We start from the raw sequence: 72,089 nt of genomic DNA on the forward strand, positions 1-72,089 counted from the left end.
ATGTCAAAATCTTATCCGCTTTGGTGTTTTTAAATCATAATATATAAAATTATATTGTTATGTTCCTGAAGCATAATTAAACTTCTTATAAAACAGCATCAAAAATTAGACTCAAAACCCTTTTGTAATCTTCTGGATGAAATTTCAAAAAGATATAACATATTTTATATTATATACAAAAAAGCCATGCAGACCCATTGAACTGCTACCCACAAGGTCAGCAGTTCGAAACCACTGTCACTCCATGGGGGAAAGATGAGACTGTATTCTGCCTTTGGACGTGTTATCGGGAGAGACCAGGTCCCAGAGAAGGGCCTCATGCTTGGTAGAGGGCAGGGGCAGTGAAAAAGAGAGAGGCTCTGGATGCGATGGATTGGCGCCCTGGGTGCAACAAGGGGCTCAAATTTAAGAGAATTTGTGTGAATGGCACAGGGTCAGCTATGTTCTCTTCTGTTGAACGTCAGGTTGCTCTGAGTTGGAACCTGACTAGCTGGCACCTAACAATTACTGTAAAGATGCACAGTGTCAGAAAACCGAAGGGGGCAGTTCTAAGCTGCCTTATAGGGTCAGAATTGGTTTTTCAGATACATAAAACCAGAATAATTGTCACCTGCTTTGGAATGTTATCAGGAGAGACCAGTGTCTGGAAAAGGAAATTACGCTTGCTGTAGTGGAGGAGAAGCAAATAAGAGAAAAACAGACAGAGCCTCAATGAGCTGAATTGACACCACATCTGCAGCCCTGGACTCGAATCTGCCAGCAATGGCGAAGATGCCATGGGGGGGCAGTGTTTCCACCTGTTGTACACAGGTGGTCTGATTGGTGCCAACTCAACAGCACGGGATGACAGCCTCAGTTGCCTACCGTATTCACTTTTCCTACTTGTAGAAACCCGTGTGACACCAACTCACCTGGAGAAATGGATAGCCTGTATCTGCAAATATGCCACTTGACATGTAAACTTGACTGCTGTTGGATTTTTGGATTTCGGAGAGGAGGGCTTGGATGTGTGCATGGACTCCTGTGTCTTGTCCACACTAGGGTATAGATAAAAAGAAAGAAAAGATTGAGAATGGGAGAGCGTGGCCTCTATGGAGGTTAGACCAGAGGCTCTTCTAGCTACTAAACAAAACCAGGGACCAGTTGCCCTTGATTCAGTGACGACTCTCTATGCCTGCATGCATATCAGAGGAGAGCTGGGTGACACTGGCTTTTAACATTTGTTTTCTGTCGATGTTTATCTTACTTCAAGAAACAAAAGCTATGAGGGCCCATGTTTGAGTCTACCATCATATAGTTTTCAATATCAAATACGATTTGCAGAAAGTTCTTACTAAGTAAACCTAAAGAAACACTTCATTTTTACATCTGTGTATTGAAATTAGAAACATCATTTTATCTGTTTAAAAGAAAACCCACATCACATTAGCTAATGGGACTTGGCACCAACATGCAAGTAATTCAACAGCTGGGCTTGCAGAAGTACATGGCCAGCCCTTCCTCCCAAAGCACCTCCTTTGGGAGACCCGAACCTCTGACTTTTCTGTTAACAGCAGGTGCATAACTATGTGCACCATCCAAGGATTCCTCGGTGTGCCGTACCGCACTGCCATGGAGTCAATTCTGATTATCGTGGCCCTGTCCCACAGAGCAGAACTGCTCCAGAGAACCTCTTAGGCTGTAATCTCTGCAGAAAGACAAGACTTTCTGCTCCCATAAAATGGATGGCTGCAGAAATCCACCGGGACAGGTTCTACTCTGTCCTGTGGGCTCACGATGAGTCTGACTCAACTTGCCGGCAGGGAGAAAGAACACCTTTGCAGAAGCATGCTGCCACACAGGTCTCCCAAGGTGCAGCTGATGGATTCGAGCATCCCACCTTTGGTTAGCAGTCCAGTGTTTAACGAATGTTATTTCAGAGAAAATGAAATCAGAAGCCACCCTTTGTGTACACTAGAGCTCTTCCCTTTTGCTCATGAGGGGCTGGCGATCTTCATGAGTGGAGCTCCTCAGCAGGTACCACCATCAGGCTCAGGTGGGCAGAAGACCTGGGCCCACCACTGGCTGAGTCAGAATGTGCTCTGTCTCCATCACTAGCTGACCTGGGCACACATCCTGACATGGTATTGCTAGCACAGTTAGCATCAGGAAAAACCATGTTCGCCATATTTTGTAACATATAAAACTTCCTAGTGATAAATTCAGGTCGCATAACGTTTGTTCTTCATCACCCCGCCATAGAGGGTCATATGCGACGATTACATCCTCCAGGAAGCTACAACCTGCCTTAGACAAAGGAAGGTCTACGTTGCCTATTTCCCCCTCCCCACGAGATTAACAATATGGCAAAATACCGAACAATTAAGTTCTTAAAGGCACACTGACCTCAATACGGTGGCATTTTTTCCTGTCATGTGTTTGTGTTTGGCACTCCCATTTTGTCTACATTGTTCTAATCCCCAAAGGACATAGCTCCTGTGGACTGAGTGCTCCCCATGCTCCAGGTGCCACTGAAGCTCCTTGACCCAGAATTCATCTCTCTGGGTAGCTCTCGGTGCCACAACAGCCTCTCCTGGAGAACCGCTTCCCTCCTGCACTTACTACTAAAAGAACAGGAACTTTCTTCTTAAAGACCAGTCACCTTTAGCACAATTGTTTGGATAGTTTTATATGTTCCTGAATCTCTAAGTGATTAATTCATTGCCCGCAGTCCATGGAAGAGTTGCTGCTAACCCAATGACGGTGCCTGCCTATGGCCTAAACTCAAGGCGATCTGGAAGGAGGATCCTGCTCCTTTTCCTTCACCTGCACTTGTTCAGATTCCCAGAGAGGTCAGGAAAAAAAGCAGACTCTGTATCTACCTCTGCACTTGAAGAATTTGAAGTTCTCAGCAACGCATCCAAGTGGAGCACCTGCAGTGGGAAGGAAGCACAGGACTCCGTTCAAAGGTTTGCAAACCGTGGCAGGAAGCCAGCCAACCACTTTGTCATTGCATTCTGTCTTTTCAGGAACTTTCTATCACCCCTTTCCCTGGCAAGTTTCTTTGTTCTTCTGTTCAAGAAAAGAAGAAAACATTATTCCAAAGAGAATAGGTGAGATTGGGAAGCAAGGGGCAGGAGTCTAAGTGCTAGAGGGTCAGAATTCAGATATAGGCACTACCTCAAAGCAAACAAACCCATCACCTTCAGGTCAGTTCCTCCTCACAAGGACACTGAAGGACAGAGAAATGCCCTGTCGCATCTCCAAGGCCCCGTTGGCTGTAGTGGTCACTCTACAGCTGGGCTGCTTGCTAACTGCAAGGTGAGCAGTTTGAAGCTACCAATCGCTCCACAGGAGAAAGACAAGGTTTTCCACTCCCACCAACAGCAACAGTCTTGGAAGCCACAAGGGCTGTTCTACCTGTCCTGTATGACCGCTGTGAATCAGAGCAACTTGATGTCAGTGTGTTTGGGGTTTGTTTTCCGTCTTTGTAGAGACAAACTGCCCTCTGCTCTTTCTCTCTCTCTTTCTCTCTCTCTCTCTCATGAGCTGACATTTTGACACGAAGCCACGGCACCCCTGGAGTTCCTTAGGCACACCTTACCTGCATGCACACTTGCCTTCATGATGCTTTTGAAATCGCATGAGCTAAAGATGCAAGTGTGTCTTAAATTAAAGCCATGCGCTCTCTCTTGCAGTGTCACTTAATGTTATCTGTCACTAAATTCCCAGTTGTGAAACATATGAAGGGCCCAATCAATATTTTGAGTGAAGACTGAATGACTGTGCGGATGAATGACTGAGTCAGTGTCGTGTGCAGCAGTTAATCTTATTGGTTATTCACTGAGCACAGAACTATGATGATTGGGGTTCATGGGTGGTTATTGTCCAGCTGCGTTCATACACTTTATCTGATGTGATGTTCCCTTTGAGGATTCAAATATTGATAATATTTTCCCCACTAGAGCTTTATGTTTTCTATTAAAGGCAACTTTCTCTTTCAGTTGTGGTCTTATTATCATTCCTAAGGCTCTCATCAACTACAGCTGACACCAGGCATTGTAGCTCGCCTCAAATATTTAAGAGTGAGTGGTTTAAATGTGGTTGTTTGTTTTTGTTTTGTTTTAGTTTGGGGCTCTAAGAAGAGAAATGGGGTAAAAATGTAGTGCATTTTTTATAATTCTAAAATAGTATAAATCATGTAGGACAAATAGTATAACTATCCTAAAATACAGATGGAAAGGAGTGAATGTAGGCTGTTAAAAGTGGAACAACGGTTACTGAAAGGTAGACTTTAGTTGAAATCAAAGAAGAAATTTCTTTTAATGAAGGCTATCGAAATGTTTTTATCTGAGACCTGCCAACACTCTGAACAGCCTCTGGACTGGTAGTTAATGTCATATGCTGAGTCGTCAAGACCATATAGGACAAAGTAGAACTGACCTGTAAGGTTTCCAAAGCTGTCAGTCTTTACAGAAGCAGACAGCCACGTTTTCCTTCTGCTAAGCAGCGGGTGGGTTTGAACCACCAATCTTTGGGTTAGCAGCAGATTGCTTAACCCCAGCTTAACCACCAGGGCTCCTCGAGGACATAAGGGGGTCCATAATTCAAGGTCTCTGCGTCAATGGTGCCTGCTAGTATTGCGTCCATTAGCACCACCACCATTACCATGATCGCCAACAGGGCACACTTGTTGATCATGGAATTCTGACCCATTGGCTCAGTCTTTCAAGATTGTAGGAGAGAAGCATGATGGGGAGGAAACAATTAGGTGGTTTCTTCATTCTGTGCTTGAAGTGGCCAGGAAAGTAGGTTTGAGTCATTTGGTTCTCCTCTAACTTAGGCCGTGTGGCTGTCAGAAGAGACCAGGGAGTTTCTCCAGTCTTTGCCTCAGCCTCTCTCTGGTTGTGTAACCTGAAGCATGCATAGGGATGGAGGGAGCCAGTCGCCAGCCTTGCCTCCCACCCAGAAGGAGGGGGGGAGGCTTCAGAATGATCTGTCCATCATCATTGTGGGCAACTTTGAGAGATGCCCATAGCTCTCTCCTTCTCAGCTGCAAGCATGCATTTATTGAGCACCTCCTGCGAGTGTGGCCTAGTCTTCCCAATGCATGCAAATAGAGTGGAATGGAGATGTTTTCATGATTAATCTTCCTTGTATTTAAACTCAGAGCTGAATCCAAACTTGTCGAATTCATTTCCAGTTACAATCTTAAATTGGGAGAAACCTTGTTCCACTCATTCCTCATTCCTATAAAACCAGTGAGCCATGACTCAGGCATGTAAGATCCCTGCCAAGGAATCCGGTCTCCACATCCCCTGAAATTATATATTGAGTTAGCATTGATTATCCCCTTAGAAATGTATGTAAATTATAAATTCTTTCCTTAGATTGTAAACACCTTGACATTCTTTTTGCTATCCACTCATTTATTCAATCAACAGCTGTTTAGTCAGCAGTTTAAAAGTTGGAAAGCCTCCTGTGGGCACTCGCTGTGTCCAGAGCACATCTTAGTACAATCCTGAGCACTCACTGCATTCCTAATCTGCTGCTAGTTTTCCCTTTAGACCTCAAAGATTGCTCTCAATTTGCCTCATAAAGGGCTGTGTTTTGATCAAACAGAACATAGACATAGCCTCACCTGGGAGGATGTCTGAAGCTCCTGAATTTTGGGAATCATGCCTTTCAGCAAGAAGGTTTTGGGGACGTAAGGTTGCAGCTGGGCAGGGAGGGTGGAGGCCTGTTGTCCCCTAGGGCAGGCTGGCCTCATTGCGTGATCTATCTGCTCCTGTCCCAGCTGTGACCCTCATGCCTTGCTTCTCTGGGCAGAACCACGATAATTCACCATCTGCATCCCTTTTGAATTAGACAATTCTGTCGGTGACCTTACATGTCGGTGGGCATTCTCTTGTGCTTACAGAGTGGAGTGTCCAGGAAGCCTCCATAGAATGAAGTGCTTGGGCTTGTTACAGAATTTTTCTCTAGGAAGGTGTCTTTGTGACCTACCTTTTCAATCTGAGAGGCACTTTGACCTCTGGCTCCAAAGAACACCAGAGCCAGCGTGGTCAGGAGACCCAAGGGAGAATAGACAAGATTCTCAGTCGTGTGGTCAGGGCTCATTTCCTTAAAGACATCAAAGCAGAACTGTGTGTTCGAGGCACTGATTGAGTCCATTGCTCTCACTGGGGTCTGGAATACGGAGGCAAACATTAACAGGTAAACATTAACAGCAGCACACAGGTCAAGACAATGCTATGTAATCATTTGTTTCAAATAGCAGTGATGGTTACTTCTATTTTGTAAAACCAAAAGCCCAAGGGGGTCTTATGGAAGAAAACTCCAACAAGCAAAAGAAAAGAGCAAACAAAAATAACCAGATTTCTTTGCTACATTCTACCTTAATGACATTTTGATGAGATTGGCCTGTTTACCAAGTGATTTTCCTTAAAAGCTCAGCATGTTCTAACAGCCTAGACATGTATTGAGCATACATTCTGAGCTAAGAGCCTTCATATGCATTTTCTCATTTAATATCCACCACAAATCCAAGAGGTCCATGTTTGTGGGGAGAGTGTCGTAAGGCTCTCATCTCCCTCGGGGCCAGTGCACTTGTCTTGCTTCTCAGAGAGAGAGAGAAGTTCAGTCCCCCTTTGAGAATTGTGGTGACCAAGGAGGTCCACAGTGCCCAAGGAAAGCACACGTCCATTCCCGGACCACATGAGAAAGCAAGTTCTCTTTGCTTCAAGTGAAGAGTTGTATAAGATAATTCCAGCCCCAGAATACTTAATCTCAGAGTCTAAGTTCCAGAGAACCTAATCAAAATCCTACTATTGTTATCAATTTTTATATAGCAGTTAGGGTTAGCCATGTGAGAGATCAGGTTAGCAGGAGAGACCAGTCCCTGGAAAAGAACACCATGCTTGTAGAGAGTCAGTGAAAAAGAGGAAGACCCTTAATGAGCTAGATTGACACAGCGATGGCAGCAATGAGCTCAAATTTAGGAAAACTTATGAGACTAACAGAACTGAGTACTGTTTCATTCTGTTGTCCACAGGGATGCTAAAAGCTGAAGCCAAGTCAAGGGCAGCCAAGAACACCAGGTTTGGGCATGTTCTCGAGCTCCAAAGTCAATGTCCTGTACTTCATCGAAGATGCCTTCTTCGGACATTGCACAGGCCACTCGGGAATTCTTGTGTGGGCCCTCTGGGCATCGACGTGGATGTCTTTTTTCTTCCCGAGCATCACACAGTCCCTTTTTCACATGCCAGGACAGCTTCTATCTTTCTTTTAAGGTATTCACATAAAAATTTTAGGGTCTTGTAAGATCATCGTGTAATATTCATTCAAACTCATCAAAATGTCCAATAATCGGGGAATTAGGGCTTTCAAGAGTAGAGCTGAGTGCCTCTACCGTTTTGTATGTCAACTCCCACAACTTTCAGATTAGAACATCTGAAAACTGCATACTTAACAGAGGAATTCGTGAGGTTTTTAAAATGATCTTTATATCTCTCCTAGCAAAGTGCAATACAATTTGCTTATACATACTCAGTGAAGTGACTTAGACAAATAGAGCAAGTGTGTGTATGTGTAAGTGAGTATTTTGCTCTTTAATGGATTAATTCCATCTTACTTAATAATACTTTTGTAATACTGGTTAGAAAATCTAACGTCTTTCATTAATAAAAAAGAGAAGCTTCATTGTCCTGTGAGAACTAGGTAGGAATAGAATGAAGGAGGAGAAAGGGGAGGCTGTGTAGGGTGCAAGTTCACCAGAAGATGAAAACAAATGTAAAAGCCAACTCTACTTTCTGAGCTTATGAGACACAAGCCGTCTGGTTTTGCCCTTACTTAACTGTGTGGAAAATTCAGGTTCTCCTGGCAGTTCAGAAGCTCACCACCACCAGGATCAAAACAAAAGTCATGCTCTGGCCACATGAGCTAACCCTAATTAAATCTCCAGGGTTTCAAGAGAGGTTTGCCCTGCTGTAGAATCAATCAGATTAAATCATGGGTTTTTATAAGAAAGTTTTAGAATCAGAGAAAACTGGGTTTTAATGTGAACCTTGCCTTTTGCTACATGTGAGAATCACATGTTTGATTTCTCTGACCCAATACTTATAAAAAAGGGATAGTAGTAAACACTTGACATGTTTGTTGTAAACATTCCATGTGAAAGGTAATATAAATCCACAAGATAGAAAATGTATTCAATTAATGTGATTTTCCTGCTCCTCATAAGAATGTGAACTACACTCAACGATGAGGCATAGATGTGGGAAGGCTAATGCAAGGTCTCACGTTTCATTCTACAAATGGGGCGGCTGAGAAATGACCTAGCCCCGCAGGGGCCATGCCGCCAGATAATCAAATTCAGAACGAGCCCTCTATTGCCGCAACTGGATAGAGAGCCTCATTTCCCTCTAACATAGCAAATAGAGATGCAAAGTTATCGAAAGAGAAGCTGATCTCAGTTTGGATATGGCATCGCCCATTTCTCTTGAGTGCCCATAGATGTTTGTAAATGGATTATTTATTCAAGCTTCGTAGAAACCCGAAACACGGAGACACAGAGGGACAGGTGAGGATACATTGAGGAGATTGAAATAGATGTGTTGGAACAAAATGTTTATAATTTGTTGAATGAAAAATTGATGATGTGCTATGGGAAGCTTCACCTAATTCACAAGAGTAAGTTAAAAAATAAAAAAGTCCCTAACCTAGCCATATGGCTTGGTGAGTGGAGTAAACAGATCTCTACAGTATTAGAAAGAAGGACATCAAAAGCGCACTCTCTGGTGTAAGTACCAGAGAAAAAAGCATCCTGCCTTGGTGTACGTGTATGTCTCGATGCGTGTGCTGCCGTTTCCTTGGGGTGCAGGGAAGGGCTTTTTCTATACTGTCCACGAAATGCCAAAGTCATCCCCAGTTATAAAAACCTTATAAAAGAAGGAACAATTTAGTGTTTGAGTTCTTACCTTGCCTTTTAGTGTTCAGTTCTTACGTTGCCTTCAAGTTGGTCAGAGTTCTACTTGGTGGGCCCAGTATTGTGTCCAAGATACCCAGACACTCACAGCTGTCAGCGCACAGTGCCCACTTCTCCCACGTCTTCCGAGGGTTAACTGGATGTCTAGGTCTCCCTTCCTCAGAAAGGGAAGTGATTGATAGTATTTATACAAAGCAGTAGAGAGTGAGCTGGCAGCCATTTCAGTTGTGCTACATGCCGCCTTGTGTACACTGCTTCCATGGGTCAACACTCAACTCAAGAGATGGAGGAAGAACTTAATTAATCTGTATGCCATGGGCTTTGTATCAGAGGTGGATGTTACTTTATGTTTTTTTTAATATGGGAGGTATTTCAAAAGCAAATTAAATGTGTATTTGTACATTGAGCACCCTTAGGCAATGATAACAAGTTGTGAGTGTCCCAAAGCCAGAAACTAGGCACTTTGTTTTGGGAACTGCTAACTGGTTTCTTTCCCTGACTTCTGAGAGAGTCGCAATGAATAGAATCTTGTTCTCTATGGACCTGAAGGCATCCAGGGGTGAAGCAACCCTTGTGCATGAGGGCTTCCATCAAATGTCAAGGCAAAGTTAGCCAGCCTTGCCACCCAAATGAAGCTACAGATCGGCTGTCACCCCAATTAAGAATGAGACCAATGTGAATATATTTATATATGATGGGGGGAAATAGATCTATGTGCATATATTTATAGATTTAGTATTAAGGTAGCAGATGGACATTGGGCCTCCACTCAAGCACTCCCTCAATGCAAGAATTTTTTGTTGTATTAAACTGACATTCCATGATGTTCACCTTCCCGACACAATTGCTGAAGACAAAGCGAGTGCATAAGCAAATGTGGTGAAGAAAGCTGATGGTGCCCAGCTATCAAAAGATAAAGCATCTAGGGTAAACAAGCGGCCATCTAGTTGAGAAGCAACAATGCCCACATGGACGAAGCACACCAGCCTGTGTGATCATGAGGTGTCAATGGCATCAGGTTTCAGGCATCAATGAACAAAAGATCATATCATTGTGAATGAGGGGGAGTGTGGAGTGGGGCCCAAAGCCCATCTGGAGCCAACTGGACATCCCCTTACAGAAGGGTCATGGGAAGGAGATGAGCCAGTCAGGGCGCAGTGTAGCAACAATGAAACATACAACTTTCCTCTAATTCTTAAATGCTTCCTTCCACCCATCCCCTATCATGATCACAGTTCTACCTTACAAATCCAGCTAGACCAGAGGATGTACACTTGTGCAGATAGGAACTTGCAACACAGGGAATCCAGGACAGATGAACCCCTCAGGACCAGTGGTGAGAGCGGCGGTACCCGGAGAGTGGAGGGAGGGTGTGTTAAAAAGGGGGGACAGATAACAGAATCTACATATAACCCCCTCCCAGGGTAACAGACAACAGAAAAGTGGGTGAAGGGAGACGTTGGACTGTGTAGGACATGAAAAAAAATAATTTATAAATTATCAAGGGTTCGTGAGCAAAGAAGGGTGGGGATGGAGGGGGAAATGAGGAGCTGATACCAAGGGCTCAAGTAGAAAGCAAATGTTTTGAGAATGATGAGGGCAACAAATATACAAATGTGCTTGATACAATGGATGGACTGTGATAGTTGTACGAGCTCCCAATAAAATGATTACAGAAAAAAAGAAAATGTGAGAAGTGACTGAATCTTAAAAAGCGTCCTTCCGGGGATATTTTGAGCCTCAACTAAGAAATGTTTTTTTTGTTTGTTTTTTTATTGTGATTCATAATGTATGTTTCACATTGAAACACGACTTCCCCTTATGACTGATAAGGCACTCTGATATTTCCCCATCCAATTCCATTCCATTTCAATTTTTAAATACTGGTTTCAACTCACTAAATTGGTTTTAAAGCCCAACAACTAAAGGTTTTCCTCCTACTCTTGGAAAACACTGATGCGGTCAATTTGCTTTGTGTCGCAAATGAAGAAACTGAGCAGAAGTAGGTAAGTCATAAACACAGTCCATGGCTAGAAAGGACTACTGGTCTCCACTTAATAGCCTCAGGCAGTGCCTCATACAAGGGATAATTGTGATGATTAAGGTTAATGTGTGTCAACTTGGCTGGGTCATCTTTCTCAGTGATTTGGGAGATGTTACATTGTAATCATCCTCCATTTAGCTATCTGATGTTCAAGAAGCCAATCAGTTGCAAGGGAACTTTCCTTGATAATGTGGTTTGTATCCAATATATGTCCTGTCAGAACTCCCTTGCTTTCAATCTTGCATCCTACTTGTTGTTCTGTGCCCCCGGTTCATGACATGTGAGCCAGCAGTCTGCTGCCTGACCTGGAGATTTGAGGACTTTACAGTTTCTACAGCCCCATGAACTAGCAGACCTGCCTATCTGATTCAGCCTCATGAGGTGACAGAAGCATGAAGCCTGACACGCATGGTTTGAGACTTACCAGCCTCCACCGCAGGGTGGGTCATTTACTTGAAATAAATCTCTCCACACAATCACTCTCTGCCTTTCAGTGTGGTGAAGTTCCAAAGACTATGCTGTTATTAAAGACTGGCAGTAGGTGGAAATGGAAGTGATCACATCATCTCACACAACAGCGTGTGCCTGCTTAGTTAAATAACTTCCAAACCACTGAGAATCATGGCCTATTCAAGCTGACCTGCCACCTGAATCCTCACGACCATCTCTGCTCTCACCTTGCACCTGCACATTTCTTACACAGGTCATACACAAGCTAGGTGTATAGCAAATTCTGTACTATGGTCATAAAATGAAATATTAGATAACAACGTAGTCTATGCATGAAGGGTAGGGCTGTGTGTGGATGTGTGGATATGTTTACTACCTTTTTCCCCAAGAATTTCTTGAGGCTTTTTGTATATGCTTCAACTGCTTTTGCTTATCTCAGGAACCCAGCCTAAGACATTGGTACCGAAAGCAGGTTGCTTCTAACGGAGCAAAAATGCAAGAATGGTATCTGAATTGGTTCTCAAGTCTCACTTGTCTTTAAGACCCTGCCTCCGGCAGTAAAGAGGGTGGGGCTGATCTATGGCATGAAGTGACAGGAGAAATGCTGCAGGTCAGCATTTTGATTCCTTAAGAACTTTTTGTTTTCAATTTACCACTGAAGATTCAACTATTACACTTTTAAATTATTTTTGTCTGATTCGTAAAGAATTCCAGAAGAAATTACTAATGAAAGTGAAATGAGTGCACTTGAAGTCAAATCTAGGAACTTGTACAGCTCCTTTTATCAAATTATTTGCATGTCTAAGTACATGTAAGAAAGTATTTGGTGCTGAAATTCAAACCTATGTAGAAGAGGAAGGAGTTGATTGGGAGAAGACAAAGATTCAAGGTAACAAGAGGGTAATAAAGACAGGGTCTCGGTCCTTTTGTATTCTATGAAAACGAGCACTGGTTTGTTTAGGAAATACAAAAACCATCACCAAATATATTTACAACAGAAAGTGGGTTTTACTTGTACAGCCCTCTTCATAGATCTTTACAGTAAATTTACAATTAATTTTTTTTCTTTTTTTACATTTTATTAGGGACTCATACAACTCTTATCACCATCCATACATATACATACATCAATTGTATAAAGCACATCCTTACATTCCCTGCCCCAATCATTCTCAAGGCATTTGCTCTCCACTTAAGCCCCTTGCATCAGGTCCTCTTTTTTTTTTCCCCTCCCTCCCCTTTCCCCCCTCCCTCATGTGCCCTTGGTAATTTATACCTCATTATTTTGTCATATCTTGCCCTATCCGGAGTCTCCCTTCCCCCCTTCTCTGCTGTCCCTCTCCCAGGGAAGAGGTCACATGTGGATCCTTGTAATCAGTTCCCCCTTTCCAACCCACTCACCCTCCACTCTCCCATCATCGTCCCTCACACCCTTGGTCCGGAAGGTATCATCCACCCTGGATTCCCTGTACCTCCAGCCCTCATATGTACCAGTGTACAGCCTCTGTCCTATCCAGGCCTGCAAGGTAGAATTTGGATCATGGTAGTTGGGGGTAGGAAGCATCCAGGATCTGGGGGAAAGCTGTGTTCTTCATCGGTACTACCTCGCACCCTAATTAACCAATCTCCTCTCCTAAACGCCTCTATGAGGGGATCTCCATTGGCCGACACTTGGGCCTTAGGTCTCCACTCTGCACTTCCCCCTTCATTTAATATGGTATATATATACATATATATATATACATATACATATACACATACATACACACACTTATATCGTTGTTTTGTTTTTTTTTTGCATGATGCCTTATACCTGGTCCCTTGGCACCTCATGATCGCACTGGCCGGTGTGCTTCTTCCATGTGGGCTTTTTTGCTTCTGAGCTAGATGGCCGCTTGTTCACCTTCAAGCCTTTAAGACCCCAGACACTATCTCTTTTGATAGCCGGGCACCATCAGCTTTCTTCACCACATTTGCTTATGCACCCATTTGTCTTCAGCGATCCTATCATGGAGGTGTGCAGTCAATGATATGATTTTTTGTTCTTTGATGCCTGGTAACTGATCCCTTGGGACCACTCGATCACACAGGCTGGTGTGTTCTTCCATGTGGACTTTGTTGCTTCTGAGCTAGATGGCCGCTTGTTTATCTTCAAGCCTTTAAGACCCCAGTCACTATCTCTTTTGATAGCCGGGCACCATCAGCTTTCTTCACCACATTTACTTGTTCACCCACTTTGGCTCCAGCCGTTGTGTCGGAAGAGTGAGCATCATAGAGTTCCAATTTAATAAAAGAAGGTATTCATGCATTGAGGGAGTGTTTGAGTAGAGGCCCAAGGTCCTTCCGCCACCTTAATACTTGACCTATAAATATAGACACATAGATCTATTTCCCCATCTTCCTATATATATTTGCATGTACATGTCTTTGTCTAGACCTCCATGAATTCCCTTTGACTCCTAGCTCTTTCCTCCATCTCCCTTGACTTTCCTCCTGCCCTACTACCATACTTCATTGCCACCTGGGCTAGAGTATACCTCTTCTCTAAGCAACCTTACCCTTGATCATTTCCCACCATGCCTGCCACTCCCCCTTCTCTACCATTTGGGGTCCCATGTTTTTCCCTTGTCCCTGGGTTTAACACCACTTCCTTACCCCCCTACCCCCCCACCCCAAGTCCCCCCGGAACTGTCGGTCCCGTTGTTTTTCATCCAGATAGTTCATCCAGCCTGTCCTATTCAGACAGACCTGTGGAGACAATAACATGCACAAAAACAAGACAGAAGAAAAGAAAGCAACAGTATACAACCAGACAACAAAACAACAAAAACAAACCACTGACAAAGAACAGAACAAAACAGTTCACAAGAGAAAAGCTTGTAGTTAGTTCAGGGATCGTTTGCTGGCCCTTAGGAGCGTTTTCCAGTCCAGTCTGTTGGGGCACCACGCCCTGGCCCCAAAGTCCACTTTCAGCATTCCCTGGGGACCTTGCCACTCCATTCCCTTGCTGTTCCGCTGCACTCCTCCAGTGATTTGCCTCGGTGTGGTGGGATCAGGTCAGGTGTAATTCCCACACTGTCTCCGGTGCTGTCCCCTGTATCGCCCTTAGTCACTGAGGGGCATCATGTCTCATAGTAGGGCCAGCCATGTTGTTCTCTCTGTGGACTGGCTGCTCTACTCAGGAACATCATCATCACGGCCTGGTGGGCCAGGCTGTGCTCCACTCTCTCTTCCTGCCCCTTCATCTGCTCCCGTGTGCTCTGATCAGATATGTCCATCTCCCGGAGCTGCAGAGCCAATGTCGTCCTTTGGAACAAATTCTTTTCGGAGGAGGGGCAGGAATCCACTTAATTTATGGTGCTGGGGCCAGCCTCCTAGACCTCTCCACTGGTTCCCTCCTCCACACCGGGATATTGCATTCACACCTTGCGACACTGGGTTGAAGTCTGGTCCCACTTTCCCTGTGGAGATATAAACAATACCCTCCCCTTGGGTGGATTAATGCCCCATGACCCCACTACCCTTTTCTTCCTTGTATTCATCCTTTTGTTTTCCTTTCCCCACCTCCTCCACCATTGTCTACCATGTACATCCCTGGTTTTGGTCTGGTCTCTTCCATACTACACCGTCTTCACCCCTAAAATGTTTGTATACAGTAGCTTTTTTCCCTATGCCACTTTTGCTTTTTTAAAAAAAAATTTTAAATTCTTACCTCAGCGGACTCATGTTGTACTTGTCCTTTTGTGCCTGACTTACTTCGCTTAGCATGATTTCCTCCAGTTCTTCCCATGCCGCTATGTGCCTCATACGTTCATCACTGCTTTTTAGTGATGCGTAGTATTCCATTGTATGTATATACCACTGACGATTGGATTAAAAACTGTGGTATATACATACAATTAATTTTTAACAGTCACGTGCACACACGAGCAAAAGCTTGGATTGTGACCTCACACAAAATTTGGGACATGTGAGCAAAGTAAAATAGCTGTACCTTATCATCCTTAGAGAGAAAGTGACCTCATTAATTACTTAAAATTTTCTCTAGATTGTCAAAGGATGAGACACTGAGATCAGATTTTCAACTTCCCAGAGAGTTTCAGGTCTGCCATATAAAGTCTTAACAAGGCTTTCTAGTCAAGGAGAAAAGGCGGGGAAAGATGAGATTACAATAAAAATATAATTTCCTCAACCTCACAGGGACTTTACTTCATCTCTAGATGCAGTTCCCCAAGAGGCTCAAGGAATAATTAGCTTATATTTTTCAAATTAATAATTTACCATGTAGCCATTCATAAAGCAAGAGAATCATTTTTAGAATTATCTGGAGGTATTTGATGATTTTTATGCTGTTACCTATAAAAAACACCATGAACAAAAGAGCCTCGGCCAGTTTTTCTTGTCCATAAAGTCTCTTGCCTATAAAGACTGATGAATAGTTAGGAGGGAGGGTGTGTGTCCTTGTGAAGACATCTGTTAAGAATGTCTTAAAGCACAGATCATTCTACGTGGTCATCCCAGAGCCCTGGATCCACAGAAATTGGACTGACCCAGTCATCCATGGCATTTGGTTTGCTTTTCTGTGTGTGCAGTGGATGGTTTTCACCCAGGATACCCTGAAGTGTGTGTGTGTATGTGTGTGTGTGTGTGTGTGTGTGTGTGTGTGTGAAGTTATTAACCTGAGGGATCCTTGGGTGAGTTCAGGAGATCTTCAAACATTTTCAAGTTATGCATGTAGATGTGTGTACAAAGGCGTTTTTCAATATTGTAAAATATGATGCGCAAAGGGACCTTCACTTCTGAAAGGTAAATAATCAACCTGAGCAATTGCAGCTCCAACCAGCCACCTGGGGGAACCCTTACCATGAAGTGCTTCATTTTGTTCTAGCCTCAATCCTCTGTGATCAGTTGATGATGCCTAAAGATGTTGAAAATGACTCAGTTGAACCTAGAAAAGTCCTACTGTGTTATCCACACATTGAGCCAATCACAAGGTCTTAAATACTGTTTACCCCCTAAAATGTTCAACTTCATACACTCTGTGCATCCTCAAGACCTGCATTCTGATCCAGACCACCCCATTTCCATGCTGGACAGTTGGCCGCCAAGAACATGCTTGAAACAGCCTCACCCAATATCCACACATTCACGAAGACAATCCTTCAAGACTATGGACCAGATCAAAAAGAGTCATCCAGAGGCATAAGGGAATCCAAGGGAGGCCCATATGAGTGGAAAGGAAAAAAAGGGGAAGTGTTTAAAAAGATATTTTAGTGATAAATCCAGCTAACAGTTCCAAGGTAAAACCCTCCAATGCCTTTGTATGAATCCTTGAGTAAAGGCAACTTCCCTAGGTTGGATGACAAGGGCCTTGGGGACCTACTACCCTAGTTATTCTGTGCAGTACTTCACTGCTCCTCTGCTCTCAGTATCCCGTGGTCAAACCTGTAGCCCCGCAGAAAAGCCTCTCTGCTCTGGGTCTGGGAATGCGCAATTGCCTCTCCCACAACCATCACCCTTTCTACTTCCACGTCGCTGTAATCTGACTCATTCCTCTCATTCTGAGCTCAAATAGCCCTCTTGCAGAAAATCCTCCCGTCCTTCCAGGACTGAGCTAGAAGTCCCTGCTTCATGCTTCCATGACACCCCTGTCCACATCACGCTGCTGTGACTGGGAGTGGTGACAATTCCTTCCATCACAAGCAGTTAAAATCTTCACAGCATTCAAAAGTCTGGTGCCAAGAGGCAAACTTGGAAATAAATTCCAAATTCAAGACTAGATATTTTGAAAAGTTTTTTTTTAAGTTTCCGTCAATTTTTTTTCATGTTTCCCTCCTTTCCCTTTCCATTGTCCTCCCCTTTCTCTTCCTCCCAACACACCAGCGAAGTGCTGTTTTGCATTGTGGAAATCACAGGACAAAAATCAAACTAAAAATATTTTGACAGGCGTGCCTCTTTCTTTACACTAAAGTATTCTCATGTTTCAAGGACAATGATGGTTTTGTTTGGGCTTATGATGCTATTGGCAAGGAATAGGGAGGTGTATCAAAGGAATGTTTAATGACACAATGAAGTGTTGTTACATGTTACCTGTTTTTTAGGTAAGGCTATTCTATTCTCATCTTGAAGAGAAATAGAAATTAATTTTCTCACAGTTTACGAGGCTAGACGTCTGAATTCAGGATTCTGGCTCTCGGGGAAAACATCCTCATTCCACAGGAAGGCTCTGGTCTCTGTGTGCTAGCTGTGTTTAATCTCTTTTATATTTCAAGAGAGAATGGTCCAAGATGCACCCTACTCTAACCCTGCCTCATTAACATGGTAAAAGAACTTCTCCTCAAATGGGATTATACTGTAGGTATTGAGGTTAGGATTTTTAACACATAGTTTAAAGGTTTGGGGACACAATTCAAACCACAAGAGGGGGAGCAGGTTAACTGAACCATGGGTGTTCATGCATTCTGGGCTTATCTGTAGGCATAGATATGAAACATGAGAGTGGAGATTCCAGGAGGATCAGGGGAGGGCGGGGGGAGAAAAGGGGAATTCATCACAAGGATCAGCCTATAACCCCCTCCCAGGGGCAGGAACAACGGAAAAGTGGGTGAGGGGAAATGGAGGACGGTATAAGATATAAAAATAACAATCTATAACTCATCAAGGGTTTGTGAGGGAGGGAGGGGGAGGAAATGGGGAGCTGACATCAGAAGCTCAAGTGAGAAAAGAGTGCTTTGAAAATGATGATGGCGGCATATGTGCAAAGGTACTTGACACACTGGATGAATGCATGGGTTGTGGTAAGAGATATAAGAGTCCCAAATAACAGTATTTTTTTAAGGAAAGATTGGGAAAAAATAAAGATTGAAGAGGAAGATGGCCAAATCTTATTTGGGAATGCCTGCTAAGATAACAATGTAGTAAAATTTTGCTAGACTTATACCAGGCTAAGTGGGAAAAGAGTAGTTTGAATTAATTTAGATGACAGTGAAAACATAAAATACATGCTGTGTAAGCCTGGGAGTAGGATAATAAAAAAGTGTCTTCCAAATTTTCACACACAAAAAAATTTGCAATCTCTCCAAAAGAAAAGTACAATCTCAGAAACTCTGGTGGCAGCAGGTGGTTTGGACAAAGTTTCCATAACATAAATGTAGTCTAATATTGATAGAACAAAAAGGATGTATAGAAATGGAAACTCTATACACAAAAAAACCTAATAAATAAGCATTTTGTTAGTTACCTATAAGATAAAACAAAAAAAAATAAAGGTTCACAGGTGGTTCCAGAATATGGCTTCTTTCTCTGCTCATAGGCCAGTAAATGGCATGGGTTCTGAGGGGAGCAGAAAAGAACTGCCCTGTCTTTCAGAGTTTCTGTTTGGGAAGTTTATTATTATAGAGTTTATATCATTGTCATATAAACTTTCAGTGGTCATGTTGCTCAGAGACAGGCAAATGAAATCAGCTAAAAGTGTAAATGATTCCAAACACAAGAACGCATCTAATACCAAGAACTAAGCCAAACTCACTGCCATTAAACCCATTCAGAGTCAAAAGAACATCTATTATAGATTTGCCTAAATTTTGTGAGTAAGATGGGTATTGCAGGAAACAGTGAGGCACCAGAGATACTTGGAGAAAGGGAGATGGTCTGCTAAGGAAGGATGGAGCTTTTGAGGTGTTAAGACATGAAAAAAGAAGAAGAAAGAGGACTCGGTGTGGCCAGGGTGCAAGTAAGATTTGTGATGATGCCCAGGTCATATGTCCAAGAGAAAAGCACCTTTTTGTTTCTAATGAATTGAGAGTTTTAATTGTCATTTCCATCTTACAGTATTAGAGGGAGAATTGAGATGGGGGCTGTAAAGTGTTTAGGAGATGTGAAAGCAGTAGAAATGATGATGATGATGATGATGATGATGATGATGATGATGATGATGATGATGATGATGCTTCTTCCTTGAAAGATCACTGCCCAAAGCTTCTTCCTCTTCCTGAAGGATGAAAAGACCTCCCCGTCCTCCAGTTCCCACCGTGGAGGCCCTGAGGCTTTGGCATGTACAGAACAAATGCAGCCAGCTCTTCTGAACCCACCAATGGAAGAAGGAACAGACAGGTATGTCAAGGACCCCTGCTGCCTGCTCATAGGCCACATGATAGTCTTGGGTTATTTTTATCCTTTCTTAGGACTTCAGGGAAATGATTTATTTAAAATAATAGCAGATGACTCTCCTATGACTTTACCCACACCCATTCCAATCAAGTTGATTCCAATTCATAGCAAGCCTATAGGACAGAATAGGAACAGACACACGAGCACAAGTCAAACTTAGCAAGAAACTTGGGAATCGGTATTATGAAAGGATGTACAAGTGTACTGTGTAAATTCAACCAAATGGAAATGCCCCCAGAGAACATTTTTGTGGTCCGGTGCTTGAACAATTCAATGGGCATTAGCAAGCAAAATCAGAGAGGATCATATGAGTCAGATGAAGACAAAACTGTGTGGAAAGAGTGAATTGGGGTTTCAAAGAGTTCAGGGTACCTAGAGCTTAGTGTCCTTGCGTGGGCCAAGACCAAGCAACCCGAACAGCAGGATACTATGTGGAAGGCCTTCTCAGGGAGTTTGAACTGCGTCCTCCCATGATGAACAGCCATCCCTCTGGGTTTTAGAAGATGACTGGATCCAAAGCGTGCTTCACGGAGAAGCTAGCATTTAGAGACATGATCTATGACTGTGGATTTAGGTATGAGAGGGATAGGAGAGCCACACCACGCCAGCAGACCCGACTGGAGAGGCATACCGAGATGTAATGCAACCAAAAGGAGGCCAATGTGAGGGGGAAAGAAGACAAGGGAAGTGTTTAGGAGATATTTGAGTGAAAATACCAGTTAACAGTTCCAAGGTAAAGAGATCTCCTTGAAGGTTTGAGCTTGTTTTCATCCAATGACATATTTAACCAAAAATGGGCTCTAAGAAGGTGTGGCTGATCAGGAGGATGCTGATGGGCCTCTCCTCAGACATGCTCAGCTTTACTGCCGCACATTGAAGTGGCTTGTTGAGAAGGCATTTGAGGGCTTACATGGGTGTCTCCAATGGCTATGGAAGCCATCTGCCAGATGGGATCATAAAGAAACAATTTTGAGTAAGAGGAAATGAGCTGTGGAAAGACCTATTGTTAACAAGCTCTGGTAGTTACATAATATTGGGTCATCTTCAGGATATTAAGGGCAAAGGGGTGGAATCTAGCCTGTCAATCAGGTCACAGTCTGATGAGGCCTCCTTATGGACGTGGCCTTCTCATGAGGATTCTGGGAAATTCCTGTCTCTCTGATCCATCATCCTGATGAGGAGCCACACTCAGAGAGCTGGAGGAGCTAGGTGGAGGCCTGCACCAGCGCAGAGATGCTCCTACCAGCGGTGGAGACACAAGACTGTTCACACAGTGGCCTACGATATTTCTGCACTTGGCATCAGCGTATGTGCTATGTGAGTCTGAAGAGGAAATTATGGGCTAGTATCAGCCTTATGGGCTAATATTAGACTAATGGACTTTATCTGGACTGGACAGGGATATTTTCACAATATGCAATTGCTCTCCTATATAAAGCTCTTTCCTATACATATATGTATGTCCTGGATTTGCTTCTCTTGTTAATCTGGTCTAACACAAGCAGAGATCTGCACCAACCCTGTCATGCTTCCACTGCCATTGGATCTACAAGACTTTTCCCCCACCGGCCTATGATCTTCCTGGATGCTGCATCATTGCATGTGGGTACATGAATCTGAAGAGAGATTTGTGGGTGAGTGTCACACTTTAGGGCTAATATCAGACTTATGGACTTACTCTGGACTGGCCTGGGATGTTTTCTTGAACCACAATCACTCTGAGAGAAACCTCTTTCTTACACCTATATGAGTTCCAGTGAATTTGTTTCTCTATCCTACCCCAGTCTAACACACAGACAGAATGCTGATACATGACTCTGAAAGATATAGTCGTCATTGGTGCGTAAAAAGGAATCATCGACAAGATCAGTGACCTGGCCTTATATTAAAGCCCTCGCAGAGGTCTCACATGCATCCTAAATCACACCTTGGCATCTGATGGCTCTCTTCACACCATAGGCACACTTGTTCGCAGACACCCATTGATTGCCAAGACATGTTTAAGCATGTTTTTCTTGGACTAACCTGTGGATGACTGAACTAGAACCCTAGTTTCCATACTTTTGCACTTATCATCAGGTATGACACCATGTGTGAAAGAACATTCTGCAAATACCAACTGCCAACAATGAAAAGATATTTAATATTTCAAAAACTATGTACATATGAAGTCCCTGCCAAAGAAAGGCCCAAAGATGTCCGATTGAAGTTATCAGTACAGTAGGTTGGTCAGCCCCCAAACGCAATCACTATTTTTAAATGTTTTATTACACATTGAAGGTGCCCTGGCAGCACAGGGTTTCTAACCAAAACATTACAGTTCTGATCCACCAGCTGCTCCCAGGGAGAAAGATGCGGCAGTCTACTGCTGTAAAGGTTTACAGTCTTGGAAATCCAATCCTATGGAGTAGTTCTCCTCTGTCCTACAGCATGGCCTGTGCCAGTGGGTTTTGTTATACCTTGATTAAAAATGAGATGTGCAACTCTAAACTCTAATGCCTCCTTAGCAAAGTAAGTTGTTCGCAGCAGCTTGACTTATTGACTGGATCATTCACAATGAAAGTGGGGTCAAAGGGTTAAGGAAAAGCTTACAAGAGAGATTCCTAGAACTGCTTAGCATCATTGGTAAATGGAACACTCTCCAGCAAGTCCAAGACTGTTATGCCCTCAGATACTTGTAAGTGTGGCAATCAGGGCAAATCATAGAAATGGGTATAGTTAGACATGCCATGAAGTTAGGAATGGAAGAAAGGGGCCATGGTAGAAATGCTAAGAGCAGAGCCAGACCAAGACAATCAGCCATGCATATCCACGGTGCTAGGAGGAAATACGTCCAAAGGAATTATCACTTAATTCCAACTAAAATGTACTACTTTATGTTGCATGTACTACTATAATAGAAACCGATTGGGTTTTCAGGGGCAAGAGACTTTGCCACTAAACAGGATCATGTTTCTCTTCCTGATAAAAAACAAGAATGGGCGATCTACTCTAAACACTGTAGACTCAGGGAGCTGCTTCTCTACAATGTTCGTCCCCGTTGTACTGGCTGCCTCGGTGCCCTCCTCGGAGACCTCTATGTAAGACTTGTGCGCCAGCTTCGACAGATACAGACGGCCACCTGCAGCTATGCCCGAGAGATCTGCCTTGGACTCGTCAAAGACATCTTTCAGCCCTAATGCTTTTAAATAGTTTTTGATTTCATAGTTTTTCTCTATCTTGAACGGTGGAAGAAACACATCAACATATTGAGACTTCATTTTTCTTGGATTGGTCCAGTCCATTAGATTCCGAAAGGTCAGTTTATTTTCAATCTGTTGGAATAAGCGAAAGGTGGTTTATAATTTTAAGGATGCCAAGTAAACAAAAGAACAACTGCATAGACATATGGTTTTCCATAATTATTTCCCCCTGGATATTTGTATGTAAGTGCGTGTCCATATCCATAGAGAGACAGACAGAGAGAAGTCCATGGGCGATGCAAATGGTTACATATTCAACGATCAATTGAAAGATGGGGAGTTTGAGTTGACTTGGGGAAACCTCAGAGAAAAGTCTGCCCTACTAAGTACAATTCCATTCTGTCACACAAGAGGGTGCCGTAAGTCAGAAATGACTCAATGGCAACTGGTCTCCATGAGACTCCCTTTCCTGTTACGTAGTTGTCGTAAGAATCAAATGAGGTGATAAACATGACTGGAGGTTCAGAAAAGGCTAGGTAAGGTGATCTCAACATCTGGGACGGAGCCTAGGCCTCTGGTCACTGCAGGTCACAAATTCAGAGAGCCAAATCCAGGAGAAAGAAAAGAAGTGCTGAAAGCTGATGAAGGTCTCTGAGCTGCAGTAATGGCGTCTGGTTCCACTGCCTGCCTTGCCTTGTCTTGAACTGTGCTGGGCTCCTGGTCTTTGCTCTGCTGGGGATAAAGCAACTCCGCCTCTGCTTTACAGGAAAGAACAGAAGCAGAGGAGACGGATCGTTTTAATTTTCAAAGGCTCAGACTTCAAAACTCCATTCTATGTTCCATCTCAGGGGCATTTTCAAAGGTGCTCCGTCTATCAAAATACTAGTAGTGCATGAACAAGGACTTCATGGGCACGTACCAGGAAGCCCTAAACTGTCATTGTAGCCACCAAAGTGGACATTTTGAAAGTCCTAACTTTACAAATATTTAACCCAAATTACACTAAAGGGAGATAAGATGATCTCCACCCTTCGAACAGCACCTGGCACAGAGTAGGCTCTCTAAATGTGTGTCAAATGCATGCATGAGTAAGTTTCCATGTTCTAATGACCATCTGAAATGCAAAGATTCATGATGCATGAGAGTATCAAGAGGAAAAGTCATGGTGCCTGGTACGGGAAAATTTGCTCCTTAGGCAAATGGGACAGGACCAACACCTTCCATGGTTCATGGCCAGTGTGAAAATGGTGATGGCTCGGCCCTGAGAACTGAGGAAGCAAGGGCTGGCCTGCCTCTCCACCTGAGATAAGCGGACACTTGCGTCCTGTCCCCTGGCTAAAGCTGCAGAAGACAGAATTATGCAAACATATTAGTGACTTCGCGGTACCAACCTCATCCTCCCCTTCCAACTGTGACTAACTTGGCTGATGTGTTAATGCTTCTTTGTGTACCTTCAAAGAATTATGAACTGTCCCTTTGTGTAATCCTGCCAAGAGTTGTAGGTTATGTGCAGGAAGGGTATTAAAACCTGCCTAAAATAAAGTTCTGGGCCCTGGGGTGTCTATACTGAAGGGACCCCCTTGCCTTCATTTTGGCTATGGCTTTGCATCTCTTATCTGTACGTTTTCTCCTTGCAGGTCACACCTTCTCAAATCTGTTAGATTTGTAAGATAAGAGCCAGGCTCTATATTACCTTACAGTGCCTAGCTACCATTACTGGGTGTTTGGGACAAAAGGCTCTAGAGAAGAATTCAAGCAGATTGCAAAATGCAATTCCAAATCCTCGGATGAGAACAGACTGAAGCTGCACGAACACTCAAAATTATTGGCCTGAGGAAATCTCTAAACCTTAAACCAAAAAATCCCCTGACATCTGTAAACCAGCCATAAGCCAAAGCCAAATACACTGCCATGGAGTTGATTTTGACTAGCAGAAGCCCAATGGGACAGGTCAGAACTGCTCCTTAGGGTTTCCAAAACTGCACATCTTTGGGGGAAAGACCCAATGCTTAGCCCACTGTGGCACTTAGATAATATAAACCATCTGCCTTGCGGCTCATGCTCGTTGAAAGAGGGATCCGTATGGAATCCGATTGACAACAGCAACTCACAAACTTACGCATCGCAGGAAGCACAGGGAGCAGAAGTTTATGTTAATGGAGGAGGGATAATTTGGACAGGAAGGGTGAGAAAAACTGTACAATTTGGAAAATGTAGTAAATGTCACTGAATTTTATGTGTAGAAGTTTTTACTGTACATGTATGCTACAACCACAAAAAATGAAATAATTTTTTTCTCAATAAAGAGTCTATGAAAAGGTTTTCTGTTGTTTCTCAACGGTGGAAATGGTGGTGGTGACTCACTTGAGCTATGTCCTGGGTGGGCAGTAGGATGTACATGCTTATGCCGCCATTATATCTGAGCTCAAGGATCTTCATGGGTGGGTCCTGAATGACAGACAGATTGAACTTCTGTTCTTGGTGCATCAGGGGCACTTCTTTCCCAGGACACTGAAAGACAATGCACAATAAAAGGAAGAAAGAGAGACTTGGAGCTCCCCCCATCTCACAAACCGACCAAGTGCCATCGGTTCTGGCTCAGGTGATCCTGTAGGTTTTTCAAACACACTGCCAGCAAGCAGGACTCACCTCTGGACATGCCTCCGTGGTAAAGCCATGGGTTTTGAGTTTGGCTGCCTCACTCAACCCCCTGAGCTGTGCGACCATGCTTCCTTGCCTTATGCCACGCCGTCTCAACTGCCTAGGGTTGTGACAATTAGGTGACCTAATGTCTCTCACACTTCCCATTGCCTTCCACTGAATGCCACCTCAGACAGTCTCTCTAGGAGGACTGGAATGTATCATTATAAAATCCCACTAAAAATTAAAAAGGAATGCTATGAATTTTTCTCTTGCCACAAAGAAAATACAAACTAAGGCGATCAAATGATACATTTCAAGAACTAAGTCTTGTAACAATAAACATAAAGTTCCTGCCCAACATTTAACATTGTCCTTTCATTGAACTTGAAGGAAACCCGCTTGAGGCTGGAAGACACCATTTGCTGGTGGAGAAATGCCCTGGGGTCTGGTGGGGGTTGTTGCCATCAAGTCAGCAACACAGTTCCTGCAGGGTGGTGATTCTACAGGTTACACGTTGGACATGGGGTGGGAGGCTTACCTACCTTTGGGGACCGGAAACGGCCCATAATGGTTTCTCTCTTGGTGAACGCTGACTCCCATCTGCCTTTGAAATACACAGCATTCACCAGCACCAGCACAGCGGAGGAGCTGATACTGCCTTCGTGCAAGATGTTTTTGATTTTGCCTTTGGAAAAATCCATTGTGGAAAACGTTAATTTTCAAAATAAATTCAATTAAAAAAACTGTATAGGCATGAGTTCTTTTTCTTTCGCACATAGGAATAAGGTCGTTGGTGAGGCTTTACGGGGAAAGACTGCAGGTCACACATTATAAAACCATGGACAATATCAATTCACTCACAGAGGCTCTGTGAGACATGAGACAAGCACTGCCCATCTCGGTTTGTGCTTTTCTGTTTCTGTTTCCAGAAAAGGAGACAGGGTCTTGAGAGATCACGTATTTGTCCAAAGATGCACATCAAGAAAGTAATGGCAGTTGGGTTCCAAGCCAGAACTACACGTCTTAGAGTCTGTGCTTGTTGACACTATCCTGCCTTTACTGCTTTGACTGGAAACCTCTGGGCGAGACAGCTCTCCATGCTTAAGCGGACTCATTCACTTGGATGAAAGGGCCAATTGCCTCCTTCACATCACACTAATAAGGTCTTTGCTAGATGCGATGCACTGCTCTGGGGAGTTAAACTACAGAGAGAGAAGACCTAGTCCTTCCATTATTGGTCTCACACTCTAGCAAATGAGAAGCAAGTAAGCTAACAGCAGTTGCGTCAGCTGATATCGTGGGGTGCTTTATGAACACAAGTGGTCATGGTGCTTGTTGTTGTTGTTGTTGTGTTCCATCAAGTTAATTCTGAGTCATAGTCACCTTACAGAAAGCAGGTCGCCAGGTCTGCCTCCCATTGAGCTGCTGGTGGGTTTGAACCTGAAACCTGGTTAGAAACCTAGAGTTTAACCATAGGGTCTCCAGGACTCCTGGAGCACAAGTTAAACCCAAACAGGTCAAACCCACTTCCAGATGGTTGATTCCAAGTCATAGCAACCTTATATAGGGTTTACAAGACCATAAATCTGTCCAGGACTAGACAGCCTCATCTTTCTCCCAAGGAGCAGCTGGTGCATTTGAAGTGCTAACCCACAGTGCTGCCAGAGCTGGTTGGAGCACAAATTAGGGCCCCCACAACTCTAGCTGGAGCTATGTTAAGGCAAGCTAAGGAGTGGGTAGAACTTCCATCAGGCCAGGGCTCTTTTTGAAAGACATGGAAGCCTCATTAATTGAGTCGATTACCTCTGCTTATCATTCATTTATTAAATGGTCACAATATCTGTTTGTCTTTCAGGATTGTTCCCTAATCAAATGATACAGCATAAAAGACGCACTATCTGAAAATCAAAAAGCATTAAGGGAGTCTTCATGATGCATTAGTTAAACATTCTAAAGCAAGCAAAATATCAGCAACTCAACCCCACCATTCATTTCCTGGGATAGAGGCGTGTCAGCCCACTTCCATGAAGATCACAGTCTTGGGAGCATTCTGGGGCTGTTCTACTATCTTGCTGGGTTGCTATGAGTTGGCATCAACTTGAGAGAAATGGACTTGCTATTTAATTTCTTTTTAAAGTATTAAAATTACTCATAATCACATTGCATTAAAATAACAATGATCATTACTTAGAATTACAAGGGGTTGTTTCTGACACATGAGAGAATCGCTCAGCTTTCAGGGTACCTTTCTCAGGACTTCTAAAACTCACTACCAGCCAGTCGATCCCAATAAACTGTGAGCTGGAAGGACAGAGAACTTGCCCTTTGGGTTGCTGAGACTAAGTCTTTCCAGAAGTGGGCAGCCTCATCTTTCTCCTACACAGCAAGTGATGGATTTGAACCACTGCTCTTGTGGCTAACAGCTCAATTCACAGTTCACCACACCACCAAGGATCCTTTCTCAGCATTTATAAAACTACAGATTTTCTCCCCAAATAGTCCACATCACTCACCATGTGTCTCCTTTTGAATCCACTGATTTATTTTATATCTGGTGTTTTCTACATCATTTGTAAAGTCAACCCGTTCCACTTTGGCATTGTATAAATTCTTGGCACAATCAATGTAGTTCTGTAAAGAAGAATACAGTTTTGGCATTTACAAATGACCAGCAACTAAACACCTCAACCAAAAACCAGACCTAAGTTACAGTCAAGCTGCCCCCAACTCAAGACTAGTCGTCCTGTGTGGCACAGTAGAACTGGCCTTTAGAAGGTTTTCAATGACTGCTTTGGGGGCGGGGAAGGGATAGGGTAGTAGAGCACCAGACTTTTCTTCTGAAGTGCCTCTGGCTGTCCTCGAACATTTTATCTGTGGGTTAGCAGTCAAATCCTTAACCATTTGTACCACCCAGAGACTCTAACTAAGCAGATGTTCTTCATTTCCCCTCAGGAACGGACTCCTGCCTCAGAGTTGCAAACCTAGCCTTTCTCAACCAATTGGCCACAGCGCATCGAGCCCTTGGAATGGACTCCCTTCTTTCTTGGTGCCCTCTTTCTGCCACCTCCCTGTGCTCTCAGAGGGAGTATTCCTCAGAGAATTCCTCCTTATTTATGTAGAAATATTTACTCCAGGCTTAGCTTTGGAGGAATCCAGACTAAAGTAAGCAAATTACAGCTGGCTATGTTTTGTCCAAGAGAGTATTTTGGAGTAAACTGAGCTCTTGTCGATACATACAACGTTGCCAGCATCAGAGAGGGCTACTTCCCACCCTGTGTCAGATCACCAAGCACTACCTCCCCATCTCCATGGTGACTATTTTCATGACTTCCAATACCATACGTTAACTTTCTCTTTGGACTTCAAAAAATAAAATCGCAGCATGTATACTTTTTTGTGTCTTCTTCTCTTAGTTTTGGGTGTGAAATAACCTATTGGATACAGGAGCGGGCTATTCATTTGTAATATTATATGAGTATATAATAATTTGTTTATATGCTTTATAAACCACATAATTGTATTGGGGCTGTTTTCAGTTTTTGTTACATTAATGATACCAGTGTAAAGTTTTTTCATGCACCTTGGTACACATACCATATATGGATTTCTGTTGAGAATATTTCCAGGAGTAGAATTTCTGGGGCACGTGGTACATGTATGTTCAATTTTAGTATACTTTGAAAAGCAGTATTCCAGTGGAAGGTGACAATTTCACCAGATGAATGTGAGCCTTCTAGTGGCTCCACATCATCCAAGACTTGGTTTTGTCATCCGTTTCCACTTCTACCTTTTCATGACTATGAAATGAATCAACTTATGATCCACACATTCATTTATGTAATGAAAAAGGAGATTGAATGTCTTAAATATATTATTTTGTGATGTGCCCTTTTATTTCTGCCAGTCTCTCTCTCTCTCTCTCTCTCTATATATATATATATATATATATATATATATATATATATATATATCCTCTTGGTTTACAGACAATTTTATCCAGGGTGTCAGTATTACATTGCTTATATCTATAGAAAATACCTTCTCTAGTTGAGTCTTGATGTCTCAGTCGCTGAATGATCTTCAGTGAAAGTTACTCATTCTAGCGCTTTCCATGTTATCAGTCCAATCCCTTGTAATCTGTGCTTTATGTATCCTAAACAAGATTTGAAAACCTGTGCCTTTCAAAGGTCAGAGTAATTACCAGAAAATTCTATCACTGAAAAAGCTTTATTGTTCCATTCACATTTACATCGAGGATCCACCAGCAATTTACACTTTTGTTCATAGTGTGAGTCAAGATGCATTGTTTTTCTCCATTGACAGCAAATTAAGCCATTGCCATTTGCTACAAAACATCAGATCATCCTTACTGCTCTGCAGAACTACTTTTATTGTACACCAGTGCCCCTGTGTGTGAGCCTTAAGGAGCCCTGGTAACATGGGGCTACCAGCTGGATTGGTAACCCAAAGGTCAACAGATCCAAACCAGGAGCTTCCCCAAAGGAGAGAGATGAGTCTGTGGGCTCACATAAAGATGGACAGTCTCAAAACCCACAGGGACATGTTTAGCCTGCTTATAAGGTTGCTATGAATTGGAATCAATTCCATGACAGTGAGTTTGGTATGTGAATCTCTTTGACAAATCTACAACTCTACACTCTTTCCATTGATCTATTTCACTGCCCTTTCACCAACACCACAAGACTTTCATTATTATAGTGTGTGTGTATCTGCCTTAGTGTCCAGCGATGGAAGTTCTCCTTTTTTTCCCTGTTTCTATAAAATCTGGTTGACTTTTCTTGATACATTTCATTCCATTTTAAAATTTTAAATAAACTTTTCAATGACTCAAATATTAACTGTTTTGAATCTAGATATATGTGGGACAGACTGATATCTTTATAATATTTTGAGCATTTGATCAGTGAATATGTTGGTTGTATCCTTTGTTTTTAAAGTCATCTTTCATTTCTCTTAGCAATGATTTCTTTTGTGGGGGGCAGATTTTAGACATCATTCAATAGATTCTTTCATGGAATTTGATGTTCTAAGATGCCACTGTAAATGCTTTCATTAAAATTCTTCTTTTTAAATGATGGCTAATTCACAGAAATACAAATGAATTTTATATTTTAGCCTCGTTAAGTTTACTGTTAAACTTGTTCATATACTCTTTTGCATTTTTACAGCAATGAACAAGGATAGTTTGTGTACTCTTTACCAATGTGTACAGTGTTAAACTTATTTTTCCCCTCAGTGCTGTGTTGGCTAGATGTGCTTTGGAAGTCATCTGTGTCTTGCTCTTGATGGCAGAGGGAAACACTTGGTAGTTTACAACAAATATTTTCGAACATTCCTTTTCTATCAGCTGGTAAGAGTTGCTTTCTCCATCTACTGAGTTGATGCCACGTTCCTTCTCTTTTCATCTCCCAGGGTGATGTGTCGCGCTTATTGCTTTTAAGTGTTACGTTGACACTGAATTCCTGGAACAGAGTTCTTGATTCTGATGCTTTATCTTTCTCATCTATAATATGTTTAAAAGGAGCCCTGTCATCCCTTACTGGATTCAATTTGCCACTACACTTGAAATATTTTTTCAGTCTTAAAGTTTTTAGAAGAGTCTAGAGTTTCAAGAAAGTCTAGATTGATTTTCTTGTTGTAGCTTTGGAAGATTTAAGTGTCAAGATTATGCTTGTCTCAAAGTGTGGTGTCCAGCTGTCAGGAAGAATGGTGTCTGGAGTCTTCAAAGCTTATCTTCAAACAAGCAGCCATAGAAGTGAGGCATCAACTAAATCCATAGGGAAGAAGCACACCAGCGTGTGTGAGCCAATGATTGTTAATAATAAAATCCAAATCCTAAGGAAGGGGTGGTATTGGAGCTTAAATTGTGAACACCTGTTCCCAGAAGGCGATGCATAGCAGTGGAAGGGCCAAAATCCATTCGCAGGGTCCTCACGTGGAAGAAGCCTCTCGTGAATCCCCCCGGAACACAGCACAGGGATGGGAAGAGCCTGGCTTTCAAACAGAGCACTGTAAAGTCGATTAAGGCAGATGCAATCGTGTTGACATGTAACACCTTATCATTCGCGATTCCTTCTGTCCTATTTTTAAATAGTTCCAGGGTTTAATCGTTTCTGCTTTCTTTTTGTGTGAGGTTTTTCTGTTTTGTCTACTGATCATGGTTGGTTGTTGTGGTTTGCTTGCTTCCCGAGTGTGTTTTGTATGATTTTCTGTGTATAAAATCTAATCTATATATGGCAGGGGGTAGTTGAGAGAAATAAGGAGTGAACAATTTATTTCTGAATTGAGTGAGTCCAGGGAGGTAATGCTCAGAAATGTACCGTGGTGATGATTGTAGGACTCTTCTTAATATGATTTAATGATTAAATTGTATGATAAATGAAGTATATTCTAATAACACTATTTTATTAAAATATAGTTCCCATCTAGGAAACTCACAGGGACAATTCTAGCCTGTCCTACTTGGTCATGCTGAGCCAGCATCAACACAAGGGCAGTGAGTTTGAAGCTTTTTGTTTTATTTTTTTGCTATTGGTGTCATACTATTGTTAGTTTTTCCTTGCATAGTTGAAATAACTTGCTGATGAAGCACTGCGAGCCTAGAATTTCCTTTGTGGGAATGATTTGAATCCAATCTTCTCAATAGTCTTAGGACTATTCTAATTATCTGTTGTCATTTAGCAACAATGTCCCGCTAGCAATGTAGTCCATTTTATGTGCTTGTTCAGCTCATGGTAAAATAATAATAATCGATGATTTAACCAGTATCTTTTTGATATCTATGTAATATGTAATCATGATACCTGCTTCATTTCTGACATTAATCATCTGTGCTGTGTTTCTTTTTCTTGGTCGGTCTTGGAGGGGTTGAGAGTTTGATTTGTCTTAAAAACAAAGACAAAATACCTTTAGCTTTGTAGGTTTTCTTCATCTCATATACACTTTCTATAATATTAATTTATGATCTTCATTGTTCCTTTTGTTCTGTATTTTGGGGCTTAATTTGCCATTGTTTTAAAACTTTGAGATGGCCAATATTTCTAGTGATAAATCTTTACAACATCTATTTCTCTGAATCTGACGTTTAAGCTCTTTCTCCAAACAAAATAATAAAATTTTGTTATTTTACCTGTGCCTTTTAAATTGGCATAAAATGCATTTAATGAGATCACTGATTTAATCAAGGTATATCTATCATCTTACTAAGTAGCCATGGGGCCAATGGTGAAGTCTTCAGCTGCTAACAGATAGGTTGGTGTTTTGAATCCACTATCCAGTCCATGAAAGAAAGATGTGGTGATCTGGTTTTGTAAAGGTGACAGCCTTGGAAACCCTATGGGGAAGTTCTCCTCCATCCTTTAGGATCACCGTGAGTCAGAAGCAACTCAACAGAACACAACAACACCATCATACTGTTGTTGTGTTTGTTGGATGGACTGTTTGATGTTTGTTTCATGGTTGGTCTCACACAGTGGCTTCAGCGATGGGCTGAAACACAATTGTGATGATGGTGTAGGATCAGCTCATGTTTCCTTCTGTTGTACAGAGTCCCAGTGAACCAGAACCAACTCGACAGCACCTAACAACATGAGCTAAAATCAACTCCACAGAACACAACTACACCATCCTATAGTCGTGTCTTAGAGATGCCACCTGTCCCAAGTTCACTTTCCTTTCCATGATGGTTTTGGGATTCCCTGAACATTTCTATTCCTTTCTTTCACTGCATTGACTTGATATTTGTGTGTGCTCTATTCCTAGAGATTTTCATGTACACTTGTGTTATAAAGACTAGTGTAAAATTAAGACTTCGGTAGTGTTCAGATAATGCAAGGGTCTTAGAATGTTTCCTTGCACCACCCCCACCACCCCCACCGACTTTACCTCTTGTTACTATTGTCATATATTTTACTTCTCCATGTATTGTAAACATCTAAGAAATGTAACACCATTATTATTTTATGCAGTCAACATTTAGCCAGATAGATTATATGGTATTTTTAATCACCTTATATGCATGAATGGGTTAGACAATGAATAAAGAAGACCAGAGAAGGATCATTGGTTTGAATTATAATATTGCCATGGACAGTTGAAGAACAACCAAATCTCCTTGGAAAAAGTACAACCAGAAAGCTCCTGCGAAGTGAGGATGGCAAGATTTTGTCTCATATGTTTTGGACATCATCCTTGATGAAGTAGCCGATCAGCAAAAATAGAAATGAGCTGACACAGTGGCCTCCACAATTCAAGCATGACAACAAGGTGGGCTGTGTTTCATTCTGTTGTACAAAGTAATTACAGGTCAAAACCAACTTTACCCCATCTCACAACAATACACACATCTATCCATCTCTGTTGCTCTTCCCAGAATTTCTTTGCTGCCATTTGTGATCCCTTTCCTTCTGATAATAGACTTTCTTTCAGTATGCACTTTACATCTACTAGAGATGAATTCTCTCACTTTTCATCTTTCTGACAATGTATTCATTTTAAAAATAAGTTTATGATCCAAGATCACCAGTTATTTTCTTTCAGAACTTTGGGGGTTTCATTTTCATTTCTTTTCAGGTTTCAACATTTTTGTTGATGATTAACTATAAGTCTTCGTGTTGCTTCTTTGATAGTAATACATTCATTTTACATGTCCACTCTTAAGTTGTTTCCTTTGTCTTTGGTTGTTGTTTTTACTATTATATACTAACAGGTGGATAGTGGTACTTCTTGAATCTTTAGGTTGATGTCATTTATTGTTATGGAAAAGGTTCTTAGCTACTATTTTTTTCAAATACCTTTCTCCCCTTCATTCTCTTTGTCATTAATTTAGGGGCACTCTGTGGCACTGTGGACGAGGGGTTGGGCTGCTACCCAGAAAATAGTGAGCTGAGGACTCACCAGCAGCTCCATGGGATAAAAATGAGGCTATCTGTTCCTAGAAAGATTTACAGTCTTGGACACCCCACATAGGTTCTCTACAAAATGAAATCAACTCAATGACAATCAGATTGGTTTGGGTTAATTATATATATATATATATTATATTTTTATTGCATGTATACTATATCTTTTTCCTTTTTTTACTATATCTTTTCTTGTAGATTTACAATACATGCCCCACATGTCTCTTTCTCTCCTTCCAATTTTATATTCTTTCAACTTTCAATACTTCAGTAAGGAGATTTTGTCTCATTTATCTTCTAATTCTCTGATCATCTCTTCTGATGAGTCTAATATTCTATTTAATCCATTTACTCATTCACTCGTTTTGGTTATTTTTATTAATTTGGGTGTTCATATTTCCAATTGATCATTGTAATGGATTTTAATGCTAGTGGTTTTCTGGAAGCTTGTTCTCTATTACCCCCCCCCACCTCCATTTTAAGCGAGACAATAACCATTGTTATTTTTTAAATGGTATCTAATAACTCCATTACCTGGCTACCCTGTAAGATCTATTTCATTGGTTTGATGATCTTTATTTTCAGCCAACTTTTTTTTTTTTACTTCTGGCATGAATTATAATTCTTCATTCAATGGTGGATTTTGAATAGAAACTTTGAAATTGTGAATGATTTTTTCTTACACTAAGAAAGCAGATCTGGCAAGCAGGCAGGACTGGAAATAGACACTTAGTTGAAAGTAAGTGGTCCAAGTCAACATTACCAGCAATGAGATGAATTGAAACGATGCTACAAAACATCACCTACCAAATATGCATAATTTAATTCAATCATCAAAAATATCCAGGAAAACCACACTGAAGGACACACTAAAAAATAGAAACCCAAACTAGACATTCAAAATAATGACGTCAAAACTGTCAAGATGATGTAAGTCAAGGAAAGATTAAGAAACTTTTCCAACTTGAAGGAGACTTAAATGACATAATAACTAAATAAAAGGTACGGTTTTTAATTAAATCCTTGGATACATGCTGTAAGGACTGGTGGCAGGATCACTGATGAAAACGTGAGGGGATTCTAACATTTGGCTTATAGTAATTAACAATGCTACCTTTCTGACTGTGATGGTTACCTTGTGGTTGTGTACGAGAACATAACTGTAAGAATTACATGCAAAAGTACTCAAGAGTGATAGGGTGTCTCAAAAGATCCAGCGGGGTGAGGGGGATTCTTTCTAGAATACTTAAAACTGTCCCATAAGTTATAGTTTATTTCAAAATTATTAGTAATTTAATTTCAAAATATGGTTTATTTCTAAAGTAAAAGGCCAACCTTAGGAATCTGATGGATGGCTGTGGAAGGGAAGGAAGATCTTAATGATGTCCCAGATAACTGATGGGCTATACATGGAAAGAGGACATTAGAGGGAAAAAGGGGATCTGGGTGTGGGAGAGATGGTGTGTTGAGGGGCTTATGAATGCTCACCTGAGAACTTACAGTAGACATGATGAGTCTGGCCCTGATAGACAAGGAATGACTCATCACACAGCTGTGGAGAGCTGCAAAGACATGTGGGACAGCTTCAATAAATTGTAATTTGTCAAAGCAGATAATTTTCTCTTGGCAGAGATGGGAGAAAGGGAAATTGAAGTTGTCTGAGAGCAGAGGCCTAAAGAACATGAGACATTTAGAGAAGGGTAGAAGAATAAATATAAGGAATCTGAAGATGAAGTAGTCAGAGAAAGTGGGAAACCAGGCAAAATCAGTGTCACCAGAATTATGCCAGGGAAGTCTGGGTGAGTGCTTAAATGGAATTAAAATCTATGATGCAGGTAAGATAAAAACTTAAACATATTCACAGCTTGAGTGTCCATACAGAAATCAATAATCACTTTTGTGAGAAGCATTTTCTGGGAGCAGTTGAGAAGGGAGTCAGATTTCAAAGTATTGAGAAATGAAAGGGTAACACATGGGTTCCGTGTGTAGATAGCACTCTTTGAAGAAGCTTGATTTTGCATACTTTGATTGTCGATGTGAGAAATAAAGAAAAGGAGAGCTAATTATGAGGAGGTTGGGGAGTAGGAGATTAAAATAAACAAGAAAAAATATTGAAAATATCAGCATTTTGAACACATTAAACTGCTGTGAGGAAGAAATTTGTAAGTAATTGAAATCTAGGAAGAAGATTGATGGAACCAGATCCCTAAAGACCTGGGAGTCACCGGAAGGAAAATAGAAATGGTGGAATTAACCACTCAGAAATGTCCTTCCTCTGAAATTGATGAACAGAGGGAGAGGATCAGGACCTAAGTAGGGAGAAATAGGGAGGTATTTTTCTCCCTACTGTCCTCTATATTTTTCTTTTCAAGTAGAAGATAAGATCTTTATTTGAAATTGATAATGGAAGTAAAGGGTTGTTGGAGAATTGAGAAACATAAGAAAGCTCTTAATAACTATTGTGAATAATGAGAGAAAATATTACTAAGGAAACACACTATCAGTGTAGGGCACTATCTCTGAACGTAGCTGGGATGGGCAGCCATGCCTTTTCAGTTTGAACGGCACTTTCAGGATTTCCACAGGTATCATTCAGTAGCTCAGGGAGGAGAGCTGAGAGAAATAGTGAGATCGACCCAGATGTGGCTTTGCTGTAAGAAGGAACAAGCTGGAAACAGAATGGCCAGAGAATGAATAGCTAGGGTCATTTGGTGTGGCAATGAAGCTAGGAGAGAGCTGATACATTGAGAAGAAATGGAGAGGCCAAAAGATTGACTAACTCGATCCAGTTGAAGAACAGATTGAGTGGCAATGAAGGCATGAAAGAACTGGAAGCACAGGGGTTTATGAGGAAATTAGAACTGTAGATTTCAGGAGGGGAACAGTTCCCAGGTACGAAAGAGCTCCAGACTGTGGCTGCGGTCTTCACTCATTCAAAATGGTGTGGAGCCATCAGGAAACTGTACAAAGGGAAGCTTGTTGGTTCGTCAAAAGTAACGCTGAAATTATACAAAATGGCGGTAGAATTTGGAAAAGTATGGAATGATATTTGCAGACATCTGACTTGAGGCATCTTTAACAGGAATTGAAGGAAGAAGGAGACTAAGATGTCAAGAATGATGTTCATGTTGTGCAGTGCGTTATACATTGGACCGCTAACTGAAAAGTCAGCAGTTCAAACCCACCAGTGACTCCACTGAAGAAAGGTGAGACAGTCTACTTCTGTCAAGATTAACAGCCTTGAAAATCATGCTAGTTGTTTTCACCTCAACAAGCATGTTTTGGTTTGGTGGTGGTGGTGGTAGAGATGGTGGTGGTGGTGGTAGTTGTGGTTGGTCCTTCAAGGATACCATGCTTATTTGTACTGAGAATTTATAAAACATTATGTTTTTTGTTTGTTTGTTTGTTTTTTAAGTGCACACAAACTCACTGAAATCAAGTTGATTCTGGCTCATCGTGACCCTACAGATAAGGTAAAGTTGCTTCTGTGGGTTTCAGAGATTGGAACTCTTTACAGGAGTAGAAAGCCTCATCTTTCCCCACAAAGCAGCTGGTGGTTTTGAACAGCAGTCCAAAGCATAACCCACTCATCAATACCAAGATGTGAATAATAGTTAAACAAAATATAGGTATCTTGGAGATTATCCAGTTTTCCCTCACATGTGTAAATGAAAATTGATAATTGGTTATATATATATTAGTCAGATACATATTCGTTATATATATTGGGGGTTTTTTTTAACCAAAAGTAGTACTCTAATAGTTGGCTGTACTTAAATGTTTGGGAGGTAGAAATAGTAGTGTCTCTGCTTTGCACTTTCTTGGTCAGATTTCAGTTTACTATATTTCTAGATACATTGGCCTTTACATACACCAAGTTCCAGTTAAACATGAAACTCTGCTATAAATAGTATGTTGATGGACAGATCAACTTCCAGATTGAAGAGTTGGCCAGTTCTTGGGGACTCAGCGGAACGTGTGGGATTGAGCGACATGGAGTGCAGGGCTGCACCGAGAGAGTGGCCTCTGCGTAGCTGGTGGAAGAATCTGTTGGGAAGATAACAAACGTGGCCCAATGCTTCATAGTTGGCCAGCTACCAGAGGAATGGGGAGTGGTGCTGGGAAGGACTAAAGAATGTGTGTGGGTGACAGACAGATGGAGCAATAATGATTGGGTGGAACACAGAGAGCTGGCAGAGATGCAGTTGGAGATAAACCCTGAGGTGGAGTTGTATGGCTGTCTGAGAAATGGGTAATTAAAAGGGAGCGAAAACATGCCCAGAGAATTGTGGCAACCAACCAGGGAGGCAGCTTTTCATTCTCACCGCAATGTTGGTTTCAAAACATGAGTTGAACATAGGAAGATAGAATGTGTGAAGTATGTTCTGGGACAGAATGTAGTCTTTGGGTGGGAGTGTTGCAATGGTAGATGCACAGGCAATACAAACACCATACAATATTATTAAAAATGGGGCGGTTGACCCAGATGTGTCTGTTCCCCAGGCCTGTTTGGGTGCTCCTCAGCCAATAGCCACCGAATCCAAGGATACCGAACCAAAACCAATGAGTCCATTCTGACTCACAATGACCCAATAGGATAGTGTAGCATTGCCCACAGGATTTTCAAGGATGTAAATCTTTATGAAAGCAGGTTGCCTCATGTTTCTCCAGGGAAGTTACTGGTGGGTTTGAACCACTGACCTTTGGGTTAAGGAGTCAAGCTACTTAACCACTGCACCAGCAGCAGCTCTAACATAAGCATGCCTATCAGGCACTCCTAAGTGATCTGGTTGAGTGGGTAAGGAGCTACACTGTAGCTGCTACAGGAAGGAATGAGGAAGGACATAGCTGAGATAAAAAGAGGAATGGTGTGAGAAGACTCAGCACTGATGATTCAAACATGACCCTGTAGCCCACAGCTCAGGAAGATGCAGAAACTTTGTTTCCGTTGCTTATATCGGAAGCCCCTGCTGTTGATAAGATTCCAGCTGATGTCAGCCTTACTGAAACGAGTGGAACTTTGACTTAGGTTTCCAAGCCTGTGATCTCACCTGTCTCTTATGAAGCTGCCGGTGGATTTATCCACTGGCCTTTCTGTCTGCAGCCAGATGCTTAGCTACCCAAGGTCTCCTCTGCAGCCCGTAAACACCCTCCCCCACCCCCCGCCCAAACAAACAGCTCTCCACCACCCAATTGAAGCTCCAAGTAAATCCAGTAAAAATTGTGCTGTCTGGTTTCGAACCCATCATTCTAGTGACTCGAAATACGTGGATTAACCGGCTGAAATATAGCTAGCTGTACATTGGAAGCAGGGTAATGATGTGTTTTAAGCATCCTCAAATATGATTTGCAGAAAGAAGCTGAGAATAAGGCACCTTCTTGTGTCTGAATGGAAAGGTGTAGCCTTTCTTCAAACAATGTATTATTGAACAAGTTTCTCAAGTTCAAAGTCGAAATGACCTTCTAGTGGAGGAGATATCAGTTTCTTACCTTATGAAAATCAAACACCTTTTCTGCAAACACACCATTGGCAATGCTGAGCTCATAACCTTTGTGGGATGAGTTTATTTCATAGAGGAATCTTTTCAGTTGAGATTGGAGTCCTGGCTGGTATTAGAAAGATTATAAAAATAAATTATTCTTGAACTACAAAATTATGCATAATCTCATTTACACTTGAAGTAAAACAGATATTTTATACCATGAAAGTATGAGAAATAATGATGCTATGAAAGCAGCAACCCAGATGGCGGATATCTACAAACTCTAAGCCATTCTTATTGAGTGCAAAAGGAGGAGCAATTGCAATCGCTCTGTTGTAATCACCAGGTTAGGCAGAGTCCTGATTGTGTGCGCATTGCTGTGCTAAAATTCACAATCCTCTGTCAATCAAATGGCTGCATGAGTGTGGGACATAGCCCATCTCATACTCAGAGTATGGACGTCTCTGTTGTTTGTTTTCTAAAGACAAGTCCATGAGCATACTGACTCACTTGAGAGGTGATCAAAATTCTAAGATGTTGATGATGTAAGGAAGACTCACTCTTAAAATGAAGACGCGCACTCAGTTTGGAGTCTTCTAGTCACTGAAGCTCGTTTCTCCCTTTCCAGTGACATCATAGAATTGAGTAGGCAACAGGGCAAAGAAAGAAGTGAGACGAAGGCTTACCAATTCATTTGAGGCGTGTTTAACTCTGAAAATCAGGTCACTCCAGAGGCATTTACAAAATTAGAATGTGAGTGGAGGACGATTATATCTACAGGGTCTTTATGAGTCAGAATGGGCTCAACGGCAGTGAGTTCAGTTTTTTGTTTTGTTGTTTTGGGGGGAGGGGTTGTATTGTTGTTTTGTTTTGGATATCTAGATTCTACCTTCTACCATCTCCAACCCCCAAAGATCTTAAAAAAAGATAACTGTTACTAAATTGATTTTTTTAAGGGACTTTCAATAAAAGTAAAGCCTTTTTCCAGCCCTGATGTAAACCCTGACAGTCAGCAAGGGAGTTTTCCACATGTGGGTGCCGTGCACCTGGCTCTCCACTCCCTGCTGTGTGGGAATGTAGTTGGGGGAATTCATTGTGCATCTGTTGCCCAGAGATGACTGAGGTCAGAACAGAGATGGGCAAGGGGAAGATTAAAGTGTCATTGGTGAGGTGTATGCAGCTTTCTTTGGATTCACAGGTAACATTTAAATGTTTGTTCATTTCCAAATCAATCCTTCTAACAAACGGACTGATTCTTACCTATTTTGTGCATTTAATGAATGGTCGTTGGGCACTCTGATAGGACGCAAGGATATAAAGGCTTTAAGATGTGAGTCCTAACCTCAAAGGACTCATCTATCGGCAGTGGAAATTCCTAAATGTGGAATTACAACATTGTGTCCCCTGACTCAATGGGAGTGCCTGAGTTTGGGAATCTCCTGAGGTGCTTAGAGAATAGAATGGTATTTCAGACTTCTTCTGTAATATAAAAGGGTAAAGGCGTAGAAAGCTTTGAGAATGATGAGGGCAACAAATGTGCAAATGTGCTTGGCATACAATGGATGGATGGATGCATTGAGATAAAAGTTGTACGAGGCCCCAATAATATGATTTTAAAAATATGTGGGAAAGCAGAGGTTTATGAATTAAATTTATTTTGATGTTAACACATTAATAAAATAGAAATGTTTAAATGTATAAGACAATTAGATCCTAGATCTAGGGTGAGCAAAGTGTTCAAATTAACAGAATCCAACAAGCTCATGATAGTAAATTAATTCAATAACTAAGTCAAGCATACTGATGTGTTTATTCCCCTAAATTGATGTTATTTTCTGTATTTAGTTTTAAAAGATATGGAATGGTAAAATAATTAAACAATCCTGATTTGTATACCTGTTAACAATGTAAAAATTATCAGTGAGATAATTTTCCAAGAATCTAATAAACCTAAAGCATATTAAATAAATAAATAAGGCAAATTAAAATATGGCAATTACTCTGAAAACCACATATTTTCTAATAGAAATTAATCAACTACAACTGTATCTATCCCAGTATTTTGAATTCACAGTGAACATTCTTTTGGTAAAGTCATGATTCATTGATGTTTCCAGTACAAGTCTACTTAAGCATCAGTCTCTTTCCCAAAGGAACAAAAAGGCATACAGTAATGAGGCCTCTCATATTCTGAAATAGTTACTCAAAGAGTTAAACTGATGTGTGCATATGCAGTTAAACTGGTGTGTGTATATCCAGTTGTTAACCTCACTGCCCTCATCTCTACCAATCACTTCAAAGTAGAAAACTCCCTTCTTACTTGTTTCTAGCAAAAGCTGTGAGCTTTCAATCGCCATACACCTTCCTGAATCTAATCCTTTGGTCTCATTTGTTCCCGGTGGCTGCAGCGGGAAGAAAACATTGGCCCGTTCATGTTGGGTGGTTTTCTTTTATAGTTCAACTTTAAAACACAATAGGCATCTGTAATAAAATGCCGTGCTACTGTTAAAAGTACTTTTTTTTAATGATTGCATGCTTGAATTCAATAATTCTTCCACTTTACAAAAACAGAGAAAAAAACCACAAGCCAAAGCTCCACCCCTAATAGTATCTCTGACTGAATGTAAGAAAAGAAAGAAGTACTGCCCTGGAATGAAATTAGCGATGGAGGACAGGATCATCTGTGCACTGCATAATCCATTTTACCAAGAGAAGCTGGCTGTGACTCTCATGGAGGAAACACAACATTTAATTCCAGGCTGTTTTGCCAAAATTCAGCCAGTGCACAAATAAAATCATAGCAAATGAATAATCCACAAGTAATGTATCAGAGGTCGGATTTGAAGTGTCTGCAATCAGGAAATCCGAATGAGACCTGTTTCTTTGTACCGAAAGATAGAGACTATGTGTACTTCTAGTCCTGGGAAGGGAATGGAATGGATTTCTCCACTTGGTTTCCCACTCATTTTGCTGACAGAAGCTGGTCATTACCTTGGTATAAGAAGTGTTCCCGTGTCCTGAGGCGGCGTTGAAATGAAGGATCTGCAAACAGGCACAAGAGCAGAGGCCGTCAGAGATGCCAGGAGAAGGAGTAACAAGAGGTCTTGAAAATGAAAAGATTTCTTTCCCAAGAATGGTGTCTAAAGGCCACCCCAAGGTCACTAGCATCCAGAACGAATTCACCCCACACCAACAAACGAACATCAGTGGGCCGGAAGGGAGGAAAGTTTGTCCCCATTTAACTTTTCATTCCAGGTTCTTCCTGCTCACTTCCTGCCGTCTCTCTGGGCCACCATGATGTGCTGATTTATATACATCTGTGTTCATTTATATACAAGCCTTAGTGATCTTACTTCCCAACCTCTCCTCTTTGACTGATGGTTGGTGCAGATGTTAATGTCACAACACACACCCCTCCGGACTCAATTGCAAGCAACTGACTGCACCTCAACTTTTAGTCAATATAGTCAATGAAATGCTAGCATGGGTCCCCCTACCTTAACAACAATGGTCTGGTGACAAGGGGAATGAATAAGCCTCTTTATGAAATTACCCCGGGCCTATAATACTAACATTGGAGCCAATATAAATAAGTGCATGAATTTGTGCATTTATGTTAGATTTGTGATTGCATTTTACTTACCAGATTTTCCTTATTTCTTTCATCTGTTTAATTTATTGTTCACATTAGGGAATCTTAAATCCCCATGGTACTTTCTAACTATTATCACTATTTCTTTCTCAAATTTCCTCTTACATGAAATAATATTAAACTACATGTAATTTGGATAGAATCCAAAATAATATCACCGTCTGGATGCTTTTAAGGCTGTCCTCCCCGCCTCCCACCTCACAATTGGGGCTTTCCTCATATGAGGACGTTCTGCTCCTGGTCAATGTAGTCCTAATACAAAAACTTAGAATTATTTGACTCCAAGCCTTATTTTTACCCACTGGATTTCTTTGAATGCAGACATTTGGGTTTCTGATCACAGTTATACCTTACCCAACACATTGCCTCATACAATGGAAGTATTAAATACATTTAGTTCAGTAGGTTGTTTGTATTCAAGACCTCTCTGCTCTCCCATCTTTAGGGGAGACAACAAAATGGTTCTAAAGCATTTTGTATTTTAATTAATCAGTGATGTATTCTTATTAGTTGCTAATTTTTTCAAGGGTTTTATAGTTATCAAATATAACTGAATCTTTGCAAACATGCACTTTGGGCTGCCTTTCAGCTTTCTGGCATTCTCAGCTGGAGATGATTTTGCCCACTCTCCTGGGGATAGCTTTGATTGCCATAACAGGAGAAGCAGGCGAGGAAGTGCACTTTGGGGATCCAGTAGGCAGAGACCAGCCATACTGCTAAACGGACTTCAATGAAGAGCTCCCACCACAAAGACGTTTCCTGGCCCAGACTGTGAGCAGTGCCACTCTGAGAAACACTGCTACAGAAGAGCTCTGAGTTTGAATCCCATCTCTGCCTGCTACTCATGATCAGAACTAGTTGCCATGGAGTTAGCTCTGTCTCACGATGACCCAGGCTGAGACTAGAAGTAGACTAGTTCTAGTTCAGACTAGAACGGAGCTCTGTAGGTATTTCAATGGCTGATTTTTCAGCAGTAGACCACCCAGCTTCTGGGTGCCTTTGGATAGACTTGAACCTTTAACTTTCTGATTAGCCACTCATTTTTTAACATTCAATCAGGATATTAGCTTCTTCAAGGTGCTCATATGAGTATCAAATAAAGTAATAGTCAGAGAGCTTATTCAAAAACATGAGACAAATGAGATTCTGAGCAATTGGTTGCTATTGTCAACTCACTCACACAAGATGTTCAATAGAGACCTGGTGGCACCATGGGCTAGGCCTTTGGCTGCTAACCTCAAGGTCAGCAGTTCTAACACACCAGCCATTCCCGGGGAGCAAGATGAGGCAGTGTAGTCTTGTAAAGATTTGCCACCTTGAAAGGCCCATGGAGCAATTCTACTCTGTCCCATAGGGTTGCTATGAGTTGACAATCAGTTTGGGTTTGGTTATTTTGGCACCAGTCCAAAAGTGACCGTCTTAATCTGTAGTGTTTTAGCAGTAACTATTCACTACGCTCTTCAGATAGAGAGAAGGGAAGTATTCTAACTAAATTCTCTGCACAATCTTCAACAAGGACTCATGGATGAGAGACTCCAATAGAGAAGCTTGCTCTAGAATCAACTCAATGCCACAGAAGAATAGCATTTTTTGAGAACAACTAAAAAGAGAAAAACTAGTGGGTAGAAGGGTCTGAAATCAAGGTAGATACAACCTGGACTCATTATCCACCAGTATTTCTGGTTGAGCTACGGAATTCAGATGACAAATACCTGAGAGAACACACAACAGTGGCCATCTCAGTTCCCTGAACACCCAGGCTCAGAGCTGTGTTCAGGAGAATTGAAGGTCGTGGCAGTGGGCATACGTGCTGCTATCTGGAATGTACTATTAAGTTGGTTGCGTTTGGATGACTAGGACTTCATTGCTAATTCCTTCTAGCCTTACTGTCTCATCCATGTCTACTGAGAAGTGGTTCTCAAACATTCTTGTGGACCAGGAAGGCTTATGAAACACGGGTTGCTCCTGTGTCCCCATGCCTTTTGGTTCAGCAAAGTGGAGTAGTCCCCAGGCATTTGCCTTTCTAATAAGTCCTACAGGTCATGCTGAATGTGTCCCAAATCACTCCAGATTTCTAAAATGAAACAGAATGAACTACTGTTCACAGTAATTCAATCTTACAGTAGTAACTGCCTCTTTTTTATGGTATAGTTTCTTACACATTCACTAGCGGTACAGTGGGTTAAGCATCGGACAGCTAATGGGAAGGCCAGTGAATCAGTGGTTTGCTCCATGGAAAATGAAGACACAGTCTGCTTCGATAAAGAGCACAGCCTCCGATAGAGTCACTATGAGTCAAAACCAATTCAGTGGCAGTGGGTTGTGTGTTTCTACAATAACCATGCATCCTTAATTTGGTGTGGCGGGCTATACTTGTACTTCAAAATACTCTCCTGAGGGGAAAACGCAAATCTCTGATTCTAGAACTATTCTGTCTGGTCACTGTAAAACAAGATCTCAATCTGCTAGGGCTGGGTTCATTGGGATGTGTGAGGATTTGACACTGCATCCTCTGATAAGAAACACGGGTGGTACTGTGGATGGACACTCATATGCTCACCAGAGATCAATGTTGGGGCCCGCCAGCTGCTGTGTGGGAGAAAGATGTGTCCATCGGCTTCTGGACAAGTGTGCAGCCTTGGAAGGAATCCTATGAAGCTGTTCTTCCCTATCCCATAGGGGCCATATGAGTTGGAATTATCTCAAAGACTTTGGGGTTTTTGTTTGTTTTCTCCAATTATAGTCTGCATTTTTTATGGGGATGATCACAGGGAAATAGATTCTTGGAAAAATAATTGGCACTCCTGAAGACTGGCAGAAACCCTGGACGGCAACAGAGTTGAGCCTGACCTGGTCCAGCTGAGATGCACAGTCCCCTCGAGCCCCCAGGCGGATCAGCGCCAGCGCTGTGAAGATGCTGAGAGAGGAGAAGAAGACATTGCCATTCCCGTGGTTGTTGTCCATCTCTCGGAACAAGTTGAAGCAAAACTCTGCATTTGCTGCAGTAAGGGAGGCCATGGCGATGTGGAGGGCAGCCTGAGAACAACAGAGACACAGTTAGCCCTGGGTGCCCTGTCTATGAGATTGTGGTTTTCACAAGCCTTAGTTGTACCTTCCAAGCTTGGTTTCTGAAACTTTAGGTTTGTTCACAGAATACCTTCAAACAAAACTCTATTGTGAGGGTTCCATTGGCCCAGGATCCTGATTGCCAGCAACCTACAACGACCTTCTTTGTCAATGCATCAGAATACACTCATTGTTTGGTCGTAGTCGTGGTCCTTAGATCCGCGTTAGCACTGTGCGCTCCTGTTCGCGCTCCTCTTTGGCATGGCGTTTCTGTCCCCAGAGGATTTTCATGGTTCTCTTTTCAAATCCTAGTTGTTGTTGTTGTTGTTTCAGGACTACCATGATTTCAATGATTATGCCTGCTATAAGAGCACCCCTTCTTTTCAGACCGTTTTTTGAGCTTAGAAAAGTGAATGTCCATACTATAGTCCATGCCACCAAAGAACATAGACTTTCCAGCACAGAAGTCTGTCTCTTGTAAGCGAATACAAAGTAGCAGAAATGTAGTAGCAAGTAGGGCGATGAGGTCACCATCTGATTCTGAAGTATGCTGTGTCAGTCGTACAGAGAGTGGCTTTCATGACATCCTTCAGTACTCTGGTTTTGTTTTCAGATTTTCCATCGCAATGTTTAAACTGATCCCAAGATCATAGTTTTGGGTGCTGTCACAGGAAGTGAATTCACATAGATATTCAAGATTGTTTCCCTAGAAACACTGTAACATAACCCTGACTTTCCACTTGATAGTGTTGCAGGTTCCCAGAGTCCTAGACTAAGAACAGGGAAATCCAATATTAGTACCAGTGTACTGATATCAGTACCACCAATGGTTAACAATTGTGTGACCTGGATCAACATTTAGCATCTCTGAGTTTCTAAATGCTCATCTTATCCGACCAGATGATCTATGTATAGGGTCTAGTGCAGAGATCCTCAATAGAAATGATGGCGTCATTCTTTCCTGCCCCGTGCAAAAGGAGCACACCCTAATATTGGACTTTTGGGTGGTGTGGTAGAGAGGTGAAAAGGTCCCAAGAGGGAAGACATATGTCATTTCAAAACGAATATTTTCAAATTATCACTGGGTTGACTATCTTGTCACAAATGTTGAATGCATTTTGAAATTACATGACATCAAAATAAGTGTTTTTCAATTACGATTTTATCAAAAAGTAGTGTGTGTGCGTGTTCTAAATTGAGACAACTCTTCTGGTATAAAGTCTGCCTCAGGGTAGACATTGAAGGAATGATCTGTAACAAGGTAGCAAGCAACCTGCTCCATCCTGAAAAATTAAACATTGAACATTCCCAGAAAGAATGTTCCTGAGACACCATATTTGAATTCTGTCCTCACAAGAACATCACTGGGACACAATGTCATCAAAGATGCTGGTGTTCATGTTTGAGTTTAATCACATCTCATTCACTACAAACCTTCTTCTGCAATTACACCCAACATTGCCGGTTCATGCCCACGTACCCGTCTCATTCACACCACGCTGGAACCGCCTTTCAGTAAGGGCTCCTTTTAAAATATTAACATGGATTTCATTGGGTTTAACAATGACTTCCTCGATCTAGGACCAAGAGAGGTGGCATCTATGATTGGGGCAGCAGGGAAAACCTGTTCTAGAAAGGAACAAAAATGGACAGAAGAGTTTGGGAGTTCAGGGCAGTTGCACTCAGTGAGTGCTACCGTCCCCAGACTTTTTCTGGGACTCAACAGCATACTGTAGAGGTGAAAACTATGTGTTTCTTCCACCGCATCTTGTAAAATTATTTGTACAAGAAAAACTATAATAAAATTAACGACTACACAATTCAATGTACTAAAATGCTGCATGAGTTTACTGTCATAGCAAATGAAGTCGTCTTACACATTTTATTACTTTGGAGGGGGGAAGAGCAAGATTCTCTTCAAAAGAATTTCTGCAATTTCCTAATGAGAGCTGTGAACCAGACCCAGTAGTCAAGGAAATGAATCCCTCTTGTGAAAGTAACTTCAAAAGCAAAATCAGACTAGTCCTTTCCGAATATGTACATCAAAATTATATTCATAACTCTTGGAGTGCGCAAAATGCACTGTAAGCTCCATTTTTATCTAGCCAAGCACCACTGTTTCCTCTGAAGGTTAGATCTTGCTGTTTTATTCTTCCTGTTTTTGTAAAAACCCTTCTTAAATCACTTTCTAAGCAGCCAACACAGGTTTTATTTTCTCACCCGGTAGTCATCAGGATGACTTTCCATGAAACAATCATCCTATTGAAAAGAAGAGAAGCTACATAGGAATTTGTTTTTTTTTCTGACGGTCACGTTCATAATTTTTATGGTTTGGGTAACTTTTATGAAAGAAAAGCTATACTAATATATAATGATTACAGAGGAGCATGCCCGGAGACATTCCTAGATGATCATAAATTCTCAGACAACAATTTAAAGTGTGACAAATGTAGTAAATAGTAGGCACAGAAGCATTCCTGTACAGGCGTGCTCATGCACTTCGAAAATAAATGCCAAAAAAAAAAAAAACATTCCACTTCACCTAATTGTTTTTATTAGGTTTATCTCTTCAGGTGCACAGTCGTTTCCAGAAATTACAGCAACATTCTTCCCTTTTCATCTGGCAGAGAGCTAAAGTCCTACTGGGACACAGGTAATTATTTTCCAGACTGAATTGTTTTATAGCCCAAGGCTCCGTCAGATGACAGATGGATACAAGTTAGAATTCTGCTAAAGCTGTGGTTAAATTTTTCACCAGGATTACTTTTCAGAATAACTTAAAAAAAGAAAAAGAAAGCAGCAACAAAAGTAGGTGAACGTTAAACAGGCTGCCGGTATGTGTCCAACGATTTGGGTCCCAGTTAAAGGACTAAAGGAAAAATACGTTAAAGCTGCACAAGACGATGTCACTGCACCATTAACCAACATGCCACAAACAAACCCTTTTAAAATCCTTCAAAAGTTTAGCTGTAGAGATTATTTTTCATTTCTTTAAACCATATTACAGTCTCTTGCACCAATGTTTTAATCTACAAGTATATAATTAATTTCTAGTTTTTTAGTTACCACAAATGAACACGTATTCATGAATATTCTTAAAGTCCCAGACTTCAAATGTACATGAAGATCTAAAGGTTTATAATGGCCTCAATCTCACTGTGAGTACGGGGATCATTCTATCCTGTCCTGTCAGTTCACTGTGAATCTGCCATGGCTCAATGACAGTGAGTTTGGTTTTGGCTTTTTTTGAAATCTCTTACACCGACAACTTTTTTAAAGATTATGTCCTTTAGATAATAGGTTATGTGCCTCAAAACAACAAAAAAGAAAATTTCTCACCATAATTTTTTAAAAAATCTAATAAAAAGAAACACAATTTGAAAAATAAAGTATAGCTAAAGCCAAGCACAAAATACAGTCAATAAAACATAAAATCATAATGTAATATTTCATGAACCTATGTTTACTTACTTAATATAAGTGATGTGCCTGAAGTGTATGAAGAATATTTAAATGCCACGAACTTCCAAATGAACAAACATTTACTGAAGAAAATGCAACCAGAATGCTCCTTAGAAGCAACAATAATAGACTTCACCTGGTGTACTGACCCCTTGAGCAGGAAATACCAGTCCCTGGAGAAGGTCAGCTTGCTTGGGAAAGTAGGGAGTCAATGAAGAACAGGAAGACTCTCCACCAGCTCAATGGACACAGTGGCTGGAACAACTGGCTCGAATATAGCAATGCTCATGAGGCTGCAGCAGGACCAGCCAGGGTTTTGCTCTGTTGCCCACAGGCTCCCTGTGATTCGAAACTAACTTGACGGCACCTAGCAACAGCGGGTATTTAATACAAATATTATCTGATCTGGATAGCTTTTTTTAAAAAGGAAAAGTAATCATTAAAAATTATCATGGTACAATATTAGGGGAAGACGTCTCATGTTTACTGTGTATGTTGTTGGGGGAAACTCCTGAACAAGCTTAATTTTTATTCCTATCCTGTTTCTTCTGTTATCCTTTAACATCACTTAAGTCAGATGTCATAAATAGCAGAATTCCTTTACAGAAGTATTATAAAGCCTTCCTTTTAAAAAAACAAAACAGGGCTTGAATTTTGTTCAATCCTTTATCAGATGATGAGAACAGAGAACACCTCAAAACTCAAAAGTCACAATATCCTCCTCCATGAAGCCTTAGACAATAGCCTGGGCACGCAGGCTCTCGAGCTGCCCTCCTTTCCCCCAAGTACTATTTCTCTCTCCCAGGGGGAACGCCCTTGTCTCTTACCCACTGCTCCGCGGACCCCACGTTCAGTAGGCGGCAGAGAAGCCCTAAGGCAGAGACTCTGAGAACAGGACCAGGCAATTTTGAAATTGTTTGAAGCGTTTAGAGCCTCAATACTGAGAAGTAGCCACCATCAACCCATTCATTCACCCATCTCTCGTCCATTCTCATCCTCATTCTCTCGATCTCTGACTCCCTCCCCTCAAAGATCTGGCCACACTCTCAGTTGTGGACGTCAGAATTATTTACCTTGCTGTCTTCATAGAGGAAGGTGGCAGCTGGTTGGGTGAGTCTGAGAGTCCCTGGCCTTACGCTGAAATATAAAGCCTCTGACGCAGACACTCCCTAACTCCAGCTTCCGCTAACAGTGTGTGATGACCTTGATGATTTGAACATGAAATAATCTTCAAGACCTCTGTTTGGAGAACAATTAAAAGATGTTGGTAATGGTCTTATCATAGAATACTAGTATTGTATCCAAATCAAAGAAGACCCTCAAACAGATGCCGATAATGAATAGAAATTTAGCGTGACATTTTAAGTGACTCTGAATGCCATATGGTAGTTTTGTATAGTTTGTATAGGTAGTCAGTCATACATGGTGGTACAACTGGTATGTTCTACGGTGGGGAAGTATGCCTCCCAAATTCAATCCTTGGTTTCTGTTATTGTCCTTTGCTTAGGGTCTTCCCCTTCGTCCCATCTTGAAATACAAAGAGGAACTTTGGCAATTCTCCACCTCTGGTCCTCATCTTCGCCCATCGACAACGACATGAAGACAGCCGGGTGCTGGGAGCAAATGGGAGCAGAGACCTGCTCTGTCTCAGACCTGGGGCCTCTGCATTTGAGGGAGAGGTGTACACTGAGCTCTTCAGGAGCACTTACAAGTGTTTCCCAGACTTCCTTCGTCTTACTTGCCTATTTCAATGCTACAATGCAGTGATGAAGCAATCGGCTGCTAACTGAAAGGATGGCAGTTTAAGCCCACCAGCTGTCCTGGAGGAGAAAGATGTGGCAGTCTGCTTCCACAAAGATGTGCAGCCTTATAAACCCTGTGAGCCAGTTCTACTCTGGCCTGCAAGGTCTCCTGAGGCAGCATCAACTCACTCACCTACAGGTGAATGCCCTACTAGAAGGTGAGGTGCATTTGTACATATTGAACACAGGAAGAGAGCTACACTTATCTCAGGAAAGGAATATATTCATCATAGAAAGAAGAACAACTAAATAAATAACATGATTGAGAAAATGTGGTAATTACTAAATCCAGAGAAAACAAAAATTGCCCAATAAAACGTATATGATCACACTCCTTAAAACTCAGCTATGAATCAGATGTTCTAAGTATAAGGATCTCAATGTTGAATATGGATCTTAACAAAGAGATGAGGAGGAGATTGGGTAGGGTGGGGAGTTGGGTGGAGAACAGACGACTGAAGAAGCACATTTTTCTTTCATGGGAAGAAATCAACAGATCCAGAAGGTAGAAAGCAGGAGCATGCAGTACAGTGTGTTGTAATAGGTACGCAGAAGATGACAGGGAGGCAGCGTTTGAAGCAGGTGAGAGTGGCCATTCCTAGGAAGTGGGGAGCAGAGTGGAAGGGAGAGAAGAAGGAGGCAGAGGACTGTTTCCCAGTCAGTCAGGTTTGGGGGCTCATGTGACTTTGTGCTCCATCAACGTGTATGGATCCCCTGCCATCCAGCCCATTCTGAGTCAGTGTGACACCCCCCGCCCCATGAGACAGAGTAGAGCTGCTCATAAAGACACAACCTTTCTTGCTGAAACTGAGGAGGACTGGAAGCACTTGCTGATGAAGATCAAGGATGGAAAAATCAGTGTGGATGACAACTCAAAGTAAAGAAGACGAAAATTCTCCCAACTGGACCCATAGTTAGCACCATGATAAATGAGAAAGGGTTGAAGTCTGTCAAGGATGTTTGTCTTGCTTGAATTCACAATCAATGTTCATGGAAGGAGCAGTCAAAAGATGAATACCATTAAATAAATCTGCTGCATAAGAACCCCTTAGAGTCTTGAAAAGCCAGGCTGTTACTTTGAGGTGCTCCTGACCCTAGCCATGGTACTGTCAATTGCCTCATAGGCATGTGCCAGTTGAACATTGAATCAAGAAGATGGAAGAAGAATGGATGCATTTGAATCATGGGGCTAGAAGATTGAAAGTACTTCTGACTGATAAATGGACAAATCAACCTGTCTTAAGTGAAGTACAGCCAGAGTGGCAAGACTTGGTCTTACGTACTTTGGACGTATTGTCAGGAGAGTGCAGTCCCTGGAGAAGAACCTCGTGTTTGGTAAAGTCAGCGGGCAGTGGAAAGGAGGACGGCCCTCACGGAGATGGGCTGACGTCACCACCGCAGTGAAGGACTAAAGTGTGGGAACAATTGTGAAGATGGTGCAGGACTGGGCAGTTTCTCTGTTCTGTTGTGCATGACATCGCTAGGTCTCAGAACAGACGAGCGCACCTAGCTAACAACAGGACTGCTCCTCAGGGTTCCAAGGCTGCAAATCTCTTTGGGAGGAGCCAGCCTCACTTGTCTCCTGCAGAGCATCCGATAACTTTGAACTGCTGACCTTGAGGTGAATACTCAAATAGTTAGTCCACAGCACCACCAGAACTCTTTGGAACCGATAACCTTGAAACAGATAAAGAATAAATAACAAGCTCTAGGTTCAAATCCCAAGTGGGTGACTACTTGCTACATGCCTTGAGCAAGTTTCTATGAGCCTCTTCCTTCTCATCATTAAAAGAAGAATTTCGATTGTATGTATATATATGTATATAAAGATAGATTAAATGCATATGGGTTTATAACATGTATGTATAGGTTATATATTTATATATGCAGGCAGTCACTGGTCTACAAACAAGTGTATCTTCAAGTGGAATGTGTACAGGATTAGAACAGGTGCATATCGTTCTTATTTAGCCTCATTTTAGTGCATGATTGAGCCCCTGGTAGTGTAATGGACTTTGTGATGGGATACTAACCACAATTTCAGCAGTTCAAAACCAATAGCCACTCCAAGGGCAAAATGATGTGGCTTTCTACTCCTGTAAAGATTTACATTCTCAAAAATCCACAGGGGTGGTTCTATGCTATTCTATTGAGTGACTACGAATCAGAATTGGCTCAGTGGCAGTGGCAATTAGTGCATAAAAAGGTTCAAAGTATTTTCAAAGATCTGAAAGTTGCAGAAGGTGAAGATGATGGTGATGAAGAATTTACTGCCAGTAGGGACTCCATGGCTGGGGTTTAGGATGAAGGGGTTAGGGTTGATGGAATGGTTTCAAAGTGAAGTGACATTTACGTAAGAGTGCAAAGCAAATAGGAGTGGTCTGAAAGTCGATGCTTGTGACCTGACACTGTCTTACTAGCTACCAGAACCCCATCGGATGGCCGTGGAATTCATCCTCGCAGGACAGAGCAGATCCGCCCCGTCGGGGTTTCCAAGGCCATCCATGTTTACAGGTGAGACTGCCTCACTCTCACCTGAGGAGCTGCGGGTGGTTTCCAGCTGTTGGTCTTAAGGCAAGCAGCTCAGCTCAGATCCCACTGGGACGCCAAGACCACTCTGCCTGTGTCTAACACACAAAGGGTCTTTTAAAAAAAATCCATGGAGCTTTTCCATTATCTTTTTCTCTTATTTATCTATGAACATTTTGAAGCCCCCTCGTGTGTGTGTGTGTGTGTGTGTGTGTGTTCATCTAGCACTGCCTTCCTGCAGGATAGACCCTTGATTTAAATCCCCTCTTTCCCTATGCTATATTGTGTGTCTCCTATTACCATTCGACAAAAGAAACAAGGTCATTTCAGCTATTTTTATATCACATTCAACCTTCAGGAATCTGGGGTTGCTCTGCCACTGTCCTGCTGGCTACTCCATTCCTCTTAGGCAAACAATACCGGGCTCCTTCAGAAGGTCTTTAATCACAGACAGCTGGCAGTGCTTATCCAAAGAACAGAGTATTCCATGTAAGAAAGAGGCAGGAGCAGTATGGAGCTGGCATGTAGAGGGTAGAGCTGGAGGAAACACTCTCTCCCAGGCCCTCGATCCTGGTCAGATGTCCACACTGGGACCCATTTCCTCCCCATTTTTTTCCTGAGGTCTCTGTTTTCCTACTGCACCTCAATACTCTACTCCACACCAGGACATGGTCGTGGAGTTTGCACGATCTCTCCCTCCAGTTCACGGCAATCTAGTCAATTCTGAGGCACACCAACAGGCTCTCCTGACGCCAAAGAACATCTCCCCCTGTGCATTGAGGTCTAAAGCCAGGGCACAGGAAATGTGGCTCCCACATCAGGGTTAGAGGCGAGGTTTGGAAATCAAATAAGCCAGACACCAAACCATACACAGTACATTGTCGCATGGAAAGATCAAACCAACCAAAGGCCTAGGCTGGGGAATGCTGACAGAGGAGACACATTGTGAAGAAGGGCCAGGAAAACGATTGCCCGGACGTGGGGCCTAAAGGAAGGCAACCGGAATGAAGCTCTAGAACAGTGGTTCTCAACCTTCCTGATGCTGCGGCACTTTCATATAGTGTCTCATGTTGTTGGTTTTTAAAAAATTTTTAATCGTACATCAATTGTGTAAAGGACATTTGTCCTCATCATTCTCAAAACATTTGCTCTCCACCTAAGCCCCTGGCATCTGCTTTGCATTTTCCCCTCCCTCCCCACTATCTCCCACTCATGAACCCTTGATAATTTATAAATTATTATTTTGTCATATCTTGCTCTGTCCAACATCCCCCTTCACCCACTTTTCTGTTGTCCGTCCCCCAGGGAGGAGGTCACATGTAGATCCTTGTAATCAGTTCCCCCTTTCCAACCCACCCTCCCTTTGCCCTCCCAGTATAGCTACTTTCACTACTTGCCCTGAAGGGATCATCCGCCCTGGATTCCCTGTGTTTCCAGTTCCTATCTGTACCAGTGTACATCCTCTGGTCTAGCCAGAATTCCAAGGTAGAATTGGGATCACATACAGTGCCTCATGTTGGGGTGACTCCCTAACCATAAAATTATTTTCATTGCTGCTTTATCACTGTCATTTTGCTACTGTTATGAATTGGGCAGCCCCTGTGAAAGGATCACTTGACCCCCAAAGGGGTCGTGACCCACAGGTTGAGAACCGCTGGGACGTTCTGGCAATGTTCCTGGGGATGGGGGTGGGAGTGCAAACAGGAAGCATGCTCAAGTGCTAACACGCTTGACTCTAAAGGTTCACAGTTTGAGTCCATCAAAAGGCACCTCAGGAGAAAGGCCTGAAGGTCTACTTCCCAAAAACCAGCCATGTGAAAAAGAAATGCTGCCGAACTTAAGGTTGCCCTGAGTCAGGACTGTCTCAATGGTGACTCATGAGGCAGTTACTTCTTGTGGGAAGGGAAGGCTTTGTCCCTGAAGAGAAAGAGGAGAGAAACTTTAGAAGTGCTGACAGTGTTTTATGTGTGAAAGTGTTTACCTATGTCTCATGTAGTGTCATGTATCCATAGTGGAAGCTATCATTTTTAAAGGTCAACTAGAAAATTGAGAGCTTAAATCCTGCAGGGAGTATCCATTAAGGATAAGTAGTCATTGGTCCAAAATGAGAACACCTTTTGAGGCTGGGTACTAGGAACTTGAGCCCATGAAGCACAGGAGACAGCTAGGGAAACAAGCTAAAATGCACAAGAAGACTGAGAGGACTAGGGGGAGACTTGGTCATGTCAGATTCCAAGGTCACAATGTCCCCTCCACCTGTCCACATAGTCTTGCTAGGTGTGACATGTTCAGCCCCCAGAGGAACAATCCCTTCTAGTCAATGAGCTGGAGAAATTTCAGGTCTCTGTCCATGGCCATTGGCCACTGGCTACGTTTCCCTGGAGATTCCGGAATAACCTGAAGCAAGAGTAGCACATTTGAATAGGTAGATCCATCATCTTATCACACCAGCACCAGATGTCCAGAAGCAGTGCTGAGAATCTCATCCCCTCCCACTATTGGTTGTTCTCATTCATGATAGAAAATGCTCCCATGCTGCTCTGGTCACATCAGAGTATTGCAAATAGGAGGGGCTGGCATATTATTACCTGGTAAACCCAAAGAGGTATATCTAAACAAAAAGTTTCCCAAGCCTTATCATTTTCTCATAAAGACCATCCATTTGCATAGTCTACACCTGGTCAGAGGATCTATTTATGGATGTGTAGACCTCCTTCTGGGACAACTGACTGGGACCCCAACACAACACAATCTCAGAAGTACCTTGTCTGCATTTAGACTTTGAAGCCGATTTCCTAAGAGTATCTACGTTGTCCTGGTGTGGTTCATTCAGGTTTATGTGACTCAGAGTCAATGAGGTAATTTGCACATCTCTCTCCTTTACCACGACAATGGTTTCCATATAATCATACACACGTACAGCAATATGTATCGTCCTGTCTCACAACAGGCCCTTCTGTTTGTAAGACACACACTACAGCAAGAATCTATGGATTTAGTATCAAATGTTTGTGACCCTTTCTCACTAATCTCTTGTAGCCCAATGTCTTTCCACCCTCTCCCTTGTGACCAAGAGTAAAGCCCAAAGATAGTATTTAATGCAAATTAATTTCATCATCCCTTATATTACAGTGGTCAACTGGATCCTAAACTCCTCTGTACTGTTTTCTACCCTTCCCTACTCCCTCTTCTTTGCAGTGTCCTCGGGCTTGGAATTTTCCAGAGGCAAGTATGTTGGGCTAATACTTTCACCCAGATTCTCTAGGAACTTAAGATAGGAGCTGAAACTTGGGTGTTATCATTCTTGACGTCCTGCCAGTCTCCTTCTTCATCGTTTAGATCTAGCAATGGAAATCTACGTCTACAACACCCAGAGAAATGGTATCCTCCCTCTCACCATAGTGGCCCAGAATAGGTGTAGGTAGCATGGGGCCAACTGGTTGTTTACACCTTTGCCATTGGAACTCGCCACCCAAGGGTGCACCAAGGGTTTCAGGCTTGGCTCTGCCCCCACATTCTTTACCTAGATGTTGTCACCACCTTCCTCAGCTGAGTGCACAAGATTCTCCTGAATGAATATTTTACAAAGCCCTGCCACTGCCTTCCTAAGTGACTGACTACTCTGTTGTAAAAGGTACGGGTGTTAGAAAACATTCACCTACCACAGTTATAGTTGGCTGTCAATTGCTTTCTTGGTTTTGTTTTTTTGCCTTTTTTCACAGAAGAGGATCCTGCTAGCTTATCCCAAATAAATTTATAATTACTCAATTCTGAGTGACGTGATAGTGGATGAGAAAAATAAAATCATAGGTAATCCCAGAAATATAATTTTGATTTAAAAATTGTTTTTTAAATTACAATGAAAATAAGACTATAAAATATGAGCTTCAAAATGGATTCCATGTTCTCTTTATTCTGATTGCAGGGATCAGAAATAGTATGGGGTGAAGTGGTGATAATTCCACAGCCTTTTCAGCTCTACCTGTTGTAGAGAAAAGGTACCTTCAAGTGGAGGCATGGGCCAGACAGTCAGCAGGAAAGGGCAAGGGACCTAAGTGACTCACAAACTGGGTGATCCTGGAATTGCCAAGGGCCAACCATAATTAAAGGTCTACTCATCATTGTGTTCTTCCTCCCTGTGTTCCAGATATCCCTCCCACTGTGTCTGTAATAGTTGAATTACAATCTTGCCATCCTAAAATGATGTAAGTCTGTGAAGGGCATTTCACCCTGGGAACTAGATTGTCACTTCTTCTCCTTGACCGGACAAGTGTCACCCAGGCTCTCCACAGACCTTCCTAACCCATGAGTACAGATGAGGTCATATGAGTTGTAGAAACCCAAATCTACCTCTTTCTGCTTCTTATTCACCCACTACCCCAGGATGACAGGCTGCTTCCGTGCTTCTGGGTTCCCAAAGGAACAAATCTGCAGTCAGCTAGTGTAACCTCACCACCTGGGACCTTCTGTGTTTCTCCTCTGGCCCCTCATCAGTGTCATCAGTCTCCAGAATCTATGCCCTTGCTGCTGGTGCTCACAAAGCGAGTGCTGGTGCCCCTGCCAAGAATACAATGCCCCAGGGTGCCCAAATAATGCCAACTCCCAAAGAGCAGAGCCCTCACTAGGTCCAATGAAGAAGTTAGGAGAACGGTCCTTTTCTATCACTGTATTGCCAGGCACCTAAGCAAGGTTGCGATCACACCTGCAAATTCCAGATCTTATCATCTCCACAGGCCTTTGGCTGATGCTTATCCTTGCTATCAGAGGAGAATGGAGACTCTTCTCTATTTCTTCATCCACGAAACTGTGTCTGTATGTTCCTGTGGATACCCATGCTTCTTACAGGTGCCATACTGCAATGAAAATGAGGCACCATTGAAGACTACCAAATTATCATATGCTTTCATGTGTCAGAATTTTCTGCACTACTGATGCTGCATTTTCTACTTTTAAAATTGTATCTGGAAACTCTGTCTGAAATGTATTATTTCATTAGCATCCAGATTGCACTCTAGCCACCCCGTCTCTTTAAAGACACAATAGAAAAGGGATGGAAATTATCTTCCTCGCCCAAGAGAAAGCTAAGAAACAAAACTGAGTGACCTGTCTGGAAAGCCATTCTCTGCTTTAAAATGTGGGTGTTCTACTCAATAGAAAATATCATTTTTAAAAATTAGGGGGAGGGAAACACAGTACCAAATAGAGAAATCACTTACTTCTTGGTCATTTCCTTGCCCACTCTTCAGGAAAACTGATTTCCCCCCTCCCAAGTAGCATTAACATCATGATGGCCAACTTCAGAATATTTTTATGCAATGTAGTACTTCAGCTCATTAAACAATTTTCTATTTCATCAAAATTATGTAAACAAACAAACCAAAAGTACTGACATTCGACCCCTGGGTGCCTATCATGGTACATCTTTAATTTAGAGTGGGCAGGTGCAGTGCTTCCTTGGCCCATAATTTTTGCAGTGTGCCCATTAATTAAAGGACATGGAGTCAAATGAAAAACAATAAAAGAAGAAATCACCAAGTCGAAGTGAGATATTTTTAAGGAGGAATTCACCAATGAGTTAACTCTTCACCTGGATCTCAGAAAGTGAAGGTGAGGTGCATTCCAGGGGAGAGACCATTCCTCAGAAGGAGCACCGGTGGGAATAAAGACACCTGGTATGTTCTGGGAATCACTACTAAGCACCTCGTGTGACTCTGGGAAGGTGGTTTAGGACAAGTAAAGGCACTTCCAGCCCTGCTTCCTGGATGGACACTGATATAACTCACAGAAACACAAAATTAAAAGAGAACTATACAGGAAGGAGGAGTGGTGACACTAAGTTCTGCTTTGTGTATATTGAATTTGAGGTGTGTGAGAACATTCACCCAGAGGCGTCTGGGTAGTGGAGTGGGTTAGGAATCAGGCCATTAGCCAGAAGGTCAGACATTCCAACCCACCAACTGCATAGCAGGAGAGAGATGAGACTGTCTTCGCCCACAAACACTGCTCGCTTTGCAAACACCAACAAGCCGTTCTACTCTGTTCTGTACGAGCAGTAAAAGTCAGCCTTGATTCCATAGCAGCTGTCTTTTCTGTTTTGCTGTGTTTTTAGCACTTCTAAGGAAGGTATCATGGTGATTCAGTGGGGGTAAGTGCGGAGCTTCTAACCGACAGGTCCATGATTTGAACCAACCAGCTGGTCCAAGGGAGAAAGATGAGACATTGTGTTTCTGTAAAGATCTGCCATGTTGGAAAGCCTAAGGAGCATTTCTATGCTGTCCTTTAGGGTTGCTATGATTCAGAATTGACTTGACAGTAGTGAGTTTAGTTTTATATATTAAAAAGTAATTGATAATGCCTCGGTGGCAGTTAAAACCATGGATGAGAGTCTTGAAAAAAAAAAGCCTAGATCAAAAAGGAAATTGGGCTGTCCTAAATTTAAAAAGTAAAGTATTCAAAGACACATAGACTGAAATATACTTGAGGAGGTCAATCAGAAGAAAGAGCAGACTACTTCAAAAACCATTTGTGACTATAAATTGAATATTTATAAGGAGTGATATAACATGGTTGGGGGGGAAATGAAGCTTTCTACTCCTATAAACAATTACAGCTTCTGAGACCCACAGGGAAGTTATGCCTTGTCCTATGCTATGAGTCAGGAATGACTCGTTGATATTAAGTGTTGTAGCATGGTTACTGATTTTTCAAAAAGGGCCGTTAGAAGCCCACAAGTGGAGTAGGCATGAGTGATTGGGCTGTGTACTCATAAAGGGAAGGACAAGATTGGAGTTAGTTTTAATGCGAGTGCAGGTGAAATAATGGACCATGGTGTCCAGATTAGACATAGCATGATCCTCATCACAATTCCCTAGAATATCAATATGGTGCCAGGGCCATGGATGAGGATATGTGGGGCTTCCATGCCCAAACATAACAGTAGTGAGTGTGAAGAACCATTTTTTAAGATGAATCAAAAAGACACTGGGGCCAAGCTCAACATTTTGGAGGTGTACCATTTTCAATTAACAAATGAGATCCCAGTGTGCTTAGGGGAGTGGGCTACTGAAAAGGTTAAAAAACAAGAATGACAAAGTCAAGCCATTGCTCCATAGGGCTACCAAGGTGATAATCTTTACAGTCGCAGAGTACCATGTCTGCTGGTAGGTTCTAGCTACATATCTTACAGTTACTAGCCAAGCACTGTACCACCAGGGCTAAACATTTACTAAGGAAATTTCTCTGAAGATCCTAAAATATATTGGAGTAGTCCCTGGAGGCACAAATTATGTGTGCTTGCTATTTTGTTTATTTGCTGCAGATTCCAGACCTCAAAATTGTTTATATAAATTGTCTTAACCATATATAATCCTCTCAATCCATCTAAACTATTTATTTGAATAAAATCTTGTTACAGCAGGCTCCATGAGTCATAGTTAATTCCTTCTAAGTGTTTTTCATGTTAGGTCTATTTTTATTTCTTGGTGTACAACTTTGTTGTTTTATTATGATCAGGGCACAAAGGAATTTGATTACACTACTTATTTACATATAAATATGTACTTTATCATCTCTTGCTCCATCTCCTCCACATTCTCCTCTTTTATCTTTGAAAGTAATACTGGCTTTCACTTGGCCAAGAAATGACAAGATACAGCGTTCTTGGCTTGGGTTAGAAGTGACAAACTTTAGTCCTAAAAGTAAAAACTTATTTTGGGGTGTTTTTTTTAACACTTTGAAAGACCAATTGATACAGATTTTTCTGATGCAATATATCATTTCATATCTTGACTGCTGCTTCCATGAGAGTGGATTATAAATTATGAATCTTTTACACTTTGGAAACTTTAACCTTGTATTCATTTATCATGTTGTCTATTGGTCCACTTTCGAGGATTTTTCCTTTGCATTGAAGTGTAATCAATACCGCAAGCTGCAGTGTTTGGTCTTCATCAGTAAGTGCTTCAAGTCCTCTTGCCTTCCAGCAAGCAGAGCTGTGTGGTCCACTTGTGTGTGTAGTTGATGAGTCTTCCTTCAATCCAGACACTGTATTCTTCTTGGGATAGTCAAGCTTCTCGGATTAGCTGCTCCAAATACAAACTGAATGAGTACAGGGAGGAAACACAACCTTGATGCATAACTTTGCTTGCTTGTAAATCACTCGCTATCCCCTTGCTTCATCGCCTCTTCGTCTATGTACAGAATTTGCATGAGTACAGTTAAATAGGATTTCCGTTCTTTGCAGCGTGATCCATAGTTGCTATGATCCATACATTTCTCTGGTATTAGCCCAGATCCATCTCTCATCAGCAATGATATCCCAGTCCAAAATTCTTGCAGGTCCCATTCTTTTTTTTTTAACATTTTATTAGGGACTCAGCAGTTCCCTTTCAATTTACCGCTGCAACCATTTTTGTTTCTCTAAAAAAAGACCATTTTACACAGCATGCCATATCAAAAGTACCTCCAAAACTCTTTTTAGATATGACTTCCCATCCCCAAATATTCGCTCAGATGTTGAATAAGAGAGAAGCTCCTATTTCTGGTCACTTTTGTACCACAAAGCTATTAAGGGGTTGAGGAAAAAGAGAGAAAACTCCAGAAGCATGCCCCTCATGTTTGGTGAACCTAGGGGATGTCTTTTTTTTCTTTCCAGCTCAATCCAGAATTAGAGGGTTTCATTGGCAAGCCGATCTGGCTGCCCTGCTGTGCTCATTATCAGCGCTTGGTGCTGTGCTGAGTTTGGGCTAGGAGTAACAGAGGAGGGAGGGAGCACTGGTACTCGCTACTGCTTTGGTGCTAGTCAGCTATGGAGTTGGGAGTCTGGTTGTCGCAGAACTCAGAAGAGAAGGTCACTCTTCATCTGTGCATTTGGTTCTGAAAGCCATGAGATCAACTGAGACCATTGGGAGGGAAAGAAAGGAGGCTTCAGAAGTGGGATCTGAGAAAGCCAAACTATTCAAAGGCTGGACAGGGGCTCTTAGAACGGTCACAGAAGTCTCAAAAGATGAGACCAGAGAACAAGAAAACCTGGAGCCTGTGGTTTCACTAGATTTTGGTTGTGTTTTGTTCTTTAGTTTTGTCTAATCCCCTTTCCTTCATCTTCGACCTTTTTCTCCAGAATCGTTACAGCTGGTACCGAGAATCATGTTTTAATATCACCCGTCTTAAACCCAGCATGGATCCATCCTAAGAAAGGATTTGAGGAAATAGAGAGTGGTCCGCTGTGTTGTGCAAAGCTGATAACAAGAGTCTGAACACAAAAACATAAATGCCTATTGGACTTGGCCATACGAGTTGGAAGATTACCCCGGTAGTGCAGCGATTAAGCGTTTGGTAGCTGACTACCAACCATTCTGCAGGAGAAAGATACAGCCAGCCATCTGCTTCCATAAAGATGACAGCCTTAGAAACCCTACGTTGTTTTAATAAGTCGCTGTGAAACAGATCAACTCGATCACAATGGGTTTACTTTTTTTTTTTTTGGTTGCTTGAATGAGAGGCAGAAATGATTCAATGAGAGCAAGTAGAATTTTGGTTGGCTTAGTGGTGATCTTATCAAGAGTGGTTTGGTTGCAACATGAAAGTTGAAGCCAGTTTAGAGAAGGTTAAAGATAAAATTCAAATGGAAGATAGAAAGAAAATATGTACCCAACAACTCTGGCAAAAGCCTTGTTGCAAGGCGAGTGGAGAAATACCATGCTCCCTGGCTGGAATGGGGTGTGGAGATAATAAATCCATGCTGGGTTTTAGATGGGTGATACTAGAGTGAGATAAATGATAATAGGTGTCCAATGATTCATGAGACAGAGCTTGAAAATCAATGAAAAAGGGCTGGACAAAGCTAAATGTTTCTATTAGTCATTTCTATTTCCTATGTCCCCAAATATCATAGGGAATTTGATATTCATCTTAATAAATGATACTAGTTCTTTAAAGAGTTAAGAGCATAGAGTGCTTATTTATTGTGTTTGATGTAAATAAGCTTCAATTTGTTGTTGTCTTTTAATTTACCAGTAGTTTGTTGGTGATGATTATAGGAATTATGGGAATGTTTTAACGTTCAATATATGCATTTTCTACTGCTGTATGCATAGAAGCTCCTCTACTCTTAGATCTAACACCTAATCATCCATATCTTCTTCGTTTATTCCAATTAGTTTTTATCCCTAATAACAATATCTAGCCAATTATACCACTGTTATGGATTTAATTATGCCCCCCCCAACATGTTTTGTAATTCTTAGCCTCTATGCCTATGGGTGAAGGAGCCCTGGCAGTACAGTCATTAAGCACTGGCTGCTAAGTGATAGGTCAATGGTTCAAACCCATCAGTCACTCCACAGTTTGCTTCCATGAATATTGAAAAAATTGGAAACCAAATGAGGCAATTCTACTCTACCCTATTGGTTACGTCTGAGTCAGAATCAACTAGAGGGCAATGATTTGGTGTTTGGTTGGCCTCCTCCGTGGTTCTAATCCCATTGGGAATGGGTTGTATTAGTTCTGTGGATGGGGCAAGATTAATATAGGGAGTATCTTAAAACAATCACTTTTGAAATATAAAAAGAAAGATTAAATAAGAAAGCAGAGAGATAAAGATGGGTCTAGGATAGATGCCAAGACATGTGGAAATTTCCAAGGAACCAGGAAGCAGAAGTTGACGAGCCAAAGACCTTCCTCCAGAGTCAACAGAGAGTTCAACCCTTCCCCCTGGGAGCGCTGACGGTGTAATTGGTTTTGCATTGGCTACTAGTTGTAAGGTCAACAGTTCAAACCCCCCAGCCACTTCCCTCAAGAAAGATGAGGCTTTCTGTTCCCATAAAGATTTACAAGCTTGGAAATCCACAGGGGAAGTTCTACTCTGTCCTATAGGGTCATTTAAGTGGGAATTGACCTGATGGCAATGAATATAATTTAGTCTTGGTAGAGCCAGCATTCTGAATTCAACTTTGAGCCTCCTAAGTTGTGAAGAAATAGTGCGGTTATGGAAGCAGTAGATAACTAAAATGCCCACTATTGTTTCTTTTGATTAATTTCTGCCCACAGATATGTAATGTCATCTATCAGAAGCTAAGTTTTAAACATGAAACCGTCTATTTCTGAGCTGTCGTCTGTTCCATTCATCTATGTCTGCAAGCTAAAATGGAATTAACAATATACATTTTAGCATTTAGTAGGACAAATCTTTCATAAGTATTTCTCTTTTTAAAAGCATGTTCAAGTGTTCTCACTCATTCATTTTCCCCATAGGCATTTTAGGGTGGTTTTTCAAGAACAGCACCATACTACAGAGTATAGTAGAAATATTGCTGTCTCTACTTTGTAGAATTTCTTGAGTCCTTTGTTGCTTCAGGAGAATCGCCTTGGTGCTCCAGAAAGAGCTCTCCTGGAAGGCTATGAAGGATCCGAGCCACTTCACGCAACAATTTGGGAGGACCAGCAAATGGCATAGCTATGATGTAGAAATAGATGGGGATAATTCAAGCACAAACAAGCTAAGACTTGGATTTCTTCAAGAAATGGCCAAACCGCTTAATCACTCAATGCTTACTTGAATGTGGATCAGATTTAAATTTAACTTTCAAGCCCCACCCCCAAAGGAGAATAATCGGAGTAAGAGGTACAGAAGAGCTTAGAGTCAGCATGTCGTTGTTAGCTTCTATCAAGCCCACCACTCCGACTCATAGCTGGTGGGTTTTGAACAGTTGACCTTATAGCTAGCAGCCAATGTAAAACCCATTCAGCCATCAGCGCTCCCAGGGGGAAGGGCTGAACTCTCTGTTGACTCTGGAGGAGGGTCTTTGTCTCTTTAACTTCTGCTTCCTGGTCCCTTGGAGAGCTCCACATGTCTTGACATTGATCCTAGACCCATCTTTCTCTCTCCACTTGCTTATTTAGTCTTTCTTTATGTAATCTTATTTAATCTTTCTTAGTTAAGTTGAATGGGATGAACTGTTTCCTGTTTCCACATCGTCACCATCTTTGCTGCTATGATGCCGATAAATCTCACCAGTGTCTCTTATACCCTCATTGGCCTTCTACTTCACCAAACATGATGTTATAACTATCAGTCCCTCTAGATGATGTGTCCCAAGAAAGAATCAGACAATGTTCGGTGATGAGCCACAAAGCTTCCAGTGGTTAATTTTCAGAACTAGGTAGCCATGACTTTCTTTTACATCATAGATGGGCTAGCCAAATCCTAACTGCCTTCATAATCGTCCCCCTCACCATCACCCCACCACTCGCCCAGTTATTGGGAACCAACAGTGTAAATAACTAAGAAAAATCCATCCACACATAACAGATCAGTCACCATTCATAAGAGTTCAATTCTTGGGAGAATTCATTTCTTTTCTTATTGCAGGTTGGGCAAGTTTCATTTTAGGGCTTGCCTTAATCTAGCCTAGTACCATATAAATGGCACGCAGAGTTTCTGTTTTCATAACTTGGGAAGGACTACACAATGGTAATTGTGTTCTAATGTAATTATTTCTAATGACTCATTTAGAAACACAAGACAAACGTGTTCTTTTCTGGTTCCTTCACCTGAAGTACATTCCCAACTCATGGAACGCTCATGCATGCCGTGATGAAATGTTAGCATATACTAACCAAAATGCGTCCCTAATTTAGAAGAATAAGTTTATTAGGCTGTATTCCAAGACCATGGCCACGAACAAGGAAAAGTAGCTACAGTATTCTTTGCTCAATGACTAGCAAGTTCTGCGCACTCAAACCACATCTGAGCCATCACTAGATGTAACTCATCTTAGTTATGGGTCCTTTGCCCCCAACCTCCTCTTCCAAATTACTTTTATTTAACTAATTTCCTGAAATAACGTTATATTCCCATAAACACTTTAATATTATCGTCTTAAATTGTGAACTAGTAACCCTCCTTCAAGGAAAGCATCTTGAGCCAGAGAGCTGTGAGACGGCACTTTGAAGGAGGCACCATGACATTCAGTTCTCTTATGAGTGAACAGAACCAGTACAGAAAAACAAGGGGTTGGGATCATATAAGCAGCTAGACCCAGATCGAACCTGACATGCATGGCAGTGACCAGAAGGCAAAAGCCACACCTACAACAATGCCCCAAAGATCAGCAAATGCCATCTTTGCAATTCTTCTTCCCAACTAGGATACATGGAAGACTACTTCTTGTTCTGAATTACTCGGTAATGAGCATCACTCAGACAACAGGTTCTGCTCTAGAAGGCCCCAATAAAAGACCCATGGACAAAGAGTTAGGGGGTCACCTGGGTGACACAAGTCCTGGTGCAATCCTTTTACTTGGCCAACCAAATAAAGCGTCTCCTTTTCCCTCCAAGCATGCCAAGCTCTGCTGAGCAAGACCTGGGATCTTGTGGTGATATTTTGGTGAGACAGTCAGGAGGGCATTGCTCACTGTCCCAGAAGACCTGCCCAGGGCGGATGGGGAACCCCAATGCAGCAGAGGTTTCTCCACTGGGACTTTATGCCAATCCTTGAGCTGCTCAGTCTGTCCAGAGCAGGATTTTCATTCATCCTCCATCTCTTTTCCAAAACAAGCCAAATGTGTGACTCACTGGCTACCTGGCCAGATCCCACGGTGATGGGATGGATTTAACATTTGGCGACAGCAGTTGGAAGACTCCATTTTTCTGAAGTACTCTTAAAAATAGGTATATGACCTAATTTCTAATAAATCACATCTACTTCTTAATCCAATTATCTGTGTACATAATGGATATTAGAGAAGCTAAAATTATTAATGTTTTGTAGTTATATTCATTTAGCTCTTGTTTCATGATCAAATGAGCAATGGCTGAGAAATAAATGAATGAATCTAGGAGCTGTGGTTGAACTTAGTGAAATATGTCGCCAATAATCAATTATTTTTCTGTTCCTAAGTATTAGAACATGAAAAGGCAAAGATGAGCACAAATTCCCATTGAAGATGCTTACTTAAAGAATGTAACATAATTTGTAGCCATGGTTGTGAAGAGAACAAATACTTAAGACTGCCAACAAGTGAATGTGGAATCTATCATGAGTCTCTCCACTAGGACTTTCTAACTCTCTGTGGCTTTTCTTTTCTTTTTAAATGAGAAAGAAGTACATCTTGTCTCTTAATGAAATATTCTAACAATTAAAAGCAACACAAAATAAAATAAATGAGAAGTTATTTGGAATAGTAAATCCTATACAATTGTACGGTGTTGTCTAATAGTTAAGTGTAATGAATAATTCAACAGAAGGACATATCAAATAATTTGAATCCTTCTTATGGAAATAAGGGAGTGGTAAATTCTTTTTAACTTTTTCTGCCTATCAGACAATTTAATCATTCAATCATATTAAGAACTTTATGCAATCATCACCACAATCAGTACATTTTCTTCTCATGCTTATTGTTAGCTCCCCATATCCCCATCCTCCCCTACCACATCCCTATCCAATTACTCACTACAGACCTATATAGTCCATATTTCATATAAAGAAAATTACACAAAACAAAACACAATCATGCAAAACAAGCAAAAACCCTAGACAAAACAGAAATACCTCAATCAAAATAAAGCAGGAAATATAAAAATGCGAACAACTTTAAAATGGGTCAAAAGGGAGATCCAATAACAGGTATTAGATTTTAAACTACCTGCATCTGTCTGTCTGGAACCCAGGTGATGGCAGTGGCTATGCATTTGGCTGAGATTCACATGGTCAGCAGTTCAAAACCACCAGAAGCTCCAGGGAAGAAAGACTGGGCTTTCTATTTCTGCCAACAGTTCCAACCTCTGAGACCCTCAGGGTTAACTCCTCGGTGGCCATGAGTTTGGTTTCTTTGGTTGTTGTTTTTTTTTGGGGGGGGGGGTGAGTGCGGGGCAGGGGAGTGGCTCTTGTCACCAAATCATGGACATTTCCTAATGAGGTAGATGAAAAATGCATGGAGCCTATGAAAGAGTTTCAGACAGTTTGTGAAAAACTGGACTTGAAAGATCAGGGGATTTCCCCACATATCTGTTGGCGCACCCTCAAACCACTGCATCTCCACTGCCATTATTCTCATGCTCTGAGTGTGAGTTGCACTTCCTTCCACGTCTTGATTCCGGGAGATGTCCTCCAGGCTCGCCCTTTCCCACATCACTGCATGTGAACCCTAAACTTCCTATGAACCTGCTCTTCCCCATCACTTCCACCGGACCAGTGGTTCAAATGTGAAATTTGAGAGTCAATTTTTTACTTCTCTGGCTCCTTTACATTGAGGTAATACATTACCAGGTGTTATTGATTTTTCCTCCAAAATATATCTCAGGTCCGTCCACTCCCACCCTCTGTCCATGAACAACCAGTTGCCAAGAAGGGAATTCCAACTCAGAGCCATGTTGCAAATGTCAGAGAAAGACTGCGACCTGCCAGAGAGAAGGCTCAGGGTGAGTTCAAACTCAGGCTTTTTTCAGGGGTACCCTAGCATTGACGTTTGTGTTCCCGGGACCTCGTCTCCACAGACGACCTGCGGCGAAATTATTTTTCCCCTGAACATTCACAATAGCCTCCTCATTGCTCTGTCTTTTCCTACATTTGCCCCTCTGCTTTCTCCTATAACTACCATCCAGAGGAACTATCTTTAGACATATTCAGAAAATTAATTTATTCCATAGGTATATTATGAATCCAATTAAATCAGCATAAAGTTAGCATAAAATACCATTACTAGGGAAGGCGAGTCTTTTATATTTAATCACCTAGAGATTCAAGGGTAATTTTTTTTATTTGTCTGTAGCAATTATCGCCAGAAAAGGCTGAGACAGTCAAGTTGAACAAAATCTGATTCAAAATCAAGCCAGGGAAAACCATGCAAATTGGATCCTTGGCACAAGCGGCTTTTTATCAATGTGCCCAAGACTGTCGTCATTAATATACATGTATTCTTTCACATTTCCCTTCAGGTCATAAGCATATCTGAGAGAACGTGGTGTCTCCTGGCACCTGATCTGCATCCTAATGCAAACAGGCAACCTATAAATCAGTGTATATCAGTATCCATAATAGTGGAATGTCTTGGGCATCCCAGGTGGGACTGGAGTCAAGATTCAACAAACAAACAAGAAAACCCAAACTGGCTGCCAGCGAGTCAACTCCAGAGCAGCAGCGCACAGACGAAGTCATGCTGCAGTCTCATTTCAGAGGGACACTCGGTGACCATTTGAACATGGTACAGAAGCCAAAGAGAGTTACCATTAAACAATAGAGCCCACTCACTGAGCTTTGCTCATTTAAATCTTTCATCTAATGTTTTTTCCCACCTTCCATTCAGCAGTCAGTGACTATAGATTCCTCCATCCACTCATTTTTGTCAAGGACCGATTAAGTGCCAAGAGTTGTGTCATGATATCATAAATAGAGAAGAGAGTGGTGTTTTCCCTCAATGGATACAAAATCTCCTGAGGAAGACAATTCACATGCAGTCACAGCGCAGCATGAAAAATACCACCAGGAATGCTGGTTGGACTTCTGGGAAAGAGAGCTCATGGAAGGCTCTCTAATGAACAGAGGTCTGAAAAGTGAGAGGAATTGATCAGGCTGCGGAAAGGGAACAGGAGCAGCAATGCAAAGGTTCAGAGACCAGCATGCAGACCCTTTAAAGTCTCCTGTGAAGTTAGTGGGAAAAGATACAGAAGGAGAAAAAGGAAATGAAGAGAAAACATAGTTAATGGAATAAAACTTAAAGGTTCAAGAAAAAGGAAAGAAAATCAGTAGTGGAAGAGAGAAAGCACATATGGCCGGCAGTAAAACAACATGGGTGCTCTTCTTTGGTCCTTCCCAGACCAGAGGTCTCCATCATGCTTCTGTGTGCAGGAATGTATACCACTGCCTGACTCCAACAGAGCTAGAGTCAGCTACAATGTTGCTTGTCAAACTGCAGGTTATAATCCATTGAGGAAACCGAGAAGGGGTGGGGGTGAGAGTAGTAATGGAAACTAGTAGTTAAAATAGGTTAACACAATAGCGAATGGAACTGTAGATTGTAATATCTGTAAGAGTTCCCAATAAAGTGTTTAAAAAATAAAATAAATAAAACCGCAGAGAGAAACACTGGCAGTCTCTCTAGGTTGCCATGAATCTTTCACATACAGTTCAGAGAGAGAGAGAAAGAGAAAAGGTTAACACAAAATAAGGTGGGGCCTCAGAGGAATGCAGCCGAATGAAGCAGGACTCAGAGGAAAGACATGCACCATTCTGTGGGTGTGCGCAAGTGTGGAGTCCATTACAATGTGAATGGAGGTCATGTTCAAATTCAAAATCATGTGCAATACTACACAACTATAAAGAATAATGAAGAAGCCATGAAATATCTGATAGCCTGGGTGAAAAAAGGCAACAACAAAAAGATCAATGTAGTTCGGTTGCACTATCATAATAAGTCAAGAATAGAGATACAAACAGAAAACAAAGTTTTTTGGGGGTTATTGGGGATGGGAGGTGGGGAGAAAAGGAATAACTTTCTAGTTAGGAAGTACTTGTTACTTTAGGTGATGGGAAAGGCAACCCCGAAATGGGTGAAGCCATCACCTTTTGACCTGGGTTAATACAGACCCTTGTAAATTCATGAGCAAAGGTAACAATTTGGTATATGTTATGATATGAGGAAGGGACTTGAGAAATTACAAAATAAGGAAATTTCTCCCCAAACCTTTTGAGCCTCTTCCTATATATAATTTTATAACAACTGC

At 41.8% G+C, this 72,089-nt stretch overlaps 2 protein-coding genes across 3 annotated transcripts in view; both read right to left on the bottom strand.

Moving 5' to 3' along the window:
* Positions 1-7,147, bottom strand: part of LOC142428072 (ovalbumin-like) — a 16,320-nt gene extending 9,173 nt beyond the window's left edge. Inside the window, exons 1-3 of the mRNA XM_075533209.1 lie at positions 7,121-7,147; positions 5,986-6,168; positions 912-1,037 (exon numbers count right to left, since the gene is read on the bottom strand). Of these exons, the coding sequence (XP_075389324.1) occupies positions 912-1,037; positions 5,986-6,168; positions 7,121-7,147 (336 nt within the window). The remainder of the gene's footprint in view (positions 1-911; positions 1,038-5,985; positions 6,169-7,120) is intronic.
* A 14,657-nt stretch (positions 7,148-21,804) lies between these two features.
* On the bottom strand, positions 21,805-46,527 carry SERPINB7 (serpin family B member 7). 2 transcript variants are annotated; one of them, XM_075532919.1, is made up of 7 exons: positions 46,360-46,527; positions 42,849-42,899; positions 39,865-39,981; positions 27,967-28,084; positions 25,996-26,138; positions 25,175-25,321; positions 21,805-22,942 (listed from the first exon to the last, which is right to left on the bottom strand). In XM_075532919.1, the coding sequence occupies exons 1-7, from the start codon at positions 46,525-46,527 to the stop codon at positions 22,544-22,546; spliced, it is 1,143 nt and encodes a 380-aa protein (XP_075389034.1). In that variant the 3' UTR covers positions 21,805-22,543. The 2 variants fall into 2 exon arrangements, with proteins under 2 accessions (XP_075389034.1, XP_075389036.1); XM_075532921.1 differs by lacking the exon at positions 42,849-42,899.
* Between the last annotated feature and the right edge of the window lie 25,562 nt (positions 46,528-72,089).

Source organism: Tenrec ecaudatus, chromosome 15 (genome assembly GCF_050624435.1).
Source record: "Tenrec ecaudatus isolate mTenEca1 chromosome 15, mTenEca1.hap1, whole genome shotgun sequence".
In the NCBI taxonomy this organism is placed as follows: domain Eukaryota; kingdom Metazoa; phylum Chordata; class Mammalia; order Afrosoricida; family Tenrecidae; genus Tenrec; species Tenrec ecaudatus.

Excerpts from the sequence above, each read along its gene's own strand:
- SERPINB7 (XM_075532919.1), bottom strand. The coding sequence starts at position 46,527 with ATGGCCTCCCTTACTGCAGCAAATGCAGAGTTTTGCTTCAACTTGTTC. Across the intron at positions 28,085-39,864 it reads AGGTGTTTGATTTTCATAAG|AACTACATTGATTGTGCCAA; the intron begins GTAAGAAACTGA and ends TCTTCTTTACAG. Across the intron at positions 22,943-25,174 it reads CCACCCAGGACATAGCTCAA|ATTGAAAATAAACTGACCTT; the intron begins GTGAGTCACCAC and ends TTATTCCAACAG.